This window comes from Podarcis tiliguerta (assembly GCF_965153285.1).
Source record: "Podarcis tiliguerta genome assembly, chromosome: 9".
Taxonomy (NCBI): Eukaryota; Metazoa; Chordata; class Lepidosauria; order Squamata; family Lacertidae; genus Podarcis; species Podarcis tiliguerta.
In genome coordinates this window covers 51867138-51928085 of record NC_139542.1, presented here as the reverse complement: position 1 = coordinate 51928085, position 60948 = coordinate 51867138, and the positions used below count along the sequence as shown (strand labels likewise).

Sequence of the window (60948 nt, the reverse complement as noted above, 5' to 3'; positions counted from 1 at the left end):
AAACAAAGACAAGTTTTACTGTTGTGTTTTCTGACTGATGTATGGAAAAGCACATAAATCTGACATCTGGAGAGTTTGTAAATCCATTTTTAACTTACCAAACGTGGTCTTTTCCTACCCTGGGAGAAGAGGGGAGTTTTGGAACTCACAAGGTCATATTTTTAAATCTCTGCTGGCATTCTCACCAAAGAGCACTTGTCCCAAACCTGGACCTTGGCATCCAGGAATTCTCCTTTTATACCTATTTTTTTTCTTACCACCAACACTACTTCCATTTGAAAACACTGCAAAGCCTTACCCATTAGTGGCCAATCCTGAGCTAATTTTCCTTTATTTCACTGAGGTTAGAACAGTATCTGTGTGTGGCATGGGACTGCAGCCACTTAAACCTCTGACATTTATGACTTTTATCTAAAAATGTTTCACTAGCCTCTGACATTTTGGGAGCTGAAAATGGATATATATTTGTTGGAGAGTTTGTTTTATTGATGTGTTGAACAAGAGTGCCATCTAGTGGGAAATGTTATTTCTCTCCCCCCCTTTCCCCCCAATTAATTTTTATTAGCTTTCCTAATTTTAAATTAACAACAAATTAATACAGATCTAACAGAAATTTAAAAATTGACTTTCTGCCCCTCTTCAAAATGCTTCCATTCCCTCCCTCTTTCACTGCTTACAGTAAAATACCTTTTCTTAATTTCTAATACTTTCCCATCAATTCCAATTTCCATCAGCTGTGCATGTTTAATTCCTGTTTAGACATCCACTTGACTATTTCCCCAATTAATCAAACAGAATTATTTTCCTTTATCAATCTGTATCTCACAATTTTAAATCATATTTCCTCCAATACAACTTAATCTTCAACAAATGATGCATTCTCACAAATCAAGTACATGTCTATTCATCCCTAACTGTTCATAATTTATTTCAATATTGACCCACTACATATTTGAAAACTTTTATTGCAGTATCGTTTGATTATAAAACATTGTACAGCCACCTTATCTACAAGATAGTTCATGAAACACGGTACAATGTAAACATACAGCATCAGCACTGTATTCAAATGATGTATGGTAAGATATTTGCTACAAAATATTGGTTTTCCAGTGGACTTCATATATGAACACAAATTAAGAAAAAAAATTTCTGCAGTTAAACAGCAATTCAAAATATACGACATATAAAAAGATCACCAAAAAATGCAAATAGACAAACAAGATTATTTCTGACTTTACAGCAATATGGTTCTGAAAGATATTGAAAAGTCTTCTAAAATATGACTGATGTGATGGCATCTTCAGATCAGTAGGTCCAAAATAATGGATGTCTATTATTAAGTGTATGTATAATTTTCCTAACAGCTGGGAAACTACACTGCCAGACTGAGAGTTGGTGACTTGCCCATGGTCACCCAAAGATCTTCATGGCTGTTCCAGGTTTTTAAAAATACAGGCATGATCTCTGGGTTGACACTTAGCCATTTTACTACAGTGGTACCTTGGTTCTCAAATGCCTTGGTTCTCAAACGCTTTGGTTCTCAAACTCTGAAAACCCAGAAGTGTTCCTGTTTTCGAATGTTTTTGGGAAGCTAAACATCTGATGCGGCTGTCGACTATTGTTTCCAGGGCACCTGCACCAATTAGAAGCTGTGCCTTGGTTTTTGAACATTTCAGAAGTCAAATGGACTTCCGGAACTGATTAAGTTTGGCGCTTTTGTTTTCGCTATTTATTTTGTGTTTTTGTTTTTGAGGCTTTTTCGATTAATGTGTGTTTGTTACTGTGTGGAACCCAGTTCAGCTAGAATACTGTCTTATTTATTTTATAGTACAGTACATTGATTATTGCTTTCATTTTATGGATCAATGGTCTCATTAGATAGTAAAATTCATGTTAAATTGCTGTTTTAGGGGTTGCTTTTAAAAGTCAGGAACAGATTAATTCATTTTGCATTACTTTCTATGGGAAAGTGTGCCTTGGTTTTGGAACACTTTGGTTTTGGAACGTACTTCCAGAAGGATTAAGTTTGAGAACCAAAGTACCACTGTACATGACCCCATCCTTCATTTCAAACCTAGATCTCTGACAAGGCCACTCCATACATTAGTACCACAGAGACCTGGGAGCCACTTTCCTATGGCTTCTTTCCATGCTTCTTTGGTAACATCCTAATAAGGAGCTGTGCTCAGGGAGAGCAATAGTCACATGCAAATGTTGCCTGTTCCAAACAGTTGGTGAAGTTTGCATGGGAAGGAAGCACATTCACCACAAGTTGCCTACCAAAAAGCACAATGGAGTGAATAAGGGGACCTAACGTCATACTCCTTATTGTGGGAATGGCCCCAAAACAGAGCATATTCAGATCAGCACTGAACATTCATTTTATGCATTGGTAATGAGAATTTCTACATAACTGGTGGGGTAATGGCCACCTGGAAGGAACCAGGAATGTAAAATCTGAATGGGTCCTCATTTAATCCAGGATAGGTGAAAAGTTGCTTCAAATACACACCCACACCCCAGTTTTAAAAGCTCTAATGTACTGCGTCTATTTAATCTTTCATTTTTTATATACCTTTCCATGACATATCACACACAAAATCATTGGTATGCATGAGGAGCAAATTTACGTCACTTGCATTCTCCATAAGCTTGTGCAGAGCATAAATCTGCTCTGAGTGTAGCTCAATGTAACAGCATTATCACCGATCACAAATAACACTGTGTTGGAAAATCACATAGCATTAGCAATGCTTATCATATTCATTTCCACTGCCTAATGATTATTTTAGTAAACATTTTGAACCGGTGTCAGGTGCAATGCCTTACTAACAGCTGGAACAGAATTTTGAATGGATGTCTCGGTATAATGTTTGGAATACCATCCTTCATGTATATGCTATTGAAATGTTTGTTAGATTTCCTTTAATCTAATCACCTGGATACATGATGAAAGATAGTATATTCTCTTTACAGAGCTCAGATATAAACATAATAAAAATTCACACTGCTATGCATTGGCCTTGGTATGTAGATAAGCTTCACTTCATACCAGGGTCAAGTTCAGGTAGAATGGGAAACAATATATATATATATATATATTTGCTACATGAAAAAACTGACAAATCTTGGGTCTGCATGCTTCCCCCCGCTCCCCCTTTTATATGCTACAGGAGAAGGCAGGAAGTTTTTACTTCAAGTGTTAAACAAACCACAGTTCCCTGACACATTTGAATTCGGAAACTGTGGCTTGCTTAGCCATGATTAGTGAGAACAGGACACTATGAAATCACCATTTGAGATCCTGGCTTGTTCTTACACCATACACTTCCCATCATCCCTGACCACTGGTCCTGTTAGCTAGGGATGATGGGAGTTGTAGTCAAAACAGCTAGAGGGCCGAGTTTGGGGATGCCTGCTTTAACTAAACCACGGTTTTCCACATTCAGGTGCAGAACAATGGTGAGCTTACAGGTAGGAGTGGGAGCTTTTGATTGCCTCCTTATGGTAATGAAAGAGGTCTGAACCAATCCAGTATCCTTTTTAAAGTGGGTTTTTGTGGGGGTGGGGAGTTTAGCCTCCCCCCCCCCAGCTTTTCTAATTTAAGTGTTAAAAATATGTGACTAAGGAAATAAGTGCTTTGAAACACATCTCAGGCATAGGCAAACTCGGCCCTCCAGATGTTTTGGGACTACAACTCCCATCATCCCTAGCTAACAGGACCAGTGGTCAGGGATGATAGGAATTATAGTCTCAAAACATCTGGAGGGCTGAGTTTGACTATGCCTGACATATATCATACAACATGATTGCAACTCTCTATTAAATTTATCTTGGTGTAAAATTTCAATGTTTACATTGCCATAATCAAGGGCGAGTGTTTCCTTATGCTTAAACTGGTTGCCGGTTCATTTCTTCAATGAGCTTTATTGGATGGATACCTTCAAAGGTCTGCCCAGATCATGTAAACCAGTGGTGGAACAGCAATTTCAGTTGGTCTACATGACTATCACTTATTTGAAGCAGGCAATGGGGAATTTGCAACATTGATGTAAACTTTGCAGTATTCAGCAAAATTACAAAGTACATTAAATTGGGAAGAAGGTAAAGTTGACTACATTCCCTATGGAAACCAGAGGACTAATTAATGCGACTAGATTATTCTTCCAGAGGGCAAAATAATTTCAGTGAAGAAAACCATGCAAAACTCATTCTGTTTTGTAGTAACAAAAGCAAATTCCACAATTTGCTCAAGCACCATGTCCGGAATCAGAAATAAGAGACTGGTCTCATTAGAATAATGTTCTGACCCATGTGGACCTTAGCTATATGTAAAAGAACAAGGACTCAAACAGTCATTGTGTTCCTTTTAGCCTTGGGTTATAGAAGAGCAAGAAACGCCCAATCTCTTGGAAGAAAAACACTGTTATCAGCACCAAATGTTACAACTGGACAACAGACCAGCCGGAATATAATCTTCAAAATACAAATGTTATTTTTTCTTTAATTTAAAAATCAAACACTTTAATCACATTTTATGCTTTTATGGCTGTGCTTTGTCCCAACAGCTTTTATTGGCATGAGCCAGCATTTCTACATCCCATTGATTTTTCTGGGACTTTAATGACCTTAACTTCACATCGAGCCCTAAATAAGCACCAAGTACTGTATCTCAAGTGGTAGCCTCAATGTATCATAGTGCTGGATACTTAACAGTCTTGTTAAGTGTATCATTGTGAGATAAAGATGATCTTGGCACTGCACTCCTTGTGACAGTAACTATTTTCCTGAAAGCGTTGCTAGAAGAGTGGTGTAAACAAGTTTTAAAAATCAAACAATTTTTTTAAAATGCCTATGCAAGTTTTAATCAGATTTGCTGCATTTATTCCCTTAAAAAACAACAACCCCAAAAAACAAAACCACCCATACTAATAATCACCAATCCCCCATTCAAAGCTGCTGTTCACATTATTTTAAGTGAGGTTTGAGGTACTCTCGGAACTGGAAGCGGCACCACAGAAGCAGATTGATCCAGATGTACAGAATCAAAAAAGCATATCCAGTTAACCTAAATTCCTATTGGAGAAAAATACATTATTTCAGTATGTAACTTTTTTTTGGGGGGGGGGTAAACTTCTGCAATTGAAGGACTTCAAGATAGGACTGTATCGGCAATCCAGACATACTTTGTGTAAGTTGATCCAATAATGCTCTCTCTTTGAGGGTGGCAGCTTGGCCAACAGGGCAAGCATGTCCACCCCAGAAATCCTGATGCACACACAAAAAGCCCTGCAGGCATAGAGCGATTAGCAGCAAACAGATTGTGTTGGGAGAGCCTTGTATCTGTTGGATTAAAAGCTCCCTTGCTTCCCCAACACATCTATGGAGTGTGATTGGACCCCAAGCACACATATTTCCCTCTCCCTCCACCCCATTGGTGTCAATCTGGCAGAAAACAGTAAAAAAAAACTGTTTCGGGGTGGAGAAAGTTACCCAACCCTAGCAGGCCTATGAATGTGTAGCTGGCTCTACATCTATGTACACGTGTGTGCATGAACACAAGCACTTTGGGTTAATCTGCGGTCAATCAAAGGGCTAGCAGTAGTAGTAATGGCAATGGAACTGGCTTTTATCTTAGAGGTTGAGCCAATTATATTGCCGTAAGTATTATATTAAGTGTTGTTTAGATCTATGCTGGATTGCGGCTTTGAGAAATCATTAGTCTCCAGAAAGGCAGCTCTAAAAGATACCACCAGAGATTTTGTATAATTACAACAAATATGAAGAAGGCGTCATGGTTTGGGACAATTTGGATGAAAGAATTCTATAAACAAAGACCAGAAGTCTGTCTACAACATTTTAAAAAAATGAAAATCCCATAAATGAAGACCAATGTGTTCTGGTTTTTTTTATATATGTATATATGTAAAAGAACACCCTGCAGATTGTTACATTATCTCTTTACTTGATTGCTCAAGCATTTCAAAGCCATGATCGTCTAAGTTCTGCACAGGCCCACTTACTTGGGCTCCCGCTCCTTAACGGGGAAGAGCTGCGGCTTCGGGATCGCTAAAAGACACACAAAACAGGAAAAATTAACATAGTCTTATTCCTCCCAACTCATTCTAAAAAGGCATTATGTTGTAGAAGCTAAATACAGCTAATACCACTGGGGAACTTAGACTCTTTTCTTATACTGCAGTGTGACTCCTTCCCACGTTTTGAAGGATAATCTGGGACCTGCTTGGTCACACTGAAAGAGGAGAAAATCTCTATACATCCTGCAGTTCTTTCCCAGATCAACATTACTCCAGTTAGCAGGAGGAACGATGTTGACATGGGAAGGAGGAACAGCATATGATCTTCCCAAGCAACCTAGGATCTCTCTCTCTACCCTAGTGCCACTGGAAAAGGAGCTGTCCTGACTGTCACATGGCCAGCGTTCCATGGAGGCCATTTTTGAATTGGGCAAGACTCAAAAATGGCACCCACTTACTGAAAATCTTGTGCAATTCTCCTTCACTTTATGATACGTGTAACAACCAATATTCCCCTTATATGGTACAAGCTTGCAGGCCAAAACCAGAATGGTGCTCCTGTACATGAAGCAGCCTTCAGGCATGGGTCTCATGGGGGAAACCTGAACGGTAAGTAAACATGCTAGTTTTCCCTGCTTTCCTTGCCTTCCCACAAAAGGAGACAAAAGGGGTGGGGAAGAGAGGCTTAGCTGTGCTCACTTTCCTGCCAAGCCTGCCATGGAAAAAGCAGAGGGAGGAACACAGATTAAATAAATAACAACTCCTATATACGTGCGAGAAATGGACCAGGTTAACATTATTTAAAATGAGAGGTAATCCAATTTACAAATTAAGGGGAACAATAAATCAGCTTGAATCCTGCTTAACTGGTTTGCTTTTGGGTTCCGTGCTAATGCGGCTTTATTACTTAAGAAGGTGGGATATCTACAAGCTCCACAAACCTGTATATAACTCATTTGCTCCTCCCTTTACTGAAGCAGGAAAACAACCCAGGAAGGTAAGCATAACTTCCTGTTATGTATAGATTAGGAACTATGGATAATGGCTTCCAAACAAACCAGGATATGAAGCCATGATTTAAAGAAGATGGCATGTGAATCCTGGATTGTTTGGAAGTCAATAACCATAGATCCCAGTTCACACGTAAGAAAAAATGATGGCTAATTGCAGCTTCCGAGTTAATTCCCCCACTTGTGGGAACAGAGAGGTAAAGAGGTTGTGGGCAGGTGCACAGAGATTGTACATATTCTGGTTTATTAAACCAGGATATGACTGGTTAAACCAGACCATAGATTAACGTTGCTGAAGAGTATCCATTTTTTATTCCTTCACATCGTGCCTTCATTGCCACAGACAAGAACACTCAGCCTGTTAACAGCAGTGATTGAGTCACAAGGATTTAGCAGTGCGCTATTTATACATATACTGTTAAAATTAAAATCAGAGAGTGCTGAGAAGCTCCCTATTTCATATGTGCATATAGTATGCACAACATCAATGGTAAATTACAGAATGGCAAATCCATTAGCCTAAACAGCCATGAGGTCGAAACACATGCTGTGAACACACCCAGTGTTTTTATTCATGGATTAATTCACAAATGCTGATCTTTTACTTATTTATCTTCTTACTTTTCTTACCCGCCCTTGACCATATGGTCCCAGAATAAGTTACAACACTATTACAATATTAAAATCAGTTAAAACAATTTGCAACTAGAAGAATAGGGTGGGTCCTAAAAATATCTCACAGGCTAAAAACCGCAGCATCTTCAGCATATGACAAAAGCTATACAATGATGGTTTCAGATGCCCTTCTGTGGGGAGAGAATTCCATAGCATAGGGGCTGCCACAGAGAATGCCCTCACCCAGGCCACCACCACCTGAATCTTTGAGGGCTGAACTACCAAAAGGACCCCTCTTCCAAATTAACACCTGAGAGGATATTTTAGTCTTAAGTCACTAATGAGAGCAGCTTGAATTGAACCTGGAAACAAACACTCCTAACCACTGAGAACACCTGTGCAATGTTGAATCCAGTAGGAATCCCAAGGTATGTTATCTGCTTCCTCCAGAAGAGTGAAACCCTGCCTGGAACAAGAAATCTCCCCATCCCTTGGACCTAAGAACTCAGAACTTTATTATCAGGATTCAGTTTCATTTCATTGGCCCACATCCAGCCCATGCAAGCCTCCCAGGTCCAGTCTAGCAACTGAACCACATTTCCTGATTTCAGGTGGAATGGAGAGACAGAGCTGGCCATCACTCACATATTGAGGAAACCTCACTCACAATGACAACCCCCATCTGTTTCAAACAGATGTTAAATGATGTGGGGATAAAGATGGAACCCCACAAGGCTACTCCCATGGCACCAAAAAATGGGCCTCCATAATTAATTTATAGAAACAGCCCCAGCTTTTGGATACAAACCACAGCTCCCAGAGGTGCTGTAGAAGGATACTGGGCCAAGGATATCGAAAGCCACAGAAAGATAAAGGAGAACATAAAGGACTGTATTCCCCTCTCTCTTTTCAGATACATGTCATCAGCCAGAATAAATAAGGCAGATTTGGTACTATGACCATGCCTGAAATTGGATTGAAATTGGTCTAGTTTCCTCCAAATATACCTGAAACTGAGTCACCACTGAGTCCAAAAAGATATTCTCATGCATTCACAGACAGATGATGAGGGATAGGCTTGTGCCCATCATGTATGGATTGGTAAACACATCTGTCTATACTTCCCTCCTTCACAAGTAAATCCCCAATCTTTTACCATGCTGAGCCTGCCCTCATCATTCAACGCTCAAATCACAAAGGGGCATAAGCGCCCCCCTCAGCCCCCTTTTTTCCTTTTTGCAATACCTCTCATTTACCACTGGCTTTGTTTTTATCTTGGATTATTACGTTGATCAGGCTATTCTACTTTACCAAATGTCGGGAGTGGCCTGCACTAGGAGAGAGGGGCCTCAAGCTACAGCTGCGGCTGCGGCTTCGGCTGCGGCTTCTGCTTCTACCCCTTTGAGACCACTGAAACAAAATATAGAATATGAGAAAAGGTATATTAAGCAAGCAGCAGTCACTGTGGTTACATTATGTGAGAGGAAGACTGCTCTCCGAAAGAAAAGGCTGGATTCGCATGACTCTAACGTGCTTCCCAGTTAAGGCCTCATGTGCGGGCAGAGGGCCTTCTCGGTAGTGGCACCCACCCTGTGGAATGTCCTCCCATCAGATGTCAAGGAAATAAACAACTATCTGACTTTTAGAAGACATCTGAAGGCAACCCTGTTTAGGAAAGTTTTTAATGTTTGATGCTTTATTGTATTTTTAATATTTTGTTGGGAGCTGCCTAGAGAGGCTGGGGAACTCAGCCAGATGGGCGTGGTATATACAAATTATTATTATTATATTCTTGGGAGTTGTCCCATACACAAGCCCCTTTGAAATCCCAGCTCCCTCTGAAAACGCCACTGGAACTACAGGTTGTGCAAAGCAGTAAAACAGCCTACATTGGTGGAAGGGGCTACTTCCTGATAACTGCTCCAAGCATATTCTCAGCTCAGTCATGAAAGAGACTGACTAATAAGAAACATATCAATGTCACTGTCATAATCCAAACCACTGTTGGTGTAATCCACAACATGCTGGGTTGATGGGTGCTGGGAGTTCAATTAACAGCTGGAGGGCCATAGGTTGCCCATATGTTACTGGGTAAGGTTCACAGTTATTGTATTAACTGACAAGTTGCAGGATATCTTTGAGACTACCTTATATCCCAGCCCAATCTCTCAGATCTTTGAGGGAGGCTCTGCTGATGGTCCCCCACAGCTTAGATGCATGGCTTGTAACTACTAGAAACAATGTGTTTGGTGCAGAGGCTCCAAGCCTGTGGAACTCTATCCCAACTGACATTAATCAGGCCCCCTCCTTGCTTTCTGTGGATGTTTTTTATGTGCACAACTAGAAATGCAAATGAAGGGACGCGGGTGGCGCTGTGGGGTAAACCACAAAGCCTAGGACTTGCTGATCAGAAGGTCGGCAGTTCGAATCCCCGGAACGGGGTGAGCGCCTGTTGCTCGGTCCCTGCTCCTGCCAACCTAGCAGTTCAAAAGCACGTCAAAGTGCATGTAGATAAATAGGTACTGCTCCGGCGGGAAGGTAAATGGTGTTTCCATGTGCTGCTCTGGTTCACCAGAAGTGGCTTAGTCATGCTGGCCATATGACCCGGAAACTGTATGCCGGCTTCCTCAGCCAATAAAGCGAGATGAGTGCCGCAACCCCAGAGTCGGTCACGACTGGACCTAATGGTTAGGGGTCCCTTTACCCTTACCTTTTAGAAATGCAAATATAGTGGTACCTTGGATCCTGAATGCCTTGGTACTCAGACGTTTTGGCTCCCAAACGCCGCAAACCCGGAAGTGAGTGCTCCGGTTTGCGAACATTCTTTGGAACCCGAACATCCAACGGGGCTTCCGATAGGCTGCAGGAGCTTCCTGCAGCCAATCAGAAGCTACGCTTTGGTTTCCAAATGTTTTGAAAGTCGAATGGGCTTCCGGAACGGATTCTGTTCGACTTCCAAGGTACGACTGTAACTAGGTGGTATATAAATGCCTCAAATGCCTTAAATAAATAAAGACATCTCCAACATAAATCAGCCAAACTTGGTGGGACAGATTAGCAAACAGAAACAGATCTCTGCTCATGGATTCGCCCTTCTGTCCACCACACAGAAGGGGGTCGCATAGGGGCAAGAATACTACTCATGGGAAGGAGCTGGTGCTCCAGAATACCAGCCAGTTTGTGAATTGCTTCATTCAGACATTTCTGAGACGGAATCTATGACCTGGACCCAAACTTTGCTTCTGTAAATAAAGCAAAGCTATGTTCACAGAGCAGGGCTTTTTTCAGCCTCCCTCTCCCCTCTGCAGCCCTGTGCCTTGCCCCAAATCTACTCCTGGAGTTAGGGGGCCTTTGGGAATGGCTTGGGATATGTCGCAGGGCCCTGTAGATGAAAGAGGAGTTGGCAGTAATCACCACCTTGTTACTGGGAAGCAACTTAGGATCCAAGTCTATGAGTTTAAATCTTAACCAGAGTAATGAAGAATACTGTATTTTTTGCTCTATAGGACGCACCTTTTCCCCTTCAAAAATGAAGGGGAAATGTGTGTGCGTCCTATGGAGTGAAGACACCATAGCCCCGCGACCCTCTCCTGGCTGGGTGACGCGCGGCTATGGCAGGAGCCTCTCCGCTGCGCCTTTCCACTGCTCCCGACCCCTCTCGCTCTCCAGGCTTCCAAGGTAGCCGCCTGAACGCACCTTAAACGGCACCTTGTTTTAGAGCGGGAAAACAAGAGGGGGAAAGTTCTCCCCCTCTCTGTGCAGCACCTCCTGCTGCTTCGCTGAAGGGGCGCTGGGCAGAGAGGGGGAGAATTTTTTTTTCTTGTTCTCCCCCCTCTAAAACAAAGTGCGTCCTATTGTCCGGAGCGTCCTATGGTGTGAAAAATACGGTACTTACCACAGCGCCTCTTCTTGTGACTGCCTCTCCTTTCACCAGGACAGTATCTTCCTCCATAAGAGCAGGCCATACATGATAGGCCACCAAGGGAGCTGTAAATTCAGAGTCGTAGCTGCGACGATATCTGGTGAGGTGCAAAGAGGTTTAGCTTACAACAGAGTTAGCAGTCCACACACTCCTCTTGCAGTTACTTTATTCCGTCTTCTTTCAAGTAATTCAGAACAAGGGCACATGGAGCTATCCCAATTAACTTTTTTTTAAAATCAGGTGAATACATAATAAAACAATAACACCCCCTCCCACAAACACATTTAAAAGGCCAATGTTAAATCAGCCAAAAGCCTGGTTATAAAGAAACGTTTTTTGCCTGGTACATAAGGATATGTAATTTTATTATTATTACTATTTATTGAATTTATATGCCACCCTATACCTAGAGGTCTCAGAGAGGTTCACAGAAAAGAGCTGACATTCTACAAACAGGGAGCCACTGCGGAAAAGGCCTGTCCCACTCTCATGTTGCTACCCTCCAGACCTCTTGCAGAGGAGACACATGAAGAAGGGCCTCAGATGATGATCTCAGGGTCTGGGTCAGTTTGTATGGAGAGAGGCAGTCCTTGAGACATTGTGGTCCAGAGCGGCAATGTACATACACAACGTGGCACAGGCCACATCTGATCATCTGCATACAAAGTGGCTAACAACAGAATGCACCTTGCCAAGTTTCTAATTACTTATTATAACTACAGTTGTACCTTGGAATTCAAACAGAATCCATTCCGGAAGTCCGTTCGACTTCCAAAATGTTCAGAAACCAAATTGTGGCTTCTCATTGGCTGCAGGAAACTCCTGCAGCCAATCGGAAGCCCCGTTGGACATTCGACTTCCAAAAATAGTTCGTAAACAGGAACACTCACTTCTGGGTTTGCAACGTTCAGGAGCCAAAATGTTCAGGAACTAAGCTGTTTGACTTCCAAGGTATGAATGTATTAAATAACATTCACAATAACCAGGCAAAGGGCCTTCTTAGTAGTGGTGCCCTCCCTGTGGATCGCCTTCCCTTCAGATGTCCAGGAGATAAAGAGCTGCACAACTTTTAGAAGACACCTGAAGGCAGCCCTGTCGCGGGAAGTTTTTAATGTCTGATGTTTTACTATGTTTTTATATATGCTGTAAGCCGCCCAGAGTGGCTAGGGAAACCCAACCAGATGGGTGGGATGTAAATAATAAAGTTGTTGTTGTTGTTGTTGTTGTTGTTGTTGTTGTTGTTAAAATTAGCTCTAATTCAGCATGTGCAAACAGAATTGGCATATGATTGGAGGCAGTTAAAGCTTTTGAATATACATTTGGAAACCACAAGAGGGGAGAGGTTGTTCCTGTGATCGAATCCTGTTTGGGGGTTTTCCATAGGGATCTGGCTGGCCACTGTGAGAACAGGATGTGCAAGTCGATGGGCCACTGGGCTGATCCAGCAGGCTCTTCTTCTATCCTTATGCGCTGCCGTGACTTTGGCATACTTTATTTTTCCACTGGAAATACAAGACCGCATACTTTCATTCCACTCACTTGTACTCGCTGAAAAGTTCTCCATCCGTACCAAAAGAAATGTCAAGTGGAGGGTCCAAAGTCTGCATTGAAAAGGCGACGCGACACAACTCGCGTATTAAGCCGCTGATCATGATAAAATCGGTTTCCGGTGGGAAGGAAATCTTAGGGTTGATATTCATTGCACGAATGACCTCCTGAAAGGAAAGGGACAGAAACGGTTCATTTTCTTCATTTAGGGAAGCTTTTAATGTTTAACTGGCATTTTAATATTCTGTTGGAAGCCGCCCAGAGTGGCTGGGGAAACCCAGCCAGATGGGCGGGGTATAAATAAATTATTATTAATAATAATTAATTGTTGTTGTTGTTGTTGTTGTTGTTATTATTATTATTTCTAGAAAATACACAAAACTGAACTGATGGAAATTTTTATAAGCGAGAGAGAATACAATTAATGTATCCAAAGTGTCAATTTCCCTACTCATGCAAGTTGTCATATGTACATGGTGTTCCCTGGTGGTTTCTTGGGAGCAGGGTGGCAGGAAGGTATCATCTACACATTTCTCAAGTTTCACTAACCTAAGCAGAGCATTGGTAGGATAGAATGTTTTGCATGAATGAATGAATGAAGCTTTATTTGCATCAGCCATTGGCCATAGCAATAAAACAACAATACGATATACAAAGAATAGAAATAAAAAGTCAATTATATAAAATACATTTTAGGGTTTTGATTCAATAGTCAAATAGTGGCTCTTATACTGATTGCTCCAGCTAAAAACCTTGCAACCTTTGCTGTCATCTGCTCATCTTGATCTGCCAAGAGAAAGGACACTGAGGCAGTGGCTGGGCGACCCAGAATGGACAATAAAAGAGAGGTGATAACCTCATTCCTTAAGTCTTTATAAAGAGTGCAAGCCAGAAGGACATGCGCCACCGATTCGGTACTCCACAGGGACATGTGTTTTTCGTGTGGAATCTGTTGGAATAGTTCCTCAAGTGCAGCCGAGGGCAATATGTTCAATCTTGCGAGAGTAAAAGCACGTCTATATTTTAGAATTGCTAGGTTATGCAGATAGGGTGCCAGAGAGTCGAAATGGGAAGGTGGAAAATAGTCATACCATGGGCAAAGGGATAGAATGTTCTCACAGACTTACGCAGACGCTGGCTTGAACATCATACAGATCTTCCTGGCGAACAATGTAATCCATGACCATGTCTTCAAGCGATTCAGACCCTGAGTAACTTAGGGACAGGGTCTTCCGAACACGCATTTTGAACTGCCTGAAGGCCATCTTTGCGGCACGGAAAGACTCCTGCAAATGATAAAATAGTTAGTTACATCTAAAAGCCCAAGAAAACAGAGGCCATTTGCCGTATTGGCCCAGATATAAGTCGCACCCGCAAATAAGCAGCACCTTTAAAATTGAAGGGGGTTCAAAAAGGAAAAAAAGACAGCACCTGGGCTGCTTCCTGGGGGCGGGGGGAGCAGCACTGCTTTGCTGGTGGCGTAAGGTTGCGAATATAAGCCACGTTTTAACTTTTCACGGTTGGAATTTGGAAAAAAATATGAGGTTTATATTCGAGCCAATACGGTAAATTTCCTGAATCCTAACTTCACAGGTAGAGTAAGTGCTCATCAATGTGATAATTCATCTTATAAAGTAACCCTGCTCCAGCTCCAAAGCTTGAATCTGGACATCCAATAATAGCGTTTGAGACCTTGCAACACAAAAAGTTATGCCACCATATCTTTCTGTTATGGCAACACAAATTTATAGCAAAACTAACGAAGTATTCTACCACTTCAAAGAAGAGGGAAGGAAGGAAGGAAGGAAGGAAGGAAGGAAGGAAGAAAGAAAGAAAGAAAGAAAGAAAGAAAGAAAGAAAGAAAGAAAGAAAGAAAACTGAACATGGTCAGGTAAGGAGATGAAATATATAAAAAAGCTGAAAGAAACTTGTACAAAAGAGGCAATTCAGCAATATTCCAAGACAAGGCATAAACAGGAGATCAAAAACACCTATAATCAAAACCAGCACCAGACAAAATCATATGTGGATGGAATTTGCCATCCGTGTGACTGTTGGGTTCTTAAATAAATAACAAAAAAACACCAGACAGTCACAAACTGAGTTGGGTCTGCTTCCCCTCTGAGAACCCAGAGTTGGTTGATCAATCTCTCTGATATGGCTGTAAAGAAAGCTTTTAAAATCCAGTTTGTAAGAGTGTATGTGGAAGCATTCTACCAGCCTTGAGCCACAATTCCACTCGGTTTTATCTTCAAATGTGATCCCATTCAGTCCTAAGCTCCTCTACACCAGTAGAAGTTTTTAAAATGAGACTGCTTGCCATATTAGAGGTTTACAATAACTTTCCATTTTAGCAGTGAGACCAGGCGCCAGAAACTCCAGCAATGAAAGTGAAGCTAATGAACTGACAGTGCAACCCTGTATATGTCTGCTCAGACCGCACCGAGTTAAACAGAGCTCACTCCCAGGTAAGTGTGTTTAGGATTGCCAGCTGATTGTTGTCGACTCCAGCTGATGTAAGGATAAGGTTTGTCTACTGCTAGGTTATGTGAGTGAGTGATTCTGAAAAGAAATATTGTTACACTTCCTACCACAACTGCAGTATAGATTATTCTCTGAACCATCTCCAGATCGTCAACATAACTTCTCAGGAGGCTTTGAGCATCCAAGCGCTCCTGAGCATAAATGTCACTGAAGCGTTCCACAAGGCGAGCATGTCGGGAGGCGTTTGTAAGTCTCGCTCGTCCGGGTGAGGAACTTCTCTTGGGAAGCGGACTAGGTGATCTGCTTCGGATAGATCTCGGGGAAGGAGATCGGCTTAGTGCAAGTCTGGAACAAAATTTAAAAATCGCATTAATGGAAGATCTTGATCCTTACAAATGTATGTTCAAGACCAGTGGTTCTCAACCTGGGGGTCCCCAGATGTTGTTGGACTACAACTCCCATCATCCCTGAGCTCTGGCCTTGCCAGCTAGGGGAGATGGGAGTTGTAGTTCAACAACATCTGGGGACCCACAGGTTGAGAAAGGCTGTTCTAGACCAAGGGTAAGGAACCTGTGGGCCTCTCCCATCAGCCCCAGAAAGCAGGGCCTATGGTCAGGGATAATGGAAGTTGTAGCCCAGCAATAACTAGAGGGCCATAGGTTCTACATCTCTGGTTTAGCCTATTATCTCAAGAAGCAGAATTTAGAGAAAGAGAACTTTCAAAACCAGTTTATTAATTAAAGATGATTGTTGTTTTGCCTGGAGAGAGACCTGTATTTTTCTTTGCTTACATTACTCTACAAAGCATTGTGTAAACTGATGCCATCATCATGAAATAATCCACTGCTCTGAGCTACCATTTTTTTCAGTTTCATCAATAGATATCGAAAGTCCCCCTTAGATAACTTGAAGCGTAGCATCTCTGGAGCCAAGCCATAATAGAACGATAGACAACAAAGCAGTTCTTTTCACACATGGAACTTGTCCTCATCCTTCTCTCCCCAAGGGGCCCATGCCCTCCCCAAATCTGCTCTGGAGGGCTGGGGGAAACCCCAAAAACAGATTTAGAAGGCGCACAGAAGGTGCATGAAGAGAGGGAGGGAAGTTCATCTCCTTGTGCAAATGGTACTACTCTGTTGGTTTTAGTGGCTACTTAAATCAGATGAAAACCCTTACCTGTTTTGGAGAAGAGATTTTTGAGCACCAAGGATGGCAATCTCATCCTTCAGTGTTTGAAGCTGCTGCTCATAATCACTCATCCGGTCCAGATTTTTCAAAGCACACTCTTCTTTTACCCGAGAAGCCTTTAGCCTTTAGCACATACACACAAAAAATAATTCCGATCAAAATAGGTGTTTCTACAGCAATCAATATCCTGCTTTTAAACTATACCAAGTAATCTATTTGAAAGAGCTTATAAAACCATGAAGAATTTCAGAGTGATCACTATGCAGCAAGGGGAATGCAAAATGGCGTTCGTCGTATGTACATTTTAGATATAAACCAACCATTTTTGCCCACCAAAGGCAATGCGAAATTTCTCAAATCTCTTTTCAAGTCATAATGCCGCAAAAATAGATTTAGGTATGTAATTATGCAGTATAGTTGCTTAGTGTATCTATGTTACAAGCCAAGAACCTCCTCATCCCGCCTCCTTCTGCTTCTCAATCTCTCTTTGGGGTTTGATACCAGAGACCATGGCATCCTTCTGGACCAGCTCTGGGTGATGAGTATTTAGGGCACTGTTATAGAACAGTTCCATTCCTACCTAGAAGGTCATACTCAGATAGTAGCACTGGAAGACTGTGTTTCAGCTCCATGATCTTTGTGCTGTGGTGTCTCACAAGGAATAACTTTGCCCCCAATGTTGTTTAACACCTACGTGAAGCCACTGTGTGCACTAATTCTAAGACAAAGTGTCATCAACATGCCAATGACACACAGCTCTACTTCTCCATAACATCTGAGTCAGGGGAGGCTGTACACAAGTGGGACTGTTGTCTGGGTGCAGTGGGGGGACTGGGTGATCACCAATAATCTGAGCTTGTGCGATCTTATTTTATGATATTGTATTTTTAACATTTTATGGCAATATATTTATGAAGGGCAGGCTCTAAAAAAAATTAAGTAAATAAATAATTCTTTAGCAAGAGACAGCTTTCAAACACACACACACACACACACACACACACACAAATATCAAAACACAAAGTTATACATTTTGTGTACTCAAAGTAGTCAGTGTATGGCAAAAACATGTGCTGCATATGTACAAATGTAATACATTTATATCACACGATCTATCTTCATTCAATTATTCTACACTTGATGTCTCCCTTGTAAAGGGGCAAACCACCTCTGAAGACTGATATTAGAGAACAAGCAGCATTTTCAACAAGTTATAATTATAGAAAAACAGGCTCACCTAAGTCAGGAAGAACCTAGAGACATAGCTTAGATAAGCTAATTTAAGATCATCAATGAAAGTAACTTGAACAGACTTTCATTTGGATTTGAGGAGTAACAAGACCCAAACCATTCAGTACACAAGGCATGGCTAATTGATTTTCTACGCACATTGGCACCACAACCAAAGAGTCATGCATCTGACCTCAATCAGCCTCTGATTTCTTAGATGGGCACATTCATGCTTCAGGAAGAACAGAAACAAAATGCATCACAGACTTGAGTTTTCTCTACACACTCAGATTACTGCAAATATAAAAAATGTGCCTAAGCTGCAATTTGCCAGGCAAAGATATGCTGAAAACCAAAGGAAACTATGTATAAATGCTTGATGTGCTTAAAGACCGTGGGGGCACATCTACACCACCCATGAAATAGTTTAAGAAGAATTCAGAGAAATGCAGATTTGCACTGAGAAGTTATGGCCGAGATTCAATGGGAAAAACTATGGCAGCTCAACAAATTGAAAGTTGCAGTGTCAACATATATTGTTAACCACACGTGGCTAACCTGTGGCCCTCCAAATGTTGTTGTAAGGCCCATAATCCCTGGCAACTGGCCAAGAAGGCCAGGGCTGATGGAAGTTGGGGGTCCAGTGATTTCCAGAGGGCAACAAGTTAGCCCCCTTACTGTAAACCAACTAAAAATAGCCAGCCACACATGATTATATTTTGCTCACATTATAACCAAAGCTCTTCTTTTCAGAGATTGGTACTGGGAGGAAGATTCATCAGCATTTGCCTAAAGCAAACTCAGTTCTTCAGCTGTTTTTGGACTACAATTCCCACCCCCCCTTACCACTGGTCCTGCTAGCTAGGGATGATGTCCAAAAGCAGCTGGAGACCCAAGTTTGGGAAACCCTGGCCTGGAGCAACAGAAAATGGGGCAGAGGGAATCAACATTACACAATGGCTGTGTTTGTACATTCCACTAAACCATGATTTAGCACAACATGCACAAGTCGCAACGAGCCTGAGCGAGCCCTGGGCTCCCATGGTCTCTCTCCTGCACAGCCAGGAGGAAAAATTTGGAAGCCTTTCCCCCCACTCTTCCGGTTTCCATTGAATTTGGCTTATTATTTCATCCAACACAGGGTTGCTCTTTATTGCTAACTACAGTAAGTTTCAAAACAAGCCGGCTTCAAATCTTGGGTTATGCAGCCAGCTTGTTTAAATAAACTGTGTCTTATTCCTTGTTCAGATGCAATAACAAGCCATGTTCATTTCACAGCAATCCATTGCTGTGATGTTACAAATGCAACCACTATGACCAACCACACAAAGATAATCCAAAACCAACTTTGCCAGCCACCGTGTTTTCCTTACTCTGCTTTTAGCTGAACAATTTCATCCTCTGCTGCCAAAAGAGTGGTGGCGGATTTGGCCTTTGTGTCTTCAAGAGCCACCTGGGCTTCTGCTAAACTGCAAGAGAAATCAACACCCAGAGACACGCCTTTAATACAAATGGCACAAATTCTGCTGACACATTCAACAAAACAGGAAATAAAATCTTAGAAGGGTATTTGCATTTGGAAAAACAAGTACACTGCAGAGCCAGTCCTTCAACATAAAAGCACATCAGCTATAATAACTGCAGCAATAAACATCAACAAACACCAATTCCAAACTCAGGGCAATTTTTTGTGCCTAGTATCCTATTTCAAAGTTCAAAATATCTGCAAGCATTATGAATGGCATAGACAGATTGGGACAGCCAAACATAAACCGCGAAAGCCAAATCCTTTATAGGCCTACTTCCATGAATTTTGCTTACAAAAGCCAGTATTTCTACACCTGCCGCAAGCATGTATTTCAGGTCACTTCTCTCAAAAACCAGCATTTGAACCTGTCTTACGCCATTGGGCCATTGACTCCAGGAGTGATCTTCCCCAGGTTTGATCCCTGAGATCCTTTAACTGGACATGGCTGGAAAGTGAACATTTGACCATCTATACAGTACAAAGCATAGGTTCTGGATTCATCCTAGGATATGAACTGATCGTTAAATCTTCTCACAGATTGGCAAACACCATCTAACAACACTGCTTATTCATTCTGCTGTCCACACACACACAAAAACAATCATATACACACTCCCTCCTCAAATCCCAATTCAATAGATTATCTCTGTATCAATTCCTCATGTCTTCTTTCATACACAGGCTGTACAGAGAAAGGGAACCAATTCTTTCACACAGCCATGATAAACCATTGTTGTTGTTTTGTGTGTGATCAGTGCTTTTTCCCAGGGGGATGCATACCCCTAAACATTTTCTGAATCTAAATTTGACCTCATGGAGGGGCAGTATTTCAATATGAGTAGGAAAACAAGAGTACCCCTAAACATTTTTTTAAGAAAAAAAGCACCGTGCATGATTATTAGAGCAAAGGTGAAAGGACAGAGATACAACAAATGCTGTTGAACTAATTGATTTGAACACGTCACACTATCAAGAAACAGATTACACATCTAAAAGCAATTGCAACTTCACTCCCTACATTGAAGTTCATTCTGAACGTGTGCCAAAAGATTAAACTGAAAAGCTGTCTATATAGATGAACTTTCAGAAACTGACTGGCTGCAACAGTGAAAATAAGCTTTAGGGGACTCATTTCCAGTGTTGTGAAAGAAGCAAATTCCATTCAGCTTTTAAAAAAGAATGCTATAAACGTATAACAGATATATTGTGTTATTCACCTGAGATTAGCTAAAATGTCACTGAAGAGCACATTACTGGTATATTATCAAGTAAAAGACTTGATCATATGTCTTTTGATCTAGGGCATGCTCACACAATACTTTTCAAGCTCTTGAGTCAACATTATAGCTTGTAACTGGAAGTACAAAAAATAAAGAAGTACCCTTTCCTCTGGGAAACTTCTGCGCCAAAAACAGGAACCTGTCCACGTAGCACCAACTGATCCTGGACCCAGAAACAACCTTCTGAGCTGCATTGACAGAAGGGGACTGGACCGGTTGAATTATCCTATAAATGTGAACTGTTGGGGGGGTCCAGCATGCTTTATAAGTTCATGTGGTCCACCCACATAAGCAGTTTACAGGCATGCTTCTATTCTACACCTGTGGAATCATCACAGCCATTACAGTGGTACCTCGGAAGTCGAACGGAATCCGTTCCGGAAGTCCATTCAACTTCCAAAATGTTTGGAAACCAAGGCGCGACTTCTGATTGGCTGCAGGAAGCTCCTGCAGCCAATCGGAAGCCACAGAAGCTCCATCAGATGTTCGGGTTTCAAAGAACGTTCGCAAACCGGAACACTCACTTCCGGGTTTGCAGCGTTTGGGAGCCAAAACGTTCAAGTTGCAAGGCGTTCGTGAACCAAGGTAGTACTGTACTTAAATGAAGATGCAATTAACATAGTCCAGTTAGGAAAAGGAGGGTTGGAAATGTCATTGTGGATTTATTATTATTATTTTTAAGAGCAGCTTTTCACCACCATGTGGTGGCTTAAAAGGCTTTTACTGCAGCCACGAAACTGCAATTCTACTTATCCTTATAGTTCCAAACCTTAGTGCACAAAAAAAAAATGTATGAATGGAAAATTGTTAATTGTCCTACTCTTGTTGTACAAAACTGAGCTGTAAACGAGTGCTGTTCAGCTCTTTCTCCAGCTGATGTATTTCTTGGTCCCGGGTGCAGGCCAATTCCTTCATCCACCTGTCTTTTTCACGTGATTCCTACAGTGAAGTAGAAATACAGTGTGTAAAAGCTAGAAATGAATGTATGTCCGGGGGGTGGGGGGGCAGGGAGTTCTGTTAATGTTTCAGAAATATTGTGGTATCCATATATCTTAAACTGATTTTAAATAAAATGCTTGCATTTTATTCAGTAAAAGGAAACACAAGCCTTGGGAGAAATTAGCTTCTATCAACAATGTTTGTTACACAGCAAAGTCTACCTGAATGTGGAGACAAGCCCCTCACCAATAAGAAATTTCACCTCCGAAGCATGCCTGATCTCCACCCCCATCATTCAGCCCGTACACTGAGGTCCAGCTCCGAGGGCCTTCTGGCGGTTCCCTCACTGCGAGAAGTGAGGTGCAGGGAACCAGGCAGAGGGCCTTCTCGGTAGTGGCACCCGCCTGTGGAACGCCTCCCATCAGATGTCAAGGAAATCAGCAACTATCTGACTTTTAGAAGACATCTAAAGGCAGCCCTGTTTAGGGAAGTTTTTAATGTTTGATATTTTATCACTTTTTTATTCTTTTGGGAGCCGCCTAGAGTGGCTGGGGAAACCCAGCCAGAGGAGTGGGATATAAATATTATTATTATTAGGCTAATATTTCAATTATACAAAAATATAAAACAGCCACTGTTCTCAACTATGGAAGACTTCCACAAAGAAGCTATAGATTAGAAAAGCAAGAATAAGACATTACAGGAAAGTCACCTTCCACCTTCCTATGGGTGCATCTCTGCATCCAACCTATTGTAACACAACGTCTTATCTGCCTTGAATGTGGCGTTTATCACAATAAATCTGGATATACAGTATATCTCTAAAACACAATCCTCCATTGAAGCATGACAATCAACTCAGCCCCTGTCTGCATCTCTTCTCAAGGGAAAGAAAGAGATAAGTTCAAGACTGGAATCAAAGCCTTTCTATCTTATATTTTACCCATTCTAGAAAAAAAGGGGGAAATAACAAGTTTATTGTACCTGCAAGTGAGAAGAGCTTCCACAAGTGTGGCTAGAAAAACAAGTGCCAAGCCATGGCAACAGACGAGACTTTATTGTATCCACACCGGCATAATGTCCACCTGGGTCAATGAGCGAAAGAGAAAGGAAGGGCAATAAATGTTGATAAAATTTTTTAAATATCTGGGCACAAGCTAACCATCATCTGTAATAAATATATGCACATAAACCATACATGCAAAGCTTGGAACAACCTCACCTTCTTGGCTTGTTTTATTCAGGATTGTGAAGAGCTGCCCCTGAATCATGGAGTTCAGTTCCATGATTTCACAGCATCGGGTCAGATTCTGATCACATGAGTTAATCTGAAAATTAGAATTACTTTGGTTACTCCAATTCTGCCAATATATTGCACCTTCATTATTCCTTCTACCAATGGAACTAAGTTCAATAAAAGCTATAATGCATTGCATTTCCTGTGACCAACAAGATAATAATATTGCATACTAACCAATGGATCAGAGGCCAAAGTGTCATGGAATATTAAATCCCACAGCAGAGAGTAAAGAGCTTAGGTATGCATATCAATTAGAACAAAGAAGTTACCTCCAGAATGTATCATATCTGTGGCCACAGTCTATCACTGGAATCCTAAGAGTAATTCCCAGCAAGCTGCAATATTCTTTAGGCCATTGCTCTACTAAGGAAATGATATGGGGCATATCTACAATACCAGCTGAACAGTATTACCCTGGGAACTGTAATTCCATGATCTAGAGATCTCCAACCACAGAATCAAGAAAGAAACTAGTGACCCATGGCTTGTACTTCTAAAATGGAATTCAAAGTCATCTTTGACTCTGCACACAGATGGGTTGTCACTCCCCACCATAGCTGTCAACTTTCTCATTTTCTTGTGAGGAATCCTATTTGGAATAAGGGAATTTCCCTTAAGAAAGGGAAAAGTTGACAGCTATGCTCCCCACCACACCCCCAGTATTTCTACGTACTGTTCCTGTTTGATTGTCAATCACAGTGAAGATCACATTGGTTTAGATCTGGATGTGGCACTCAGGACAGCACAGAAACCTTTTTCTGTAACAGAGAATTCTTAGCACCTTTGCTATGTGCCTACAGATCTATAAAAGGTAAAGGTACCCCTGCCCGTACGGGCCAGTCTTGACAGACTCTAGGGTTGTGCGCCCATCTCACTCAAAGAGGCCAAGGGCCAGCGCTGTCCGAAGACACTTCCGGGTCACTTGGCCAGCGTGACATCGCTGCTCTGGCGAGCCAGAGCCGCACACGGAAACGCCGTTTACCTTCCCGCTAGTAAGTGGTCCCTATTTATCTACTTGCACTATGATGTGCTTTCGAACTGCTAGGTTGGCAGGCGCTGGGACCGAACAGCGGGAGCGCACCCCACCGCGGGGATTCGAACCGCCGACCTTTCGATCGGCAAGCCCTAGGCACTGAGGCTTTAACCCACAGCGCCACCCGCGTCCCAATAATTCCTGTGTAGTACAATAGAAAAAGTCCTACTGCCAGGCATGTTTATGTTTTGGTCGAAGATCTTACCAGGTGCCGCATTTTGCATTGATAGATAGCTTTTGTAAAGCATGCAATCTATACAATCTTATGCCAGGCTTTATTAGAACACACATGCTAGTTTCTTCATGATTTATGGCATCAGGTGATAATCTGCATGTGTAAACAGACTGCCATGGGTACACCACCAGAAACAGAACTGAAATATCATATAATATAGCACAATGCTTTTTTCACTTGAACCAGTTCACACATTCTGCTGTCTGCCATCCATGGTAATCAGGTGGCATACATGCATAGGCAAACCATCCCTGAAACTCCTGTTAGATCCAACTCATATAAAGTCAAACACTGTGCTGGACACATCATGCGTCCAAAAGCCACTACTCTGGAACACAAAATGTGGACACAGAAGTTGGAGGAGAGAACGCCAGTAGAGGAATGTAGGCTGGAAGGTGCTATTAATTGGTTTCTATACGGAAATGCACCGTGGTGATGTCAGGTTAAGTTGAAGTTACAGGAGAACCAGTACTGGGCTGCTGTTTTTGACAACAGCTGCATGTGTACCATTATCATTTTAGTTCCAGTCTTCGCCTGGGAAGATCAGGGTTCAAATCTCAGCTATTAAATCCACTGGGTGACCGTGGGAAATTGCTGTTCCTCAGTTTGACCTATCTCACAGGGTTGTTGTCAGGATAAAATGGAAATCGCCATTTACGCTGGCCTGAGCTGCTTGGAGGTAATAGGAGGATTAAAAATTAAATGTAGAGAAGTACCGTAGTTCCAATCTTAAAACAAACAGTTAAGGGTGTTAAATGTATAAAGGGAAAATAACATGTTCGGGTGAGGGGGAGATGTGGTTAGCTGTAACCGAATCAAAAGACTCAATCACAGCTCAGTAGAGGAGGAGGGAAAGAGACTTGAGCAATCCCTCGCTGCAAATCATTGCTGTTCTTACTACGTTTCCCGGGCAGAGTATCGTGGCGTTCTATAACCATGGCAACCACAACAGTGTCTGCTTGGCGCTGAAAACCGGCGTCCTTAGTTACTACTTTCCCGGGAAATGGCTGGAGGTTTCCAACACACCGCCAGCTCAGCCCTAATCTCCCGCCATAAAGCGACCTCTCCGCGCAACAAGCTCAAACTCACAAAGCTGCGCTTGGTTGCAATGCTAAGCGTCTCCATCTTTCCTAAAGATGTCCATATCATTGTAGTTAAGGTTAGTTTCTGAAACGATCTCGCCGTTTCCTGCAGTTTCCACCTCGCCAACTCAGGTTTTAGCAAGGGTCGGGTGGGTGGGTGGGAAGATGAGTTAATATTTTGCCTGGTACAGATTCAAAGGGGACAACATCGCAAATGCATCTAGCTGCCTCCCCATCGTTATTAGTCAGAGCGCCGATTTCCAAAACACGCGTTTGCGCACACTCACGTGATAATCCTTATACCAGTTCTCCAACTTCTCCTGTAAAATCCTGCAGGTCTCGTTGTTGATCAGTCTTCTCAGGCTATCAGCCATGGCTCCCTTTCAAAGGTGAGAGAGATCAGGGGGTGAATGGAGGACGGATCTAGAAGCTTTGGGGAAAGAGGCTTCCCTTCCTACAAAACAGCTAGCATCGATGTGCCTGCTTCCCGGGTATTTTACTTTTCTTTTTAGCTGCCCTAGAGTATCAAAGGTGGGAAGATCGGCGAAGGGAGATCCGCTGCTGCTTGTTGGCTTTGCGCTGACCTCAGCCTTATTTCCCCCCTCCGCGAGTCTCCTCTATGATTGGAGCATTTTATACTCGGCGATTGTTAAACAAACTGACGTTTGCTTTGCTCGGGTGCCAGGGACGCGGCGGCTGCGCGAAGGGAGCCTTTTGGTTGTAGCAACGCCGAGAACCCCACCTCCCTCCTCGGCCCTGCCTTCCCGGTCCTCCGGGTCTGAACTCGAGGAGCCGAGGAAAGCGATCCCGCTGGGTCTCTGCTGGAAGCCAAGAGGGGAAATCCTAGGAAAAGGAGCGCGCGTGTTTGTGTGTGTCTCCCTCCGCTAAATCAAGTGGCCCAAGTTCGAGGAGGGGTTTCCTTACGCATCAGGAGACTCCCCACATGGTCTTCGTCTCTGCGGCCGCCTCTTCTCTCCCTAACTTGCCGGCCACCTCTCGCCAAGCTTGCAACTCGCGTGTGAGGCACAGCGAGGCCACAAAACGGCCTTTATTACGCTCACCGGAGATGCAATTTTTAAAAAAAATAATAACGGGGGAAGAAATCAATCCCACGAGGGCTTTGCGCATAGCTGTCAACTTTTCCCTTTTCTTGCGAGGAATCCTATTCGGAATAAGGGAATTTCCCTTAAAAAAGGGAAACGTTGACAGCTATGGCTTTGCGTAATGGACATTTAAAAGACCACTATAACTCCGCCCCTGGGAAAGAGACCACGCCCACGACCCCCCCCTCCAGGGACTGTCCCCTCTTTTGGGAATCTCCATGCATGCAAGGAAGCAGGTCGTCAGTGCAGCTCACGAGCTGGTAGCCGATTTGCCCTCCCTCCCTCGATGGATCGCACATGGAGTAGTTAAAAAATAATGCTACATCACATTTAGGCACTACATGAACCAAACCCAGTTGCTCATGTGCTCCTTCAACTTCTCCACTCTCAATTCCACCTCCCACATCAGATTTAGCAGCAAAATATAGCTTGCGGTTACATTCAGATGAGGCAAAGCATGGTTTTGCTGCTGAACCTCAACTGAGACAGGAAAGTAGAGCACAGTGTTAGTTTGCGTGGTATATTCATGAAATAATCCAATGTCAACCATATCAATATGCTAACTTTTAAAAACAAAAGCCAGTCACTTCACTAGCAAAATGCAACTCTGGGTGGGTCTACACTCACGCCCCAATTTTGGGGGGTGGGGTGGTTTAAGCCTTTTGTCAATCCAAATCCTTACCCCTTTGCACCCCGTGAAATGGAATAATAAGGCTTTCCATGTGGTTGACTCGGAAAACTGGATTTCCTTGACGCCACAAATACTTTGCCATGTGCCACAATGTGCTACTGTTCAAGAAACACATCTTGGTTTTAAATGTTTATTTGAAACTGGTTTAGAAGAATAAAGAGACTTTTGCACAACTTGTGGAGGGGTGGTGGAGCTTTGTGTTTGTGTTGCCAGCTACCCGACACTGCTATGTTTGTCTCGAAGGGGACTTCTATCTAAAGAGAGAAGTATAGATTTTGTGCTTGTGTTATGTGTGTAACCTCTTTTGAATGCTGATTTTAAAACCCTCTCCACAAACAGAAAGCTTCCACCAACAGGCAGAAGTTTCTTAACTCTGCTATGTTTTCCATTTTCAGGGAGTTTCAAAGACATGGAGTTTTTTTTAAAAAATGATGCAACTTTCAGCAGTGTATTATATACCAGCTTTCCCCACCTTTCCCCCTATGTTGACTGACCAGGACTGACTCAGTCTAAAGAGAATGGGGCCCTCTGGTGGCACAATGCAGTATGTGCCCACTTGATCTTCAAATAAATACTGTATTTATTTTAAATATATTGAGCCAACAGATGTATTAGGCATAAGGCAATACGAGGTATATTGATTTCTGAGTAGAACCTGGTATAGACAAATATTCATACATTCCCCCACGCTGCCATAAATTTCCCTTCACACGCATGACAAATGTCTTTTTTGAAAACACCCCTCCCTGATATTTCCTTAAAGGGTTTTAGAACATATTTTGGGGGGGAAGTTTGAATGCCAGGCTCCCACCCTCAGCTTTGGCCACTACAATTTGTTAGAAAGAATTTCATATTGTGGCGAAAATATGTCTTTTACTTGTTTACTTCACATGTTCCACCCAATGTAATTTTTTGTTGTTTGTAGGTTACTTGCACGGGTCCAAAATGTGTGACCGCACTCCCAACTTCTGAGTAAAGATTTGCATGTTATAATAATATTTATTTATTTATTTATATCCCGCCCATCTGGCTGAGTTTCCCCAGCCACTCTGGGCAGCTCCCAATCGAGTGTTAAAAACAATGTAGGATTAAATATTAAAAACTTCCCTAAACAGGGCTGCCTTCAGATGTCTTTTAAAAATAGGATAGTTGTTTATTTCCTTCACATCTGATGGGAGGGCGTTCCACAGGGCGGGTGCCACTACCAAGAAGGCCCTCTGTCTGGTTCCCTGTAACCTCACTTCTCGCAATGAGGGAACTGCCAGAAGGCCCTTGGTGCTGGATCTCACTGTCCAGGATGAACGATGGGTCTGGAGATGCTCCTTCAGGTATGCAGGATCGAGGCCGTTCAGGGCTTTAAAGGTCAGCACCAAAACTTTGAATTGTGCTCGGAAATTGACTGGGAGCCAATGCAGATCTCTCAGGACCGGTGTTATGTGGTTCCGGCAGCCACTCCCAGTCACCAGTCTAGCTGCCACATTCTGGATTAATTGCAGTTTCCGGGCCACCTTCAAAGGCAGCCCCATGTAGAGCGCACTGCAGTAGTCCAAGCAGGAGATAACTAGAGCATGCACCACTCTGGTGAGACAGTCTGCGGGCAGGTAGGGTCTCAGCCTGCGTACCAGATGGAGCTGGTAGACAGCTGCCCTGGACACAGAATTAACCTGCGCCTCCATGGACAGCTGTGAGTCCAAAATGACTCCCAGGCTGCGCACCTGTTCCTTCAGGGGCACAGTTACCCATTCAGGACCAGGGAGTCCCTCGCACCCACCCGCCCCGTCCCCCCAAAACAGTACTTCTGTCTTGTCAGGATTCAACCTCAATCTGTTAATTGCCATCCTTCCTCCAACTGCCTCCAGGCACTCACACAGCACATTGACCGCCTTCACTGGCTCTGATTTAAAGGAGAGGTAGAGCTGGGTGTCATCTGCCTACTGATGAACACCCAGCCCAAACCCCCTGATGATCTCTCCCAGAGGCTTCATATAGAAGGTAAAAGACATGGGGGAGAGGACGGAACACTGAGGCACCCCACAAGTGAGGGCCCATGGGTCTGAACACTCATCCCCCAACACCAGTTTCTGGACACGGCCCAGGAGGAAGGAGAGGAACCACTGCATGACAGTGCCCCCAGCTCCCAGTCCCTCTAGACAGTCCAGAAGGATGTTATGGTCAATGGTGTCAAAGGCCGCTGAGAGATCCAGCAGAACTAGGAAACAGCTCTCACCTTTCCCCCTAGCCCGCTGACAATATGGCACCATATAAAAACATGATCTATTCTCCATTTTAAAATGAACACTTTACTTCCAAAAGAAGAGACAAAGTCAGTGTAATTAAAATCTACTTTAACAACAACAACAAAAGTTTTATTAAAAAGAAAAGAATTAACACACCGAATAAAGGAAGTGAAAATATATGGAAGGCCAGCTTCTGTTCTGACTATTTGCAGTATCTGTCAGCTTTCAATTTTGATCTCCTGCAAGACAAAGTGGGGTAGGGGAAAGGCAAGGTAAAATGATTGGTACATCTAAGTAATACAACTGTCAATAAAGTAGAATTAGTACTGGCACCCTTTTAAAAGACAGAGGTGGTTCATTATTAATTTCTATTTAGGGCAGGAGTGGCAAATTTATTTTGGCTCAAGGGCCATATTCCCCCTTGGCCAATTCTCCAGGGGCTGCATGCCAATGGTACGTGATGCCAAAAGTGGAAGTGCCAACTCACACCTTCGCACAGAATTTATACAAAGCTACAGTCCAGTTAGCTTACCATCTCTTTGCCATGTAAACTGATGAAAAGCATGATGAAAGTTAATCAAAGACTGAAGCGTATTCTTTCTACAGTGCTAAACAGCTCTGTTAACAGTCACCTTAGGTCCGATAACGCCATTATCGAGATCGCACCGGATATGGACAAAGTATACAAACAGCGATGAGTATGTACGTTTCAGTATTGAAGTTCATCATACACAGGCACCACTCATGATAAGAGTTTACTTTTAAGAAGGCAATCAGCCACTGTGGGTTGTAATGCTCAATGGCACTCAACATTTTTTTTTTTTTTAATCCCTCTTGGAAGAGCTTTGAGTAGCAGCTGCATGTAAGTATAGCTGCATGAAATCTGCCAGTATACATTAGTACATTTTGTAGAATACGGCAGACTAAGGACAAGTTCATATCTATATGCCCACCATCTGACAACTGCAACGTCAAGGGATGGATGTGCACATGTAAAGCAGCCAGTGTCCAAAACAATCCAGAGCTTTTCCATCACTGGAGGCCACAATCCAATAGCAATGCTTTACATTCAGCTGAGCCCTTGTCTACACAAGCATCCAGTTAAATGGTTGAACTGCTGCATTGCTTCACAGTGGAAGTAGAAGCAGCTGCACAAATGAACACTCCCCTATGGGAAATTAGGAACACCTCATGTAGAAAGAGGAGAGCGCAAAATATGGTTTGAAGCTCAACATCAAAAAAACAAAGATCATGGCCACTGGTCCCATCACCTCCTGGCAAATAGAAGGGGAAGAAATGGAGGCAGTGAGAGATTTTACTTTCTGGGGCTCCATGATCACTGCAGATGGTGACAGCAGCTGCAAAATTAAAAGACGCCTGCTTCTTGGGAGAAAAGCAATGACAAACCTAGACAGCATCCTAAAAAGCAGAGACACCACCTTGCCAACAAAGGTCCGTATAGTTAAAGCTATGGTTTTCCGAGTAATGATGTATGGAAGTGAGAGCTGGACCATCAAGAAGGCTGATCGCCAAAGAATTGATGCTTTTGAATTATGGTGCTGGAGGAGACTCTTGAGAGTCCCGTGGATGGCAAGAAGATCAAACCTATACATTATTAAGGAAATCAGCCCTGAGTGCTCTCTGGAAGGACAGATCGTGAAGCTGAGGCTCCAAGACTCACTGGAAAAGACCCTGATGTTGGGAAAGATGGAGGGCACAAGGAGAAGGGGACGACAGAGGACGAGATGGTTAGACAGTGTTCTCGAAGCTACAAACATGAATCTGACCAAACTACGGGTGGCAGTGGAAGACAGGAGTGCCTGGCGTGCTCTGGTCCATGGGGTCACGAAGAGTCGGACACGACTAAACGACAACATGTAGAAAAGTATCACAGCACAGAGAGAGCAAGCCATACTTCCTGATAAGCTCATTTTTGGCGTACAGGGCATTCTTGCAAAACAGCTCTTATAATACTGTGTTTGCAAGTTTTTTGTGTTTGCTAGCACAGCTGCTCACCACGTCTGACAACTGCTATCCCATTGCAACAGAAAGAGTACCTGTCCAACAGTGCCTCGTGAAAGGTGCCTTCTTTCCTAGCTTTTTTCAGAGCTTTACTGTCTTCTTGGCTTACTTTTAGTTTACGGTCTTGAAAACTCTGAAACTTCTTCCTGGAAAGAAAAATGCAGAAGGTAAATATCTTCAGCCTGTACGAAATACAGTGGCCGAGTGTCGATAGGACTGCAGCCAAAACAAGCCCACTGAGAAATAAAAAATGCAGAGTATCAGTGAACTCCAAGGGATCTAAGAGGTATACAAAGTAAAGTAGAGTGCCTTGGGGACAGAGCATGCCCAGTTGCCTCCAAGAACCACATAATGTGGAATGCCAGCTGGAAAACTGTTGGATATGGGCAGTGAATTGGTCTGCTTTGAGATCCTTCCAGTTTGTGCTAACTTGGAGGAGGACACATTCCTGTTAGGGGTGAGGATAACCTTCAGCAAGCTGTTGCAAATCACACTTGCAAACATTAATAAGCCTATGGTAAGGTAAAGGGACCCCTGACTATTAGGTCCAGTCATGACCGACTCTGGGGTTGCAGGGCTCATCTCGCTTTATTGGCTGAGGGAGCCGGCATACAGCCTCTGGGTCATGTGGCCAGCATGACTAAGCCGCTTCTGGCAAACCAAAGCAGCACACGGAAATGCCGTTTACCTTCCCGCTGGAGTGGTACCCATTTATCTACTTGCACTTTGACGTGCTTTCGAACTGCTAGGTTGGCAGGAGCTGGGACCGAGCAACGGGAGCTCACCGTCGCAGGGATTCAAACCGCCGACCTTCTGATCGGCAAGTCCTAGGCTCTGTGGTTTAAACCACAGTGCCACCCGCGTCCCAATAAGCCTATACCATGCATTTAAAAGCCCCACTAAGGAATTAAAGAGGTATTGTGGGTGGGGGAAGAAAGGGTGTTGCGTTTGTTATAAAACAAATATCCAAAAAAATCATAAATGTAAAAAAGTTCCATTTATGGATTATACTAGAGATAAACAGAAAGACAAGTGGTGCAATGTATCAGGCTTGCATCTGAAAACAAAAGCACATCTGTGAAATAAAGTTGATCCTTAGAACAAAACCCACCAGATCCTCATGATGATAAACTTTCTTCAGCTTTTAACATGTTTACACAAGGATCGGGACCCAAAGGTTTTTGATCAAGGAAACTAGGGGTTATTTGCACTCCAATACAACTTGCTTTTGTTTTATTTTTAGCCAAGAAACCCTTGTTACGTACACGTAATTGATTTCACATTGCTTAACATTTCCTTGGTCTTCTTCCGCAATGTCATCCTTTTGCTTGGCTTCCTTTTCAGCACACGTCCTGATCTAAAAAGAAGTATGAGGAGAGACAGTGCTGTTTTACGGTTGGTTTAACTGAAAAAATTCAAAGGCCAAAATATTCTATCCTCTCTCTTGATATTATTCTCCCCTGATTTGCTTTTCAGTTTCACTGGACACTGAATACAACAGTCACACACCAGTATGCAAAGGAGCTGCTCTGACAAAATCTTCTTGTAATGCCTCTGCAAATGCATTTACACATATATGCAAACTGAAGAAATATCATATTGACATATCACATTAGCAACAGTGGTCAATATGGGGAGACAGGGCGTGCATACTGCAAGGACTACTGGGGGAGCAGGAAAAAATCGAGTATGCAGCTAGGTTAGAGCACATGTCTAGTTTACCCTGGGCAGGGTAGAGCACTCTGCTATGCAAATTGAAGCCCTATCTACCTTCTGAAGCAATGCAGTCTAAAACCCAGTTTGACTCCCCACCAGCTCTTTCAGCTAAAATCAGTGAGACTCCTCCCTTTCAGTAAAAAAGAGAGAAGAAGTTCAGAACAGAGATGCATTCCAGTTAAAATGGATGCTTCAAGTCATCTGACCAGGCAACATACGCTTGGGTTAAACAATTATTTTGCTTGTGACAGCCACTGAAGAAGTTCCACATTGAAATATTCTGTCCGTTTCTGCATTTTCCCTTTAAACAGTCACACAGACAAATATAAGAACTGCACATACAGGCCATTTGAATTACCTTAATCATTTCCTCGTTATCTGCAGTTTTACTTTTGGCTACAATATCGCCTTCTTCATTACAGCTGATAAAGCAGCTGTTTGCTGCTAACAGCGCCATTTTCCCCTGAAGGGAAAAAATAAAATCAAGACAAATTAGGAAGACTATTATTATGTTCCTACAAGAACGTCTCACAATTTTATCCGATATTGCTTCAATAGCGCTGTAACAATCCACTTCATTCAAAACCCGTTAATTTCAATTTAAAACTTAAACTCATTCCGCATGTTGATTTTAAAACTCATAATTAGCCCTCTTGTCATTTTATGACAATTACAACATTGGCATTTGAGAATGCAATTTAGAATTCAAACTTGGTATTTGTGGATCAGTTTCAATGCTGTATTTGCCAAGCTAAACATTATTTTCAAGGCTATAAAACTATTTCAGTATGATAGAATGAAACAGCCACTTCTGAAATTTTGATATGGCCTCTTAGTTAATGCTGCATCACTGCCATCTGATATCAATAAAAGCAGCTATAATCTAAAACCATTGCATTATGTATTAAGACATTATGTATTAAGAATGACTGCTGACACTTGCCTCTTGAAACACTGGCTCCCACTGCTCCCTCGAACCTATTGCATCAGAACGTCCAATAACCAGCCCATCTGAATTAATGCCAAGGTATTTACCATAGCCAGATTTCAATGCAATTCTTAGAAAAAGAAGCAAATAAGCAAGTTATGACATTGGAAATTGATTAGTTCATTATCAAGGGCTATGGTTTTCAAATTATGTTCCAGGATCTTTTGAAAGTTTGTTTGTTTTAATAACTTTCATTTTCCAAATTTCAGTTTTATAACAATCATGCAAATTACACAAACTTTCCAATAAAATACACCATTTGACTCTCTCCCTTCTGTGGTTTCTTATATTATAGTTTGCTTGCTGCATCTTCAAATTAATTCCAATTATTATTTAATCCCTAATATTTCTTTGACAAATATGCTTATCTGCTTGTTGAGTTAGTCCTGCTAATGAATTAAATTGTTTACAATAGTTTTTCAGATAGTCCACGTATTTTGCCCTTTCTTTATTAAAAGTTTCTTCTTCTTGGTTTATTCTTCCATTAAGTTTTGCCATTTCAGCATAGTCCATTAATTTTGTTTGACACTCCTCCTTGAATGGTGAAAGCTTGTAATCATAAGCGCAACGCTTACTGAAATCTCAGAAGCCAGCAGTATTGAATAAGATTTCAGGTAGCCACATAGGTCTATTGTCCCCACCCTCAACTCTACCAGAAACAGAACTAATTACCCAAAATGAGAACAAACAACACAAATAAGCTTACTTTAGGCAAGTTAGAGAATTAGAGTAACCTTGGAACGACTTTATTTTCCTCTGCAGAGAACAATTCTGCCTAATAATCTATAAATCACAAATGCATGCTTTAGCAACTGCAGAGGTGTCACGACCCAACTCTGAGTCCGAAATTTTTAATCCATGCATCCATGGACATGCACAAGATGTACTCTACCACATTCCTTTATTTAGGTCTCACATCTAGTTTATCAAAGGGGCAAAACACTGTTTCTAAGCTAGGATTAGAAAGTAAATCTAAGGAAAGGCAGTTTCAAACACTCTTGTGTCCAGTAACCTAAGAAAGCCTGGTTAACTTAATGGTTAATATAAAGCCAAGGTGAGTAACTACCTTGAATCTGAAAGCTTGACAGCAGTAAATTGTTCAGGAGGGTATGGCCCTTCATCTGGAAGCATTAAAAAGAAATTAGACACACACAGGCCAGAGAATCCTGTTATGAACTGCTGATGCAAGAGAAGATATACCAAAGGCACTAGGGACGTTGAGTTGTATCCAATTTTAGCCATACTCAGAACAGACCCATTTAAATGAATAAAAGGTAAAGGTAAAGGTACCCCTGCCCGTACGGGCCAGTCGTGTCCGACTCTAGGGTTGTGCGCCCATCTCACTTAAGAGGCCGGGGGCCAGCGCTGTCCAGAGATACTTCCGGGTCACGTGGCCAGCGTGACGAAGCTGCTCTGGCGAGCCAGCACCAGCGCAGCACACGGAAACGCCGTTTACCTTCCCGCTATAAATTTAAATTCATTTAAATGAATGCATGTGACTAATTTAAGGGCAAAAATATTAATGGTTCTACTGCAAGTTGTTTTGTTTTCCCATTCTCAATGCACACACTTCTCTGTTTTCCATACTGAAATAAATAACAATCCACTTATATAGCGAAAGGTTGATTTTCTGATAAACATTTTGCACTCAGCTACTAGAGCACAAGATGCAAATTTGTACAGGATAAAGGCTACACTGGTCCATTTTCAAAAACTGACAGCTAAATAATGTGGTCAGCATAATTTACCAAAAATTCATTACTACAAATAAATAACATAGATATGTGTGGGTAGGTTAAATATGTGCACAGTCTGGAAACTCTTTTGGACTTATTTGGAAAGCTGGGTTGGTGCAGCTGGTGCCACAGGGCAATACAGAATCATCAAAATAAGTGAGCCTTACTTACCCATGCCAAAAATGAGATAGGGAGGGAGAAAATTTCCCTCCACCTTTGCCAATACCAACCTTTATGCGGTGCTCCAAGGGTAAAAAGGCCATTGTCAAGAGCACTGATATAGGTTCCAAGACCCATCTCTATTGCTACGGTTCCTGTGATTTCACCAAAATTTGATACAGTCCACCACCCTTCTAATAAGAGAGGAAACAAAAAAGAAACACGAACACATTTGTTGTTTTCTTCACAATTGTTTGCTGGGAATGTTTTGAAGAGACCAAGAAACAAAGCAACTTTTCCATCTTAACCAAGCATAATGCACAATGACAGTTTACTTAATAAACTTAAAAACTGTTAGTGACAAGAAACAATTAAAGAGCTGAAAAGATCTTTTTGTAATCTTTGGTTTGGGAAGAAACAAATTCTGCAGTGTTGAAAGCTACTAAGAACAAATGCTTCTGGCCAGGCATACAAGAAAGCTGCAGGACTGCTTATTTGATCATAATGCAAGCACACTCATGGTTTGGACACCAAAATCACACCAGGAATGTTGAATACAATACAGATATGGCAATTCAAATAAGTACAAATATGACATTCTGGATGCTTCCATCTACTTCCTTCATGCTCCTCTGAAGATCAGAGGCTGCTTAGAGCATATCTTGTAATGAATAGTCCATGTCTTTCGATTTTTATAAGGGAACAACTGAGAGTCAGCATGAAAGCATGATGCAGTGGCTAGAGACTTTGACCAGGATTGGAGAGACCCAGGTTCAAATCCCCACTCAGCCATGAAGCCTGTTATGAACTTTGGGCCAGTCACTGTCTCTCAGCCAACCTTCCTTACAATGTTGCTGTGAGGATAAAAGAACTATGTATGACACCATGGACCTATTGGTGGAAGGGGGGCATACAAAAATAATTAATACACAATAAAGTATGCTGCTTTTTAAAAGCAAAATTCTCAGTCTGATAGCCAACTAAGGCTCAGCTTACATGTAAAGCTAAGCTAACCCATGGCTTAGTGCAAATGAAGAGGAGGTCACAGCTGCTTTGCTCCTCCTCATTTTACTGCTATGCTGAGCTAAACTGTGGTTTGGCTTAGTGTGTCATCTGAACTAGGGCTTGTGGTTTACCTCTTTCCAAGCAAACCATAAGCTGTAGCAAAGGTTTGTCTCATCCTTTACAGCTCACAGGTTGTTTGGAAGGGTTAAGCCACAAGACTGGGTTCACACAACACACTAAACCAGAGGTTTTCAACCATTTTGAGTAGACAGCTCCCTTGACATTATTTCTGCGGCACCCCTGTGAGACTCAGTGGGACTCAGTTACGTCACCCCTTGCCTGCAGAGCTGGCAGCCTCTCACTCTTTTTCAAACACCCTCGCTTGTGGAATGCTCCCTCAGCCTCCTCTCCTCTCCACTCCCTTGGGAGTCTTCTGGGCAGCTGCCACAGCCATCCCTGGTCTCTGAGCTCCCTCAGCTCCCAGCAACCAGCACCCCCTGGCCAGCCCCAGAGGCACCATTTGTATGGGGAGCTTGTAGCCAGGGCTGCTGCAACAAACAGCTGTGTAAGCCACTGGGAGGCAGAGGCATGAGAGGGCATCAGAGGAGGGAGGGAAGGAAAGAGGAACAGAGACCAGTGTTGCCCGCAGCATCCCTGACCATTTAAGGCAGCATTTCCCAACCTTGGGCCTCCAGCTGTTTTTGGACTACAACTCCCATAATCCTCAGCTAGCAAGACCAGTGGTCAGGGATGTTGGGAATTGTAGTTCGAAAAACAGCTGGAGGCCCAAGGTTGGGAAACACTGATTTAAGGCACCCCAGGGTGCCACAGCATACTGGTTGAAAACCACTGCACTAAGCCAAGCCATGGCTCAGCTCAGGACAGGGCAGCAGGAAAACAACTAGGGAGCGGCAAAGGACTATCAGTGTTCTCCTTCATGCCCCTTTGTGGAAAAATGAGCTTACCAACAATATCAAGTTTATCCTCAGCATCTTCATCTCTTTTCCGTTTTTTATCTTTGTTTTTCTTCTTACTGCAAAATGACACAGAAGGGGAAAAAAAATCAATTGCATACTTTGTGTATGATACGCAATCCCCAAACAGGTACTACCAAGAGAAACAAACATTTTTCGTTTAGGGAAAGATGTGCATACCAGAGAAGCCCCATTTATCACAAAGGCTGCAAGTGAACGTGAACCACTATTCTGATTCAGACAAGGCACAAGTTTTACTCCAGGGCTGTAGATGGAATCAGTGCTGGACCTCCTCAGCCCAACAGAGAAAAGAATCTGGGAGAAGTGTGGCGGGGGGGGGGGGGGATACTGGGTTGCTGTTTTTATTTTTATTGTATATTTTGTGGTTTTATATCTTGATTTTATTCTGTGAACTGCCCTGAGACCCTCAGGTATAGGGTAGTATATAAATAAAATAAAATAAAATAAAATGAAATAGTAATAATAATGTCCAACCGCGATCTTTCGCCTTAATCAGGAGACAGGCTACTTACATAAAACCCCGAACTCCTGAGTCGCGAAGCGGAGTTTCTGCATATAGAAAGAGGCAGAACAGAAGGGGGGAAGCGCACAATCCCCCTTAGCCTCGACCGGGCGCTTCCAGCAGGGCTCCTCTTTCGCCTTAAAAAGCACGACACGGTTTTCCCGCGAGGAAGAGACGCCGGGGTTCAAAGCTCCCCGAGGGAATTCGTTATTTCCTGACGCCGAAACTGCGCCCGCCCGAAATCACCACCGTCGTGGTGAAATGCCTCTGAGCGTGTGCAGAGCGCCTTCCCCTCTCCACTACGCGCAGCGGAGAGGGAGAAGGCGCTCTGCACACGCTCAGAGGCATTTCACCACGACGGTGATGATTTTCGGACCCCGCAACCGAGGCCCCGACTCGAAGGCAGAAGGCAGGATCCCACCTCCTCTTCCCAGCACCTGGGGAAACCCGACCCGGAGGAAGAGCCTCACCTTTTCGATTTCGTCCCCTTCAGAACCAGCTTGGTTCTTCTGACAGCAGAATACTCCGCCATGTTTGGCCACTTCTACGGAAGCCGCGGAGGCACAAGCTCCGCCCCTCCTCGACCTTTCTTCCCACTGCCGTACGGCGGCCCTAGAGGGACACGCCGCGCTTTTCTCCTCCGGAGGCACTAGGGACCTTTGAGAGCTGCTGGCTCGTTTGCCAGCAAGGCAGCGAGGGAAGCAGACGGAGGGCGAGAGGGCAACCCCGGGCTCGGGCTTCTCTTCCTGCCGCCGCCTCGCTCGCCCTCCTGGGCCAGAGGGAGAAGGGGAAGCCGGCAAGCGCCGGCGTTGAGCCAGAGCAACAGTGGGGCGCGGTGGGGCTCTTGGGATTTTGATCATGTATTTCTTAGGAACCACAAAGCCGGCTACAAACGACATACCCGCCAACATCTCACCGATGAAAATAGGGACGCCCCATTCCATAATGATTATTTTACTATTTATACCCCACACACCTTTCTAGGTTGTCCCAGCCACTCTGGGCAGCTTCCAACATATATTAAAAAAAACATAATAAAACATTAAACATTTTTTTAAAAAAAACCTTCCCTATGCAGGATTGCCTTCAGACAGCTCAGGGGTCGGATAATTTCATACCCTCCAACATTTCTCCAATGAAAATAGAGACATCCTACCATACTCTCCAATATTTCTCCAGTGAAATTAGTGACGTCTTAAGGAAAAGCAGGACATTCTGGGATCAAATCAGAAATCAGGATGGCTTCTCTAAATCAGGGACATCCCTGGAAAATAGGGACATTGGAGGGTCTGAAATGATGAGTAACAGTAAGATAACGGAACCTCACAAAAACATACCCCCCAACATTTCTCCAGTGAAAATAGGGACGTCCTATTCAACAACAACAACAGTATTATTTATACCCTGCCCATCAGACGGGGTTGCCCCAGACACTCTGGGCAGCTTTCAACATGTATAAAAACATAATCAGACATTAAACATTTAAACACTTCCCTATACAGGGCTGCCTTCAGTCAGATGGCTTAGGGGTCAGGTAACTCCATACCCTCCAACATTTTTCCATTTCTTTCTCTCTCTGTCTTGAGAGGTAACAGAGTATACCTCTGGGGCTGAAGTCAAAGTGCTGGAGAATCACAGGGGCTGGTGTGGCTGCAGTGACTGGTAACTCATCACTGCTGCCTCCAACTTTGCCGAGTTAGCAGCACTGAAGTGACCTCTCTGGGCACAAGCCTGGGTAGTGTGTATGTATGGAGGTATTGGGCTCCCCAGACAACAAAACCCCCCTCTCAGCTTTGATGATGTGGTGCAAAGGAAAGCAGAGCAAGATGTTTGGCACCAGCGTGGCTGCAGGAGTTGCTGGGAGGAGGCATACAAGGTGCCATCCAGCTGTCTTAGGGACTCCGCTCTGGATTTGTGTAAGATTTACTCCTTAGCCAGTGTGGTGTAGTGGTTAAGAGCAGTAGACTCGTAATCTGGGGAACCGGGTTCGCGTCTCCGCTCCTCCACATCCAGCTGCTGGGTGACCTTGGGCCAGTCACACTTCTTTGAAGTCTCTCAGCCCCACTCACCTCACAGAGTGTTTGTTGTGGGGGAGGAAGGGAAAGGAGAATGTTAGCCGCTTTGAGACTCCTTAAAGGGAGTGAAAGGCGGGATATCAAATCCAAACTCTTCTTCTTCTTCTTCTTCTTTTCTTCTCCATAAGATGTCCTGCAAGGCATTGAGCATAAAGGTCAATAAAAGCTGGTTATTAGCAATCTCCTTTCTACACACTGGAAGAAATCTACTTTGGATATTTCCCACTATTTCCACCAGGTGTTGCTGGCACTGCAAAAATAACTCTAGATCCAGGAAAGGAACAAGTCTTGTCAGAAATTCACAGTACACTATAGTGGACTCTGCCGGCATTCTGCCGTTGAAAGGAAGAAAGTGGGGGTTATATGTTGGCCCTCCAAGTCAGGGTTAACACTTCACTATTATACTCAGTATGAGTAACCCCAAATCACAAAGCTTTTCAGAGAGCTTTGCCATATAACAAATTCTAAAATTTAGTACAGTGGTCTTCAGACTGTGTTGCATGTTGCATGGCCCTCTGAGGTTTCTTGGGAAATTAGTTAAGGTTGCCTGATCTGTAATGGTGGATAAGCACTCCTGAAAGAGAGTTTGCCCACCATTGCATGGGTGTTCGGCGTGGGTACAGTCTTACACCTCACTGCATAATAGTTGTGCCCTAGAGACTGGACCAGCACTCAGTGTGAACCGACTTGCACCCTAGAACTGATGTCAGAAGTATTTTGCAGCCCACAGGAGCGCCTCCTGAGACACATCATGAAAAGTATTCCCTTAGGCATAACTGTTGAAAGTCACTCGGTATACGATGGCTATTCTGACAAATCTCACAAGAATGAAAAACAGATTGTAGTGTTTATACGCCTCTCTTTGAGAGCCAGGAGATATATTCTCTTTCACGCCCAAGAATCCTTTCCGAATTTTCTTTGAACTAAACCCTGTGGATATGCTGTATTATGAGTAATCCCTATATCTTTCTGAAAATATACACTCTGTGTTAGCTTGTGCGTAACCAAATTATTCTGAAAAGGCTTCTATATATAAGCTTATTTGCATTTATGCAAAATTCTGATGGCTGTTTGGCTAAATGAAGGTAAGATATAAGGAAAATACTAGGAACAGCCAATTAACAATCTTAACACTCAAGTTCCATTTTTTAAAAAGTAAGTGTGCCTGTTGAAAGCCAACCATGCAATGATTTTAATAGTGTCATTTGTTACAGTCTTATATCCAATTTAGCAAGTGAGATCTGCACTTGAAAACAGGCTTCCACAAGTGGAGCCCATATAAATTTACATTTGGATGAACATATGCATAGCAATGCCCACCAGCTCCTAGTTGAACTGGCTGGATGTGTTTTGAGGTGTATATAATTAGAGCTAGATTGGGACTTTAATTCTTTCCATGACATTAAAGAACTCAGCAAAAAGCATGATTGCGAAAAGCAGAGAAATAAAATGGAACCCTTATACGGTCTGGGTGTCAATATTCTATTTATTATTTCTAATTTTTATAGTCAGCACTTATTTCAACATTATTTCCCCCTCTTTTTAGTGATATACTTATGGCAAAATCCATTATTATAGTATCAACTTGTGTTAGCAAGATTGGTCTCAGTAATGTTTTCTTATCAGCTAGCAAGCAGTGACTAAAATGGGCCTTTTAAAAGACAGCCATTTAGGTGCAATTTGCCAGCTAGCATTTTTAAGAAAAATAAAAACATTGTATCCAATATACTAGTTATGATTATTTAAACAATGAAAATGATTCAGTTTCCTGGTGGTGAAGGAAAGAAATGGAACTTCATGTTTGTAGATGTAGAAAATGAGTAAACCTTTTTATCAACAACAAAACTGTAGTTGAGTTTTCCTGCAGGTTTCAATGCTGGTATAGGTGATTTCTTTTAGGTGGGTGGATCTGCATTTCCTCACATTACAAATGCCTTTCTTAGAACTTCCCTCCTCAAAGTTTTTTTTTCTTGATCTAGACCTTGAAAGGAAGGAGGAGATGGGGTGAAAGTATACTTGAGCAAAGCTCTGTAACACTAGGAGTTTTTCCTCCTTGGCTTCTAAAGTGTTCCATTCTCTCATTGTCCATGTAGAATTATGTTTCGAAATTTGGTAGTCTATATATTATTATTGAAGGACAACAAATCACGTCCTCCCCCTTTTGCCTCGTTGGCAGTGGACTGTTGATTCTCTGTAATTTATTCCCCAACATCAAATCTTAGGAGACAATGCCTGATGTCCTTTACAGTCTCCCTTGGTGCCTGCCCTGGCAGAGCTTAAAAGAAAACAAATCCTTGGCAGCATGTCCGTGTGCACTGCTGCTGCACTTCTTGGTGATAAAACTGTAAGCTTTTTTCCTTTGAAAATTGTATTTACTGCCCCAGAGGAGCACTGTATCATTTGGTTATACAAATGCTTCTCTAACTGGCTTGAGGTGGTTGGTCTCCATCTCAGGGTTCTTTGCTTTGCCCACATGGATTTGGGCCTAAGTGACTTTGCTGTGTTTTCTCTCTTGTAGCGCTGGATTATCCTGGGTCATGTGTCCTGAATCCAGGCATTATTTTCACAAGGGACTGAAGTTTTTGAATTAAAGCATTAAACATGTTTTATTATGTTTTTATATATGTTGGAAGCTGCCCAGAGTGCTGGGGCAACCCAATAAGATGTGTGGGGTATAAATAGTAAAATAATCATTATGGAATGGGATGTCCCTATTTTCAATGGAGAAATGTTGGAGGGTATGTGCTCCACAAGAGTTCTGGAGGATGGCAACATGTGAACAGGCCTTTTCTGTAGTGGCTCCCTGCTTGTGAAATGCTCTCCCCAGGGAAATTCAGCTGGCACCTATAGCACTGTGGTCTAAGCCACTGAGCCTCTTGGGCTTGCTGATCGGAAGGTCAGTGGTTCGAATCACCGGGACGGGGTGAGCTCCCATTGCTTTGTCCCAGCTCCTGCCAACCTAGTGAAGGGGCATATTACAATATAATTGTTGTATTATCCCAAAGGGATACACCAGCCAGAGGGACAGGGTTTGTTGCTTAAATGTTGCAGTGCAATTGGGCCCCTCGTTGGAATGTCTAGCTTGGGCAGATAGAGATAAAGAACAAGGATTTATTGTCATACCAGGATGAGGGAGGTTGCAGGAAGGAGGGAGGGGAGACCAAGACCTTACATGGTAATAGGAACTTATTATAAGTTTCGATTTCCCAGAAATCAGGTGGTTTACAAGAAACCAGGTGGTCTTCTATTCTGCAAATGTATAAAAAGCTGGCTCGCTCAGAATTCGGGGGCAGACATTGGGCAACGCGTGTCTGTACCATTACTTTGTCATGACAAAATAAATTTTTTTTTTACTGCTGTCTAATTGACTCTTTGAAGCGAATTCTGATACTTCAAAGGAAAGGTCTATCACTAGGAGTTCGAAAGCATGCCAGTGCAAGTAGATAAATAGGTACCGCTTCGGTGACAAGGTAAACTGCGTTTCTGTGCACTCTGGCTTCCGTCACAGTGTCCTGTTGTGCCAGTAGTGGTTTAGTCATGCTGGCCACATGACCCGGAAAGCTGTCTGTGGACAAACACCGGCTCCCTCGGCTTGAAGCGAAATGAGCGCCGCAGCCCCATAGTCACCTTTGACAGGACTTAACCGTCCAGGGATCCTTTACTTTGACTTTTTATATACACCTTTAGGCACCAGGCAAAGACATTGCTCTTTAACCAGGCCTTTGGCTGATTGACACCCAATGCCCTTTTAAAATGTGTTGGGGTGGAGTTCATTGAGTTGTTTTTGCTTTTGTTTTTATTATGTATTTTGTGTTTTTATATTGTGATTTTATGTTGTAACTGTCCCGAGACCTGTGGGTATATGGCGTTTAATAATAATAATAATAATAATAATAATAATAGGGATGAATCTTTGGTCAGATCCAGTAGGGCTCTCTTTTTAATTTTTTTTAAAAAGCTCAGTCTCATCCCTGTGTTTCAGGCCACATGTAATTATTCTATAAGGGCAATTTGCAAATGGAACCAGTTACCTAGAGCGATAGTGGTGAGCCCTCCCTCACTGAAGGTCTTCAGGGTAGGCCGGACAGCCACCTGCTGAATATTTGTTTATTTAATAAAGTTTATACAGTAAGTACTCAATTGTAAACAAAAAACAAAAAAACCTCAAAGCAGTTTACAAAAGATAAAGCAGTAAAATTAAGAAAAAAATTTGCAACCCTAGTTTAAAATATACAAAAGTTAAAATACTAAAACAAATTAAGACGACTTTAGCTTTCTAGGCATCTGGGTAGGCTTGTCTAAAGAGGAATGTTCTGCCTCTGGATTTCCTGCATCTAGCAGATACAGATTTTTAGCTGTATTACTGAATTTTATGAAGTAGCCACGACAAATCCTCTTGCATTATGCTACTTTGTTGTTCCATTTTATCCATGGCTGTATCATAAACCAAGCATTTCAGCCTCGCCGTGGATCTTACTTCTGCCTCTAAAAAGAAGAAATAACACTCTTTGGATCTAAACTGGTTTAAATCAAAGTATGCAGTCTTATCCAGTTAATGGTTCTGGGTCTCTGCAGCAGTATACTCAAGATCACTTAATATCCACAGTCAATGCTCTAAAAATATTTCTGACTCAGCCTGCCAGCTTCTTCTGTTCCTAGCTTCCAAGCATCTTGAAAAGATTACACCCTCTTGACTCTTCCCTTTCTTTACAAATCCCCTCAGTTTTGAGAGATTTCCTTTTCTGTAGTGAAATGTTATCTCTTGGTTCTAGGTTCATATATGTTGACTTTGATTGTGGTGACAGTTTTCAAGTGGTTTAATGGCAGCTCTTGTAATCATTTGGGGACCTCTCAGGTTGTAGTCCATAGTCACCTTCGCTACTGTTCCAAGGCATTGTTGTTTCATTTATAGAAATTCTGTCTCTTTGTGACTGAATGTACATTGTACCCAGTCAGTGTGAAGGGTACTAGAAGTTCCCCATCATTACGTACATTTTCTTTTGGTTGCCTCTAATTTTCCTCTGCTTCAAGATCACCCTCTGAGCTTTGGTACTATAGTATTGATATAGAATTGGGGGGAGGTCCCCCTAAACAGTAGGAATACTAGGATTTTCATTGGGATACAGGTTAAAAAACAACAACTAACTGCAGAGCTGTGCCAGGCAAGGAATTCCTGGGCTGCCTTACGCAAAGCAGCCTGGCTGGCTCTTGGAAGAGCAGACCTGTTAGATTACAATAGAGAGCCATGGAGGGTCGCCAACAAGGTAAGTGAACTTCTTGCCCCAGGTGTGCCCAGAGACTGGAGATTTGGAAGGTTGCCAGGATAACTGCTCTGTGGGGAGAACAAGGTGCTTCTGGGAAGAAGGAGGAGGAAGTAGGGCTGAGAACCATCTTGGAGAGGGAGACAAAAGGGTTTTCTGCATTGCTGTAAGATCTGGACTCCCTCCATGCAGACTGAAGGTGTAAATAGGCGAATAAACCCTTTTTCTTAAAGCATGACAGTCTCCACTGTGTCTTCTATTCTCCAAAGGGACACAGACCCTGTGTATGTCCCTTTGACCCCTTGCGCTCTTGCCACTGCTTGGCAGAGAGAGGGGCTTTTGTAACAATATACTTACTACCTTTGTATCTGATTTTTTCAGGCACAGCACTCCTGCAGAACTGTTTGTTCCCATTCAGGTCACTGTATTCTGTTGTTAATCAATACATTTTATAAGTTCTTCCCTAGATCTTCTCTAGAAGGTTGGGGGACCTCCCAGAGCAGATTTAAGGGGAGCCTGGGTAGGCTACAGGGGAAGTCATTGAAGATTGCTTCCTTCCCTATTCTGCTGATGCCTTATGTTGCATAAAGGTAAAGGTAAAGGGACTCCTGACCATTAGGTCCAGTCGCGGACAACTCTGGAGTTGCGGTGCTCGTCTCGCTTTACTGGCCGAGGGAGCCGGTGTACAGCTTCCGGGTCATGTGGCCAGCATGACTAAGCTGCTTCTGGCGAACCAGAGCAGCACATGGAAACGCCGTTTACCTTCCTGCAGGAGTGGTACCTATTTATCTACTTGCACTGGTGTGCTTTCGAACTGCTAGGTTGGTAGGAGCAGGGACCGAGCAACGGGAGCTCACCCTGTCGCGGGGATTCGAACTGCTGACCTTCAGATTGGCAAGCCCTAGGCTCTGTGGTTTAGACCACAGCACCACAATCCACTAAATATAAAGAGTCCTCAATTATCTATCCAGCCAAATCTGTTTAACTTAAGTGATTAGCTCAGACCCTAGCCCCTAGCTGCTCAGGTTTGCCAATCTAAGACCACTTGGTCAATCAACTGTTTTAAAATTTTCGCGGAAAAAGCATTCAGCATTGTAGCTGTTGATACCTGGACTCTTTATAATATATTTTCTGTAACTTTTGCTTCTTTCTTTTCTGTGCATAAGGCAAAACAGGGTATCCTCCTGATTAGAGCACTCAGTCCTTGTGATACAACAACAGAGCTTTGATATACACATTTTAAACTGCAGACAAAGATCAAAGCCTCATTACAGTTACAGGTTGATCTGGCCGTGATCGTCATGTGTTGATTGATTCAGGTGGGTCTGGGTGTTATAAAGCAGTTTGGGAAGGCCTTGAATTTCAGAGCAACAGACATGGAGGTGCCAAATTTGGCTCTAGACTTGAAAGGGCTTTAATAGTTTCCTCTCAGGACAGGCCACACTCAGAACAAATGTTTAATAGCTTCCAAGTGGGTCAGTGAATCATAGCTGCTGATTTTAAAAACCAAACAGGAGTTGGTCTCCCAAATGGACCTTAATGCCCGACTACATGGGAGATGGCCACAGCTACACCATATATTTCCAGCACTAGGATTCCTCCAATAGAGTCCTGGAAACTGTAGTTTCTTCAGGGTGCTGCTAATTGTAGCTCTGTGAGGTGTGAACTTTGGATCTCAGGATTTTTGAGGGGAAGCTATGTGCTATATAGTGGTACCTACCTCAGGTTAAGTACTTAATTCGTTCCGGAGCTCCGTACTTAACCTGAAACTGTTCTTAACCTGAAGCACCACTTTAGCTAATGGGGCCTCCTGCTGCTGCCACGCCGCTGGAGCACAATTTCTGTTCTCATCCTTGAGCAAAGTTCTTAACCTGAAGCACTATTTCTGGGTAACCTGAAGCGTATGTAACCTGAAGCGTATGTAACCTGAGGTACCACTGTAAATAAATGGTGTGGATGTGGAATATATTTGTTCTCTCAACGCAACACATGTGTGAATTTGAAAACAGCCTGGTGCTGGAGGAAGGGGTTCTTAAGTCTTTTGCAGGCTATTTTGTGATCAAGATTCCCTGCCCAAGCAATTACAGCTAGGATTCTTTATGCAAAAAAATGGAAGGAACCAGAAGTTCCCTCCATAGAAGAATGGATAAGTAAGGTGATGGAGTATGCAGAACTGGCAAACTTAACAACCAAAATAAGAAAACCTAATGATGAAGGTTTTGTTGAATATTGAAAGCCTTTTTTGGACTATTTAAAGAAATATTATTATATGATGAATATGTGAGCAGGATTTGAACTATGAGCAACAGAAGAACTTCAAGATTATAGTAGTGTTGTTAAGATATAAGCTAGGATGCAGCAGAGGGAGAGAAATAAAAATACCATGGGAAAGGTGGTAGGAAGCTGACAAAAAGAAAAAGAGAAAATGTTTTATGATGCGTTGAAATGTATGTGTTAAATTTTTGGAAAACTTAATAAAAAATCTGATAAAAAAACAAAAATTCCCTGCCAAAGCTACTTTTCTATTGACAGGGAAATACAGTTGAGTTCCCATGTGTTCCCATCCCATGGACTGGCAGTTTTTGCTTGCAAAAAGAGACCTGCGGGGAAAGGGTTAAGTATGCCTTCCTCAACCACCGCTGCTGTTTTCAGACCCTTTGCAGATCTCCCATGCAATGTGTAATTTGGTCTTGTGGGCCAGTGGGCCTAATGCCTACAAGTGCAGAGCTGTTATCTAAATTGAAAACTTGCACTTCAAGCATGTTGAACATCAGCTCACTCTCTCTCTCTCTCTATATATATTTGGTAGCATTTTATGTTTTCCCATCAATGACTTAACAAGGTGATACGCATCTGAGGACCACAGCCAGCTGTCTTTTGTCACCGTTTCCTCCATCGATTGCAAAGTGATGGGTTGTGTTGTGGAAACCGTAGTTTGAAAGCCTCTTCTGAAGCCTGGTGGAATCCAGCTTTGCCATTTGTCAATAGCCCAGCAATTCCCCTCAGATCCTATAGACGGATGATATGGGAGGCTGATTGGTTTGTGGCTCCTCCCGCCCATCTAGCTTTATCTCTCTCAGAAGACTAATAACATTATTCCAGTCTGCTAGCATTTTGCAAAGGAGAGGAATGTGTGTTGAATCAATAAAGCAATCCCCTGTTTTAGAGCCAAAGGCACACGAAAACGCCGTGATTTAAATCTTTTAAGTTATTTATCCCTCTTAAAACACCTCCAAAGTGCCATCCTTTTGATCTATGTGTTGCTTGATTTATTTGGATTCCTCTGACGTGAAGCACGCTCCATTTGAAGCTTTTCCAGGGTTGTTAAATTAATAGATTAGTTTTAGTTGCAAACCAGTAGGAGTTAATCAATTGAGTACAACGGGAGAGATGCTGTCTGAGCTAGGCTGGATTTTGAAGGGTTTAATGCTAATCACAGCTGGAGAGCTACAGCTGCTTTTTGCTTGTTTAGTAATAAGAGTTGATGAGGAGCTAATTTAAAAAGAAAGCCTAGGCACAGGTGTAGAGTTCTTCCGGATTGTCAGATTATTCTAAGCTTCGCTGTCTTAATGGAAAGGATTTTCTATTGTCAACATGTACAGGAATTGGACTTATTCTTTCCTTTATTCAGGATTTCTACAATAAAAGCAAGATGCCCCCCCTCCAGTGGCCAGGTGAAAAAGGGAGCAGGGCTCCTGCAGCTTTTTAGAGTTTTGTAGATGAGGGGTTTGAATTATGGTGCTGGAGGAGACTCTTGAGAGTCCCATGGACTGCAAGAAGATCAAATGCACCCATTCTTAAGGAAATTAGCCCTGAGTGCTCACTGGAAGGACAGATCCTGAAGCTGAGGCTCCAATACTTTGGCCACCTCATGAGAAGAGAAGACTGCTTGGAAAAGACCCTGATGTTGGGAAAGATTGAGGGCACAAGGAGAAGGGGACGACAGAGGATGAGATGGTTGGATGGTGTTCTCGAAGCTACAAACATGAGTCTGACCAAACTGTGGCAGGCAGTGGAAGACAGGAGTGCCTGGCATGCTCTGGTCCATGGGGTCACGAAGAGTCGGACATGACTAAACGACAAGATGAGGGGAGTTCAACAGGTGTAGCTTACATGACATGTACGCCTACTAAAAGTCCCTCTTCTACATGACTATTAAATGTGCAGGTGCCGTCTTGGACTCTGTCTTGTGCTCATGTGAATGCCTGGATTGCCAGGCTGCCTGTTTAACCACCCAGCAACTGCTAAAGGAACATGAGGGATGCAGTTGGCATTGTGGTCTAAACCGCTGAGCCTCTTGTGCTTGCCGATCAGAAGGTCGCCGGTTCGAATCCGTGTGATGGGGTGAGCTCCCGTTGCTCTGTCCCAGCTCCTGACAACCTAGCAGTTCGAAAGCACACCAGTGCAAGTAGATAAATAGGCACTGCTGCAACGGGAAGGTAAATGGCGTTTCCATGCACTCTGGTTTTCATCACGGTGTCCCGTGGTGCCAGAAGCGGTTTAGTCATGCTGGCCGCATGATCCAGAAAGCTGTCTATAGACAAGCTCTGGCTCCCTTGGCCTGAAAGCGGGATGAGCCCTGCAACCCCATTGCCACCTTTGACTGGACTTAACTGTCCAGGAGTTCTTTACCTTTATCTTTTTACCAAAGGAACATGCTGGTACAGATTATCCAACTCATCTCCTCCCATTATAGGCTTGCTGTCTTGCCATTAGACCCCTTTTGCTTTCCTTTAAACCCCCCAGCTCGGCTGGAAACAAGGCAGTTTCAGCTTCTCCAGTGGCTCTCTCCCAGGAGTCTATTTTATGGCCTGTTTGCCACAGCAGGCGGAGGAAGGACAGAAAATAAGGGGAGTGGGTAAGGAAAGTCAAGGCTCTCTTGGGGACTCTGCCAGGGGATTGAAAGGCATGGGAGTGGTTTCCAGGTGGCCATGGTGCTGGTTCCTTTCCCTTCTGCTTCTTGAAGAAGAAGAATGTCATTCACTATAGAAGATGGATGGGTGATGGATGTGGAGGAGGGAAGACTTTGATGCATCCTCATTTGCAGCTGTAAGGTTGTCAAAGAGTCAGGAACTGTTTGGTTTCTGGCTTGGTAATCCTAAATGTTATAGATGGAATGCCGAGTAATTTTTTTCAGAATCAAATTTGCAGTTAAAATCAAACACTCACCTCTCAGAATTTCACAAACACACTCTCTCGTGAGTAAATGCAGCATCCCTTGCTTCGTGGACAATTAATGGGGGAGCGGTACAGAGTGAAAGAGGACAAGCTGGTTTAGTCCATATGCAGCATCCATTGTGGTACAGTCAAAGTCATTTGAGATTCTGTACTCGCATACTTCTTATTTGCTTAAAAGTCATAGGGAAATTTTGCCCATGAAAGGGGATTTGTCAGGACCCTATTGGTGCATGTTGCTCCTGCCTGTACATACTTTGCTGGGAAAAGGTAATGGTTAGGAGCTCTGTCATAGTGAAGCACCAACATAACTTCAAGAATAAACAAGTGTGCCTTTCCATAATCATATGCCCCATAGATTAGACTTTGCTCTTCACTGATTTAAGTTAATATTTTATGCATTCTGGAGAAGGAACAGTTTCAGTTCAGTTGTTTGCATTTTTTTAACACCCCCCCCCGAGGTGCTCTTCCAGCTTTTTGTGGGCATCTATTCAAACTGAAATAATGCATTTTCATATTGGCAAAAAGAGTACAGCGTGGTGTGAAAGCACCTGTTTTCTCACAATATCTCTTTGTGTAGTCTGGGGTTTTTGAGTGATAGGTTCCTCTGGGACTTTGTGCTCTCCAGTGCTTGGAAGAAAAGAAGAGGACTACTTTTGTGACAGCCTCTTGGCATTTCTGGCTGTTCTGGCTGTTCTGTTTTGAGATGGCCAATTTCATTTAATGCCCAGGAGTGAAAAAATGGTGTGTTCTGAACCATCCGTGTCAGGTACCCATTGGATCAAGGCAGGTGGGTAGTTGCAGCACCATGGATAGCTCTGAGCGAGCAACTTGCTTCAACAAAAGCTGGTGGTAGCCTTATGTTTCTCTTCCTCCTGTCCACCTTTCCCAGTCCCCACCTCATTGACATGAGGGAGACTGGGCTTCTTCAAGGGCCAATCCCTTGTCTTGAAGTCAAGTACTTCTTTGCATTTTTGTAATCTTGTACCTGACACATTCTCTACACCATTCAGCAGGTGTGGAGGTGCAGGCAGCACTTTCCTCCTCTGGTGACTCTCAGGCTTGGAGAAGGGCATCCATGAGAATCACAGCTCAGGCCCTGCAGCTTCCATACCACCACCTGTAGGTTAATTGATCTGTGAAGCATCAACAGGAGCCTGGCCTAATCCCCAGGTGTGTAACAACCCTGCATTAGGCCTGTTCTTCCTCATCTAACTCTGAGCTTAAGACTGGGAGCATGGCCTCATGTTGGTCACATGGATTTTAACTGGTTGTGGAAAACCACTGTGCGAAGAAGTGATTTAGCCTAGAGGGTGAAAATATGAAATGTGAGGTTCGTTGTTCAAATCCTCCCCCTGCCAAGTAAATAATTATTTTGCTTATTGCACATCATGGATATACAGGCTTACAGGACTGTTTTAAGCATGGTTAATAAGAACATAAGAAGGGGCAGCTGCATCAGGCCAATGACCTATGGGAAGCCCAAAAGCAGAACATAAGGGCAACAATGTTCTACCCAGGGCTTTTTTTAGCTGGAACTCACCAGTGCTCTCAGGTGGGCACCACTGCCTTTCTAAGAGTTCATGGTGAGTTCTGGCACCTCTTTTTCTAGGAAAAAAAAGCACTTGTTCTATCTACTTGTGATTCTCAACAATTGGCATTCTGAGGCAGATTGCCTCCAACAGTGGAGATAAAACTATGAATTTAACTATGGATACAAATGGAAAGCATTGTTATAGCAAAAGACATTTCCTTCTTTCTGTAAATGTCAATTGGTCTTTCTGGCATCAGGAACCACCCACGATTGATTGAAGAGCCTTATCTCACCCAAGGAAACAATCAAAATGAAGCCTGTTTATTTAAAGCAGGTTAGACATGGAACATAATGCTTGGCTGTTCCTTGGTGATGGCAACAGCCCTTTCTCACCATCCCTTAGCTCTCTGCTAAACCTGTAAGGGGGAATTTGGTTTTGCACTCCTTTCTTATTTCCTCTGAATCCAATATCTTCTGAAGAGGGAGAGGACATACTGTGTAAACCTCCAGTTATAATGTAGAGGGTAGTGTAAGAAGCACTTACTATGATGATGTTACCATCGGAAGGAGGCATAAATGATAAGAGCACATGTTTTGCATGCACAAAATCCCCAGATCAATTCCAGGCATCTTCAGTTAGAAGATTAGTCGCCGTTGGCAATCTGTACTCTGAAAGCACAATTTCTGCAAAAGAGATGCATTATTCAGGCCAAAGTGCTAGGTCTGAGTTAGCGCAGCTTTATATTGCCAGATGCCACCCTTTTGTGACTGTGCCTTGTAGAAATCCAATGTTACCTGCTGAATCAGATCTCATCAGGTGCACAGAAAATCTGAAAAGAGGGTTTTGCTTAACCAAGCTTCAATCCAGCAGGTAAGATAGGATTTTCACAAGGCACAGCCATGGAAGAACAGGAAAAACTCTTGGACCTGGGGGAATTACAGTGGTACCTTAGGTTACATACGCTTCCGGTTACATATGCTTCAGGTTACAGACTCTGCTAACCCAGAAATAGTGCTTCAGGTTAAGAACTTTGCTTCAGGATGAGAACAAAAATCTGGCTCCGGCGGTGCAGCAGCAGCAGGAGGTACCATTAGCTAAATTGGTGCTTCAGGTTAAGAACAGTTTCAGGTTAAGTACGGACCTCCAGAATGAATTAAGTACTGAACCTGAGGTACCACTGTAATTGGTACACAATACAATCAAAATATGGGTCAAGCAAAAGTGTAGATGAGCCCTTGGTTACAGGTACATCTTGATATTGTCTTGAGCATCTTGAGCTGATGTGAATGGTTGTGGCAGAACAGTTTGAGAAGGTATTGATTTTCAAAAATTATAGATAGAGAGGTGGCTTATTAATGTTCAGGAGCTGAGATGGCTTTGATAGTTTCCCCAGAGCTCCTCCTGGTAGCAAAGGCTGCTTCTGGGTTATTAAAGCAGTTTGGGGCAAAAGAATCATAGCTGCAGGTGTCAAAGTGCCTAGATCTGAGGTTGCCAAACTCAGTGGTCTGTGAGCTTCACTCAGGTAGTCTGCAGCGTGTCTGAGGATTTGCGGTTGAAGACAGGAAGTGACACATCCATCACATTCACCTTTCTAATATTTTATTGTATTACAGTTTGAATTCTATGGAATTCAAATTGTGATACAATTGAGTGCAAGATAGAAGCAATAAAGGAAGCAATAAAAACACCATTAAAAATGATGCAGTATCTAGCACAGCACATTCCAATTGCTACAACGTGCAGGAAGAAATTTGCAAAGTTGTCCTCCAAGGCCCTCATAAATTCTCAAGTGCTCTGCAGGAGGAAAAGGTTTGGGAATCACTGGTCTAGAGGCTCGGTGGCACCTTTCTTCAATGGGTATGGTATGAGGAGACATAATGAAACTGTCTTGCTGAAGCTAAGCTGGTCTGGCTTTGGTCAATGTCTGGATGGGAGATCAGCTAGGAAACCCCTTGTGCGTTATTGTGAGTTCTGCAATGGAAGAAACGTGTGATGTAGATGTTCTGAGTCAGGAATTGCCAACCCTGGCCACATGGGTGCTATTGTACCTGTGAAGGCCTTCACTGGTGCCTATGGGCATCAGTTTGGCAGTTTGTGCGCTAGTCTTGAAATTCATTTTTAAATGGCAGGGACTTCCTTCCCCTCACAGACCTACAATTCTCAGAGTTTCCTGAGAAGAAGGATCAATTGTTAATTGTTACTTGTTACATCACTCTGGAAATGTAGATCTGTGAGGGGAACAGGAGTCTCCTAACAACTATCAGCAGGCTTATAAATTACTGCTCCCAAGATTCTTTGAGGGAAACTATGACCGTTGAGGGGCTTTAAATGTAGGGTGTGGAAGTGCACCTGGTTTAAGGCAGCTCTTTATAAATAAAATCATTTAGGAGTTCATTAAGCATCCAAAACATATAGACAGCGCTCAGGTTCAAATCATGCTTTGATGCCATGTTACATTGCCAGTTGGGATATATTTTTAAAATATATGAGTTACTAAGACATTCTCCTCTACCCTACAGTGTTATCTGAGGATAGCTACAGATAATCAGGTTCTGATAGCAAAGAGTTCATGCCCCTAGTGTTATACTTCAGTCTTTTTCTTCTGGCAGGTCTTAAAAATAATAAATGACTGTTTCAGCTTCCTCTTATCTCCAGAGGCTCAGAGGCCACCCACATGCTCAGGAAGGTGAGACGAGATTTAAAGGGTTTTGAGACTCCTCAACAGGTCACTAGGTCCATTATGCACTTCACTATAGAAGACTGAATGCCCCTGCAGTGATGGTGACCCAATTTGTTCCTAATGCTTACAAATACAAAATGACTCCCTTGCTCAGGTGGTTCCAAAGGAAGGTAAAGGGACTTGACTTTATTTTAGTCTATCATTCCTGGGTTAATATTGCTAAAAGATGAACATTTGTGTAACAGTTTGATTAACCAGGAAGATCTCACTAGTAAAAAAATCCTGCTTCCATTCGACCAATTAATTTACTATCATTATAATATGCAGAGCTCTGTGCATTCTTTCTCTCTTTTTTATTGGTTTTCACATATTGCATTACAATATGGATGTACCAAAGCCAACACCATTTCCTCCCCATCCCCCCATACATTTACATTTCTATTTCCTCAATCCATCATATTATTCTTTTCTCCTTCCTCCCACTTCCCTCCGCCCCCACTCGATTTCCTCCACATTATACAATTTACAATAATCTTTGCATTCTACAATCTTCTCAAATCATCTATATATTATTATTATCTTTGCTTACTAATTTTTATTCCATCCAGTACTTCACATTTTAATCTAGGCATATTAGCGTATCTTCTTTTGAGCAATATTTTGCCATATATTCATCAAAGTATTCCCATGGAAATGTGTTGTGTTCTGTTCTGTGCATTCTCTTGCATCCCCACCGTTCAGATTTCACGCTAAGGAAACTCAATTGCCACACCAGGGGGAATGGTGTAAAGTGAGGGTGAATTTAGCCTTTTCGTTGGTTTGCTTCTTTTTCTAGAATCTGAAGGAGCTTCTCCACCCCTATTGTTCTACCTGGACACTGAGGTCGAGCACCGAGGGCCTTCTGGCAGTTCCCTCACTGCGAGAACTAAGTTACAGGGAACCAGGCAGAGGGCGTTCTTGGTAGTGGCGCCCTCCCTGTGGAACGCCCTCCCACCAGATGTCAAATAGAACAACAACTACCAGACTTTTAGAAGACATCTAAGGCAGCCCTGTTTAGGGAAGCTTTTAATGTTTGATGTATTACAGTATTTTAATATTTTTTTGGAAGCCGCCCAGAGTGGCTGGGGAAGCCCAGCCAGATGGGTGGGGTATTATTATTATTATTATTATTAATCTTCATGCTCCATCAGCATGTTTTCCCTTTTCAAATCAAGAGTACATCCAAAGCAAGCTCTTATAGCAGCTAAGGAACAAGTAATCTGTGTTAAATAATCCTGAGTTTGTAAGGTAAAGGACCCCTGGGCAGTTAAGTCCAGGCAAAGGTGACTATGGGATTGTGGCGCTCATCTTGCTTTCAGGCCGAGGGAGCCAGAGTTTGTATGCAGACAGCTTTCTGGGTCATGTGGCCAGTATGACTAAACTGCTTCTGGCACAATGGGGCACCGTGATGGAAACTAGATCACATGGAAATGCCGTTTACCTTCCTGCCACAGCAGCACCTATTTATCTACTTGCACTGGTGTGCTTTCAAACTGCTAGGCTCACCCTGTCTTGGGGATTTGAACCACCGACCTTCTGATCCACAAGCCCAAGAGGCTCAGTGGTTTAGACCACTTGTTTAAGAACATATAAAGCACCATCCTGGGTCCAACCAGTGTCTGCCTAGTCCATTATTTTATTTTATTTTCAAGAATTCCACCAACCAGCACATATGTTGATCATGGATGTCATGGGTACTTTACCTGAGATTCCTGCATTGCAGGTGATTGGACTAGATGATTCTTGGGTCCCTTCCAACTCTATGATTCTATGATGCAACATTGGTTTGCACAAATCAGAAGCAAATACACAGCTGTTGAGTTTATTAGGACACCCCAGCAATTTTCATTGGGAGGTATTTTCTCCTATCTCTACGTTTTGTAACTAGAACTCAGTCTTGTAGACCTTCTTCTCTTTAGCTGTATGCAATTCTTGGGCTCAGAAATGAACTGGCAGCCAATGCAAGACTGAATAACACCCAAGTAATATGCCCCAGAATGTGAATAGTATGTAAGGCAATATTCTGGCAGTTTCAGCTCATGCCAGTTGAAGTTTCTGGGTACTTTTCAAAGGCAGCTGCACACAGAGCATGTTCCCATATCTAATCGGGATGTGATCAAGGCATGAGCATGAATAATACTGCACATATAGATACCGTAAATGGATTTTATATTTGCTGGGAATGGGCAAGGTTATTTAAGAGAGGGGCTGTAATGGAACGAATATCATTCCTGCTTATTTTGCTTGTAAAAAAAGCAGTGAAAGGCTTAATAGAAAAAGAAACTGCTTTATAAACAGCTATAATATTGGAATGATTGACACCCATAGACTTGGCCCCCTGTACTTCTATGAAAGCTGTGATTATAACTTATTTTTTATTAGCTGTGGCACCACAACAGTACATATGGAACTCTTAGCCATAAATTTTACAGTGAAAAATGCCTCCGTGTTCATCATTTTAAAGATCTGTGCAACCATTCTGCATTGCCAGATTTGACATTATTGTGTAGTGAACTCCATATTGCTTCATACAAGATGCTAGCACATTTGTTTAAAAACTCTTTGCCACATTCATTCGACAGTATTCTTGCCTGGCTAAAATATATATCTATTTCCTGACCATCTTTTTTGTGTTTGTGTGTATGTGTATGTGTGTGTGTGTGTGTGTGTGTGTGTATGTATGTGTGTATTTAAAGCTACAGCCTAAGCATATATAGAAAAAATGTCCACCTCTGTGAAAATTATATTGGCAGGATTTGTTGTATCAAAAAAACTTGACTGTGTTAGGTCAACAGACTATGGTCTCAGCTGCACATACAGCTGCAGTTTTAAATGACCATTCCAGCTCTAGCAACAGATAATGGGAACCCTAGGCTGGAAAACATTCATCGCGTATGGATTTGGTCATGGCTGCTTACTGTGCTATCTTGGGAATGATGAAGGAAGCTGAACAGTTTCTCTCTTCTTTCTTTTCTCCCTACCACCAAAGGATGTTCCAACCTTGCCTAGTTGTCAACATGTGTTTCTTTGCAAGTGTGAATTTTAGAAACATACTTTAAAAACCCCTAGTGGTTAATACACATGCCCATCCCCCCTCACAACAACAGAGACTTTTTAAAAAAATCGCAAAGTAGAGCTGGGCTGCTGTCAAGCCTGGCTGTAGCTTGTTGAGTCATTTCCATGGAGTCTTAATCTGACACAAGTAAGACTGCGGCCATATGAGCGGCCATATGGAGGCTTAGTCATAAATGGTTAGAAATAACCAGCTTAGATACTCAAAAGCAGAGGGCCAGGGTCAAGGTCACGAACAGTACAGGAAGGGCAGGCAGCTATGAGGAGACTGCAGGTGAATATCTACATTGTTACTTGATGAGACAAGTTACTCAAGACCACCAGACCAGCCTAGTAGGAAGATCTTTATAAGACCTTGTGCCTCTCTGTTGGCTTGGGAGGTCAACTGGCCTTTGGGAGGCTGTAGGGTCAGCTATCAGCATTCAGATCAGAACTGCAGATTAGGGGATGTCCTTGCCCTATGGAGCCTGGTCTGACTGGCAGTTAAACGGTCCAGAGCACTCATGGTGCATTAAGATGCAGGAGGACCCAGTTTGAGACCACCCTCGTCGCCTTACCGTGCAATAGGCAAGACTGGGAAATGATTCCAGTATGTTTTGGAGCCTTCCTACAGCCCAATTTCTCATTGTTTTCCAGCACATGATGGTTTTGAAGGAATGTCCCATTGTGGGGGAAATGGCTTGGCATGAATCCATGCTAAGACTGTCAAAAAGCCAAAGTGTACATCTGATTCTAGAGTTCTCCCTTGTTTGGTGGCCATACATATTCATGGGGTATAAAGCCCTGCCTTGCTATTGTGTGCAATGCCATAATTAAAATGGTAAGGCATTATGAAAGCTACCGTAAATCCAATCCTGATGTAGAAACGTTATTTGTACACATTGACAATACTTATCGTAGTTTTCTTATCCTAGATTCGTGTTTTCGTTAAGCCATTTCCAAAGGTGTTGTGTGAAATCATAAGCAAATGTATTGTATTGTTATAATGCTGTTGTTTGCCTCAATTTTAGTTATCTAGGCACAGTTCAGATTTTGTTGTTCTATTGATTTATAGAGCACTCATCTGCAGAAAGCAGCAGCACACACATGAATAAGAGAACTCAGACGGGATAAAATGCTCATTATCTGCTGAGATAAAACTTATCTGTTGCTTACCTGGAAAAGTGATAGTGATATTAATGGTGGCTGAGCTCTTATCCATGAAGACTTCTTACTGGGACTCCGAAGTGCATTTTCTGCACTAACCTTATCCTGATTCTGAAAACATTGAGAAGAACTTAGAGCTAAAACGAATGAGCAGAAGAACCCCTGTGTTATGGATTTGCTCCTAAGCCCACCTTGCACATAGGCGGATCTACAGAAGCCTGGGCAATATTGTGTTATACCAGCCACCTGGGGTTTGAGCCTAGTGGGTAGCAGACTACATTGCAAATGCTCTGTCTAATGCAGCCTTGACTACAGCTCAAAACACAGGGAGTAACCAAGCAGATTTGTGACACAGGCTAAGCCCCAGGTAGGTCAAATCATACATGACTCCTCATGAAACAGACAGGCACCCAGTCTGATACATACAGTGCAGTGCAGACAAGAAATACACTGTTTTGGGGCTTTAGATCAGAGTTATCATTCAGAGTAAGTGCTACACATGTGTTGTGGTTTGTGTAAGCTGGTTACAACAACAACAAATAATAATAATGATGATGATAATAATTTTATTATTTATACCCCACCCATCTGGCTGGGTTTCCCTAGCCACTCTGGGCGGCTTCCAACACATATAAAAACACAATAAAACATTAAACATTAAAACCCTCCTGATACAGGGCTGCCTTCAGATGTCTTTTAAAAGTTGTGTCTCTTATAAGGGGTTAGTCCAGTTTGCTAGGAAAACTGTACTACTGTGTCGCAAAATGATGCATGCCTAAAAAGTGTGTCACACACATGAAAAGTTTGGAAAGCTCTGCTCTAACCACTACTCCACACTGGCTCTCTGCCAGTTGGCCAGATGTCTTCATCTGCAACAGAGAGCTTCCTTAATAATAATAATAATAATAATAATAATAAATATTTCTAACACATACAAGGCTAAAAATGTATAACTTTTAAAAGAGACACATTTTTTTGCCTTTCAGTTCTTGGTCACAACAACCCAAGGCAAGATTAAATATGTAAACCCATTGATTTCAATGTTAAGTGTACATTATGTTGTGTTGGGACACATGGTTTGTATATAGCTTTATATATCCCTTTATGTTATTAGGAAATTTGAAGGCTTGTTCTACACATTGCTCCTTATGAGGAAGCTATGAAGCTATGGATTTCATTTAATTTTTTCTTCTACAACCACCATTTCAGAGGGAGCTCTGGTTCTGTGCCACATTTTTCAGTGTATTCATTGTATAAACTCCGCACAGAGAAATCTTGGGCTGTATCAATAGGCTCATGATATTACATTCTACACTGGTAACTTGCCCAGAGCAGTTAACCAGGGAGGAATAATAGACCTATGAAGAAGAACAAAA

General features: G+C 42.7%; 2 protein-coding genes and 1 long non-coding RNA gene across 16 annotated transcripts; 1 reads left to right on the top strand and 2 right to left on the bottom strand.

The window, feature by feature from the left end:
* Positions 1-3104: 3104 nt before the first annotated feature.
* Positions 3105-26478, bottom strand: SPATA18 (spermatogenesis associated 18). 13 transcript variants are annotated; one of them, XM_083458346.1, is made up of 14 exons: positions 26360-26478; positions 25723-25815; positions 23008-23113; positions 22770-22870; positions 21667-21785; positions 19412-19507; positions 16797-16931; positions 15728-15965; positions 14264-14422; positions 13128-13303; positions 11562-11685; positions 8978-9076; positions 6027-6072; positions 3105-5079 (listed from the first exon to the last, which is right to left on the bottom strand). In XM_083458346.1, the coding sequence occupies exons 2-14, from the start codon at positions 25807-25809 to the stop codon at positions 5072-5074; spliced, it is 1494 nt and encodes a 497-aa protein (XP_083314472.1). In that variant the 5' UTR covers positions 25810-25815; positions 26360-26478; the 3' UTR covers positions 3105-5071. The 13 variants fall into 13 exon arrangements, 8 of the variants coding, with proteins under 8 accessions (XP_083314472.1, XP_083314477.1, XP_083314475.1 ...); XR_014515372.1 differs by lacking the exons at positions 8978-9076; positions 26360-26478 and having other exon boundaries at positions 3105-3670; positions 3820-5079; positions 25723-26119; XR_014515373.1 differs by lacking the exons at positions 19412-19507; positions 26360-26478 and having other exon boundaries at positions 3105-3670; positions 3820-5079; positions 25723-26055.
* LOC310657410 lies at positions 25359-30050 on the top strand. The gene is made up of 2 exons (XR_014501757.1): positions 25359-25512; positions 29843-30050. It is a non-coding gene; the product is annotated as an uncharacterized lncRNA (long non-coding RNA).
* Positions 29563-39191, bottom strand: FRG1 (FSHD region gene 1). 2 transcript variants are annotated; one of them, XM_083458485.1, is made up of 9 exons: positions 39060-39191; positions 38058-38125; positions 36159-36281; positions 35259-35313; positions 34148-34262; positions 33563-33667; positions 32754-32845; positions 31524-31634; positions 29563-29705 (listed from the first exon to the last, which is right to left on the bottom strand). In XM_083458485.1, the coding sequence occupies exons 1-9, from the start codon at positions 39119-39121 to the stop codon at positions 29669-29671; spliced, it is 768 nt and encodes a 255-aa protein (XP_083314611.1). In that variant the 5' UTR covers positions 39122-39191; the 3' UTR covers positions 29563-29668. The 2 variants fall into 2 exon arrangements, with proteins under 2 accessions (XP_083314611.1, XP_083314610.1); XM_083458484.1 differs by lacking the exon at positions 29563-29705 and having other exon boundaries at positions 31451-31634.
* Positions 39192-60948: the final 21757 nt, after the last annotated feature.

Bases quoted from the DNA above. Each gene is read 5' to 3' on its own strand.
- SPATA18 (XM_083458344.1), bottom strand. From the start codon at position 25,809: ATGGCTGATAGCCTGAGAAGACTGATCAACAACGAGACCTGCAGGATT. The intron at 9,077-11,561 runs GTAAGTACCGTA...ATTTTGTTTCAG, and splicing joins TCACAAGAAGAGGCGCTGTG to TGGTCTCAAAGGGGTAGAAG. The intron at 6,073-8,977 runs GTAAAGTAGAAT...TGTGTCTTTTAG, and splicing joins CAGGCCACTCCCGACATTTG to CGATCCCGAAGCCGCAGCTC.
- FRG1 (XM_083458484.1), bottom strand. From the start codon at position 39,121: ATGGCGGAGTATTCTGCTGTCAGAAGAACCAAGCTGGTTCTGAAGGGG. The intron at 34,263-35,258 runs GTAGTTACTCAC...TCTTTTTCTAAG, and splicing joins GTCAAGCTTTCAGATTCAAG to AATTGCATTGAAATCTGGCT. The intron at 32,846-33,562 runs GTAATTCAAATG...ACTTCTTTTTAG, and splicing joins ATAACGAGGAAATGATTAAG to ATCAGGACGTGTGCTGAAAA.